This window comes from Chelon labrosus (genome assembly GCF_963514085.1).
Source record: "Chelon labrosus genome assembly, chromosome: 16".
NCBI lineage: Eukaryota > Metazoa > Chordata > Actinopteri > Mugiliformes > Mugilidae > Chelon > Chelon labrosus.
Genome location: NC_140349.1, coordinates 3,140,602 through 3,212,002, shown reverse-complemented (window position 1 = coordinate 3,212,002; position 71,401 = coordinate 3,140,602). Strand labels below are relative to the sequence as shown.

The following is a 71,401-nucleotide window of genomic DNA, read 5'->3' as shown; positions in this document are numbered from 1 at the left end:
ACAGTTCCAGGTGTGAACACTGATCTGGTCTTTAGAGTCTTGGTTAAACAGGTCAAGGTGTGAACACTGATTTGGTCTCTAGTGTCCAGGTTAAACAGGTCCAGGTGTGAACACTGATCTGGTCTCTAGTGTCCAGGTTAAACAGGTCCAGGTGTGAACACTGATCTGGTGTCAGTCCACATGTGGAGGTGGTCTGGGACACATGTGACCTCCTTCCTTTGGTAGTGTGAACACACAATGAGTCCTGGGTCACATTAAAGACCACCTACTCAACAGGGCCGATCTGAGGAAGAGGAGTTTAACTCATTCATTCAACCACTAGTAGAAATGATCACATGAATCAGTGACGTCTGTTCATTAGTAATGAGAGCCTTTTAAAAGATTCTGGCCTTGGAGCTGAGAACTAACTATAAAAATAAATTAATCTACATCTAGAGATACTGAGATCTGTTCTCAGGTGCTGCTTGGGGACACATGTGGAGACACATTTTAATGCCAGGTGTGAATACAGGTACTTAAAACTGGACAGTTCTGGACAGACGAAAGTCACAGTTAAATCACAGCAGCAAATGGGACACACAGAGAACCCCACTTCAAAATGCACTTCATATATCTGCTGAACATTTTGTCGTGTAACATAAACAAACCTTTTATTTTATTTTATTTTATTTTATATATGAGACCAGTTCATTTGCCACAGCAAAGCCATGATGATTCTCAGCTCTCTCTGCAGCTCTGGCGTCGATCTCACTGAAGCTCACATTATTTTTTGCACTGAGAGGCGTCTTGCTGTTGCCAGGCAACGTGTAATCAGCTCTACATCGGTTGTGTGTGTCTGTGTTTGTGTGTTGGCGAGGCGCAACACCAACACAAACAGCATCTATGTCGGACCACAGTGGAATAATAAGAGACGCAGGTCTAAAATTTAAACAATTACTCAAGTTTCCTTTTTTCATGTTTAGTTTAATTTCTGTTTATAAAGATTATCCTCTACGCTGGAGCATTTATCTCCTTTGGTTTGACTTATTTCAGCTGTCGGCGCTCAGAGAGCCCCTCCAACAACTGCTGCCTCAGTCCGGTAGCGTTAGCTCAGATGACATGGTTATTTATACGCTCACGTAGGCCTCCTCTACTCCCACCGACAACAGCTGTGTTTAAAATGAATCCTCTCGATGTCCTGAATTGTTGAATTCATCAAAAGTTGCCTCTGACAAGAACCCACATGTTGGCAGAAACAAGAGCAACGGCCACGTTTCCATGGACGCCAAAGGAAGTGATCTGATCAGATGTGTGTGTTTGCATCAAAGCATCAAGTCTGCTGGAAAGAGAACAGAAGAAGAAGAAAACGGTCAAGATGGAGCTACGTGTTTAGGCTTCGTTCATTTTAGATAGGAGGAGGAGAAGGAGGAGAGTAAGGCGGAGGAAAAGAGGAGAAAAATTCAGAAGAATGAATAGAAAAACAAGGAGAAGATAACTGAGATAAAAATGGTGAGATGGAGAAAGAGGAGTATGAAGAAAAAGCAGAGGGAGGAGGGGAGGAAGAAACAGCAAATTGGAGGAAGGAGATGTAGAATAAGGAGGAGGAAAAGAAAGAAAAGGTGAAGGTGGAAAATGGAGAAGAACGAGGAGAACAAGTAGGGTAGGAATTAGAGGGAGGAGGAGGAGGAGGAGGAGGAGATAAAAGTAGAAGAATGAAGAGGATGAAAAAACAGAAAGAGAAGAAGGAGATGAGAGGAGGAGTAGGATACGAAGGAGGAGAGAAATGAGATGTAGACATGAGGAGAAGAAGAGACATGGGAGGAAAGGGAGGAGCAGCAGATAGGAGGGAAATAAAAGGAGTAGAAGAAGAAGGAGGAGGAGGAGGAGGAGGAGGAGGAGGAGGAAGGATGAATAGTTTGATCCCAACTTTCTCTCCGGTCCTGAATTGACAAAGTAGAAGAAGAAGATGAACCAAGATGGAGCTACGTCTCCAACGGTCCACATGGACTCCATCTTGGTTCATCTTTTCAGACAGTTGCTTGGCAGCAGATCTTTGCTCCAGACCAACTTCCCGCCATAAAAACAAGCTGTAGGCTAACTGTAGTTGGGCCTAGCATTGGGCCTAGCTTAGTACTGTGGCTTTTTGTTTGATCCTACCGTCTTTGCTCCACAGGGGCTACTTCGACGTGATGGGGCACTTTGACAGCACCTTCAACTGCTCCCAGGGCAGCTACATCTACTGCTGCGGTACCTGCCACTACCGGTTCTGCTGCGAGCACCAGAGGAACCGGCTGGACCAGGACTCCTGCAACAACTACAACACGCCGGTCTGGGCCGAAACACAGGGCGCGGTCACCGTGCCCGCCGGCAACAAGCCTGACCCGGACTTTGAGACGCTACAGCAGCAGAACAGCAGGTCAGAGTCTGGACCAGCAGTTTCTGTTATTATCTGAGCTGCCTGTTTTCCTTTCACCGACCGAAGCTCTTCTTCTTCTTCTAAAAACAGCACGGCCTATGTGATCGGAGGCGTGATCTCGTTCACGCTGGTGGTGGCGGTGGGCGTGAGGATCGCTTTCAGCAAGGTGGCTCGTCGACCCCGGAACAGAGACATCAACATGCCCAGGTGAGACCACTGGAACCTTAAAACAGGGACGTCTACTCTGCAGTTGCTTGACCCTGTTCCAGTTCTTGTTAGGGCTGTGACAAACCAAGATGACAGTCGGACATTCTTCTGGTGTCAAGCTGTCTGTGTACGTTTGTGTCCGGCACCATTGGTGCTGATCGAAAGTCAACAGGACAAAGTTTAAAGGCTACAAACTGAATGAAAGGGTCAAATAATACGAATAAAAAATAGACCAACTAATGAAGATGATTCAGGAGAGGCCAGGTAGGTTTTTAGCTCTAATAGTAGCACCTCATAGCTTCCTAACCTTTTAGCTAAAAATACCTCATCCCGGGTGCCTAGCCTCCCAGCTAATAGTAGCTCTTCCTAGCCTTCCAGCTAGTAGTAGCTCTTCTGAGCTTCCTAGCCTTCCAGCTAGTAGTAGCTCTTCTTAGGATCTTGCCAACGCCCCGCTCTTCTGATCGGGGCGTTGGCAAGATCCCATGATCCCACAAATTTTCTGACAATAGACTTATTGATAAATTGACTTCTGTCTTGTTGTTTTTTTGTCTCTTCCTCTCGTCCCTCCACCCTTCCTAAGATCATTGGTGGACATCTTACGTCACCAGTCGAGCCCCGTGCAGCCGGGCGAGAGGAACAACACAGTTTTGACCACCACCACATCGGACGGACGCATGTCCAAAAACCTCTACACCCCCATCCTGCAGAGCAAAGACAACCGCAGTAAGTCACGGCAAACCAAATGTCAGCTGTCTGATAATGGTCACTGCTTTTGTTCAAAACTTGTACATTTATTTAATAATATAGTAATACAGAGTTTTATATGGAGTTCTTATTTGGTGTAATCGTGCAGACAAGCTTTATCAACAGAATCAGACATTTGTTTCCTTAAATCCGTATCCTTCCCTCACACATGCAGCAGCTTTGTGTTGTTTCTGTCGGATTAAAACGCTGCTTAAAAGCCATTTTTCTTTCTGATTTGTGGAGGAGAATGTTTTTGTTTGTTCTTGTACTCACACACAAATACAACACACACACACATCTCTCTTCTCTTTATTCCTGCTCTGTCTCTCTGTCGCTGTCTTCTTTCAGTCCCCCCAGGATTTAAGTTGCTCTTCAACCTTGCAAATGATAGTGTTGGAAATACAAACCAAATTCTGGTCAAGTACAAAATTGGCACTGAAATAATAATACTGAGATTTTCTTTGTATTTCAAGAGTAGGAGCACTTTATATCATAATTGGTCAGGTTTAGTTTTTGAACAGGGCTCAAACAATAGTAATATTAGCTCTTCTTAGCTTCCTAGCCTCACATTTAAAAGTAGCTCTTCCTAGCCTCCCAGCTAATAGTCACTCTTCCTAGCTTCTTATTCTCCCAGCTAATAATTGCTCGTCCTATCTTCCTAGCCTCCTAGCTAATAGTTGTTTTTCCTTGAATCCCAGCTAATAGTCGTTCTTCCTAGCTTCCCAGCTAATAGTCGTTCTTCCTAGCCTCCCAGCTAATAGTCGTTCTTCTTAGCCTCCCAGCTAATAGTTGTTCTTCTAGCCTCCCAGCTAATAGCCATTTTTACCTAGCCTTCCGGGTAATACTCGCTCTTCCTAGCTTCCCAGCTAATAGTCGTTCTTCCTAGCCTCCCAGCTAATAGTTGTTCTTCTAGCCTCCCAGCTAATAGCCATTCTACCTAGCCTCCCGGCTAATAGTCGCTCTTCCTAGCCTCCCGGCTAATAGTCGCTCTTCCTAGCCTCCCGGCTAACAGTCGTTCTTCCTAGCCTCCCTGCTAATAGTCGTTCTTCCTAGCAAACCAAATTCTGGTCAAGTACAAAATTGGCACAGAAGTAATAATACTGGATTTTCTTTGTATTTCAAGAGTAGGAGCACTTTATATCATAATTTCAGTTTGCGCTTGAAATGCATTTATTTATTTATTTCTTAGATAGGGACAGTGTACATTTATGAACATCTATTCAGACAGCAATAGACTTAAATATGCCGGATTATAGCAACAATGCTGATTTGCATCCGCAGTCCCTGGGCAGGTAACACAAAAACATAAGTCAGAAGACAGAACAACAGATGACAAAAAGAGCGCATCACAAGGCGGTACATTACTAAAAATATAAAAGTCAATGGTTGCAAGACTGGTTTGCTTTCAACCCCTGCTAGAGGTAAGTTTTTAGGTTTGTAATTTGGGACACTCCCTTATGGAGAGTGGAAGACTGTTCCAGATCTGTAAAATGAACCCTTGAGTGCAGGAAGCTGAAGTATAATGCAGAATAAAACCTCCATCCTTCCTCTCGTGTGCTGATTAGATCAGTCGTGGAAAACTTTTGACGCTGAAGTAAGACGGACAAAAATAATCTAACTCCTGGAGGGACTGTCCCTTCTCCTCTTCCCTGTCCTCGCTCTGTCCTTCTACTGACACGACACTTGCTGACTCGACACCTCCTGCGTCTCTCGAGTGGTTGTCCATCAGTTTGTCGGCTCTGCTCTCTTCGCAGCTGGGAACTTGCACCACCATTTTAACCAGCAGGGGTCTGCAGCCAGCCCCAAACACTCTGCTACCATCGGTAAGCCTCGTGGTCAGCACGGCGCTGTCCCGTCCGGCGGCGGCGGCGGCGGCGACCGCGGCGGGGGGCGGACTCACGGCCTCACTGCCACACTGTCTGTCTGTCTTGGTGTTAGTGTGACGGCCTGTCCTACCGAGCTCTTACCACAGCTGTGCCTCTGTCAACACAACAACAGCAACGACGTCTTTTTATTTGTTTACTTTGTGCTTTTTAACGTTTTCTCTGTCGGGTTGTGTTGAGATTGACACATCTTTCATAAGAGCGTGAGCTGAAAGTTGTCTGGCCTGCTCTCCTTGCTGCTTAATGCACCACAAGCCTGTCTGCCCCCTATCTCCTTCACCCACCACCACAAGCCTGCCTCCTCCTCCTCCTCCTCTTTTGTGTAGCAGTGATGTGCACATGTGCTTACAGGTCTTTGCTTTGAGTCTTAAGATCACTGCTCTGACCCAGGTCTTGTTTTCCCAGGCTGTGATACCGAAAGAAAACAATAATTGAAAAAAAAAAGCAATGCTAGCAAGCTTCATATTCCCTTTGGATAAATGCATCTGACATGAACGGATGCGGGATGCGGTTGCCATGGAAACGTGAAGCTGGTGATGATGGTGATGATGATGATGATGATGATGATGATGATGAGGGAGAGCAGCATGATTTCCAGTGAACTTTAAGCTGTTTCAGTTGTGCCAGTTATTCCGAGCCGTTACACCTACATGTTGTCCCTCGTGGAATGAATTACACAAGAAGACAAAGAAATAAGAGAAAACATGTTGGAGAAGCTGAAACTCAGAAGTCCATATTATTAATAATTATTAGCTTTAGATCAAAGCTGACAAATATTTTAGAAGCGCAACTTGTTTTTCTTGTTTCATTCAGTGAAGAGTAGAAACTTCTAGCTCTTACTAGCCTCACAGCAGATAGTAGCTCTTCTTAGCTTCCTAGCCTCACAGCTAACAGTAGTTAATCTAAGCTTCCTAGCCTTACAGCTAATAGTAGCTCTTCTTAGCTTCCTAGCCTCACAGCTAACAGTAGTTCTTCTTAGCTTCCTAGCCTCACACCTAACAGTAGTTAATCTAAGCTTCCTAGCCTTAGCTATAGCTAATAGTAGCTCTTCTTAGCTTCCTAGCCTTACAGCTAATAGTAGCTCTTCTTAGCTTCCTAGCCTCACAGCTAATAGCAGCTCTTCTTAGCTTCCTGGCTGTACAGCAGATTGTAGCTCATCTTAGCTTCCTAGCCTTACAACTAATAGTAGCTCTTCTTAGCTTCCTAGCCTCACAACTAATAGTAGCTATTTTTAGCTCTCTAGCATCTTGGCTAACAGTGGTTCATCTTAGCTTCCTAATCTCCCATCTTATATTAGCTCTTCTTAGCTTCCTAGTTACCTAGTCTCACAGCTAACAGTAGTTCATCTTAGCTTCCTAGCCTTACAGTTAACAGTAGCTCTTCTTAGCTTCCTAGCCTCACAGCTTGCTCGCTCTTGAATCAGATATAATTATGTGACCAGTGGTAGTTAAACATTTACAGGCCATCCCATGTTCCACGTCAAGTTTTTTTTTTTACTCTCTCTGGAATATTTTTCTCCTTGACACTGTCTCCTCGAAACTCTTCTTTTAAATGTTGTGCAGCCTTTGCCATGTTTTTGTTGAATCAAGATGGCAGTATTGAGTGATGACCTCCTACCGTCACCTACCACCAAACATCCACATTCAAGTATTTACTAACTGCCGTCTGACTGACTTCATTTTACACGGGAAACTTCTTCCACACGCTTTCTTCTTCATCCTTTTTTATGACAGCTATAGGTACTTGGTTTTGGTTTATGGCAGTCCTAAAATAAACAACGAGTATGAAAGGCTGAAGCTCGATACCGATCCGATCGTTTTAAAAGTGCCTGGATCGGCCCCGATACCGATCTCCCAATAGCTACCGATTGGGACGTCGCTAAAATGTTTTAGAGGGCCAGAGGTTGAGCTATCCTAACGACTGAGCTCCAGAAAACATTGATATCATCTTGGTCCTACCTGCGTCGTAGGAATGAAACTAGGCTAATTCTTGATGCTTTCTCCTTCGTCCCTCTGCTTTCTAACTCCAGAGCTAGCATTGCTTTTTCCAACAACGTTTGGTGTGTGTGTGTTCCCTGGGTGGCACTTAACAGAGACATCATTATGGCCATCATTGCCCATTACTGTCAATGGTCAGTGGCCGGCATATATGTACAGCAGTTATCTCAACAAGATGGCAGGCTATAACCATTAGCACCCTGAATCGACTCGGCATTGATTATTGCCTCTAAGACGGGAAGCAAAATGGCCGCCACCTTTTAAACGCTGCTTTGTTTTAATTTTTTAATATTTTTTTCAGTACTTCCTGCTGTCAGTGACGTTTCTGCTCCATCCAGCGGCATGAGTTTTGTCGTTCGTCAGATGCTAGGTCACTGCTGAGTGCACCTACATGTCTGTTTGCTGTTTGGAACATATGAATGTGCTCGTATATCTAATGATATAACCGATATACATGTTGCAAAACAGCCTCCTGCTCCCCCACCTCTGCTCCTCCCCCATATCCAGCCAATCTTACATAAGATAAATCATTTTTATGTGTATCGACGATCGATGTGCTGCTTTTTGCACCTTGCATAAATGTGAATGTGTGTGTATTTGTATGGATTCCTCCTGAAGCTATCGGTGTGTTTCTGTGTATTTACATGTGGCTGATATGTTTGTGTTGGAGCCTCAGATGAACACGGTTGTATTTATAGATGGTCGCCATGGAGCTCAGAGACACTTCCTGCGTTCACTGATGGTTTACCAGCTTGTATCTTGTTTTTTTTTCTTATTTCTATTTCATCGTCCCTTCATTACATTATTTTCTCCTCATCTACTTTCCCCCGTCCTCCTCCTCATCCTCCTCTCTCTCTCTCTTTAGAGCGTGGACCCCGAATGAACAACACCCCCCAGCTCTCCTCCGGCGCCACCCTGATGTCCGGCGGCGGTAAAGGTCCTGGAGGAGTCGGCATTGGCGGTGGCGGCGGCGGCATCATGGTAGGAGGAGGCATGAGGCACAACAGCAGCCACCCGTCCTTCTCCCACTCCTTCCACAACCTGGCCCAGCTGCCGCCGTCCTACGAGTCGGCCGTGAAGCCGGAGATCAGCCGCTACAGCTCCCTGAAGAGACTGGGTGAGTCTATGGAGGGGACTGTAGGAAAAGTGGACGCCATGACGGCTCCTGAAAGGTGGAGCTCCCCCTGGTGGCTGGCTGCAGAATAGCTCATATAAGCCCCGCCCACTCCATGTTAGTTGATGGGTCTTAGGCCAAACTAAAACACTAAAGTACACGTCAAAGACTTTTTTTCAATGCTGGTTGCCCTAGACAGTTTAAGTCGCTTATAAGTCTCACAAACTTCCTCAACGATGTCACTTAATTCTCTTGTGCAGAAAACTTCAAACAAGCAGCAGCTGTAGCTTTGACGTCTGAATGTTTGCGATTCTTTGTGCGTGATGCTAGCTGTAGTTAGCTTCACAAACTATACAACTGTACAAACTCCTGGAATACTGGCTGTTTTGATCACAATAATTCACATTGCCAGCAACAAGTGGTCAACGTTGCCAGTGACATTGTCTCAGAGAGTGGTGGTTTTGGACGGGCGTTAACTTTAAATATAACGTGGCAACAGGTGAAGCAACCACATGTGATGGATTGGTGTGTCACAGCTACAGAGGAGCAACCAAAAAAAAGTTGATGCCACCTCAACTTTCATATTGTGCAACTTGCCCAACTTATAACAACAAGAGTCGGACGTTAGCCATTAAGATCATTTCATTAAGTGGTAGGAGACGTTTCTACAGTTTCTCTTCTGTGAACGCGATATCTCAGGAACGCCAAGAGGTAATTACTTCAAATTTGGTGCAAACGTTCCCTAGAACTTGAGGTTTATAGAGTAAGGGTTATATCTCTAGCAACTAAACTCCTTCCAGGTCTTTTTTTTATTGCCCTGGTTCATTAAGGGGTGCATACACAGTTGACCAAATCCCAACTCTGATGCGGCTCAACTGTAGAGACAACCAATGAGAGCGTTTGACGCAGTTGGGAACGCCGTCCACCATTTTGGCTCCTACCACCAAAGCCACCACACTGATAGCGAGGGGCTTGGTGCGTCGCGTGAACCCAGATGGAGCAGCGTCGTCGCTCATGGCATTTCCGTTTCAAATAGACTCCAAAACACTTAGGCTTGGAAATGTATGAGAGGGTTACCTAGGCAACTGGAGCCTGGAACGTCCTCTAGAGACCGCTAGAGATGGACGCCGAGCTTCGCGTGTGGACATGGCTTATGTCTCAAGTGAACCCGGTTCACGGCGTAGAGGCGCTGACGCCAGGATGTGTGACTCGCGTGCAAAGCCAAATAATTATCTGGAAGAAACTGAAGCAAAACAAAGGACAGTCTAGAATAAAGCTGCAGTTTAACGGGTAAAGATGTAACAAAGCAAAGACAGAGGAGGAGAAGGGGAAAAGACATCCGTTGACCAGACGATGGGGGAAAGAGAGAAAGAGCTGACTGAGCAAATGAGCATGAAGCAAAAAAAAAAGAGATATTCAGGAAGATAGAGATCGACTGAGCAGAAAGAGGAAGAAGGAAGGAGGGGAGGCAGTGGAAGAGGGGAAGAAGGGATGTGGAGGTAGGGGGAGGGGCGTTGGCTGGCTGGTCCGCAGGGGCCTGGCTGCCTTCGACGTTTGAGAGCCAGTCTGTCTCTCTCTCTCTTTCTGTCTCTCTGTCTGTCTTTACGTCTCTCTCCCCATGATTGCTGAAGACTGCAGGGGGAGGGGAGTCGCCTCTGCAGTGATGGACGATTCCTACATGTGGGGAAGGGAGATGGGGATGTGGGGGGGGGGGGGGTCGTCTGTGCGTGCATGGCTATAGGTGGAAGCAGTAATGAGGTGGAAGCTGCGTCCAGATGAGGCTCTTTATTATTATTATTATTATTATTCAGTCAAACAGACGACTTCGATGGAAAAGGCTTCCACTCATTAAACATCAGAGTCGGCGACCTTCACCTCCACTTCCTCTCGTTCATGAAACAGCTGCTCGGTTACGTTAATGTTTTATCTTAGAAATCCCAGATAGGAGCAGACAAATTATTTATTTAGAGACGGCCGTGTGTCTGCAGCACAATCAAATCTGTTCTGGAAATTAAACAAAGGCCTTTCATTAACATACCTGTGTTTACACCTCATAACGAAAATGCATGCCCAGCCAGCACTTCAGATCTGGTCTCAGTTTCTCTGGATGCACATAACCAGCGCCATCATGTGGTCAGTAGGATATTGTATGAAACAGCTGCTGTCTCTGATGGAGCTCTACCGACCGCTGTTTCAGAACCACGAGCAGCTGTGTGACTTGGGGAGATGATCCGTATTTTTGGAACAAGCTGAAGCGCACATGTTCAGTTATTGTTTATTTATTGTTGACATGCAATCAGGATGTGAGTGAAAGATAAAGACGTGTGCGCTAAATGCACACAGTGTGATATATAGATATAGGAAGGCACTGTACAAAGACTTTGCACTAGGGATGCTCGATATTGGCTTTTCTGCCGATATTCCGATATTCCGATATTGTCCAACTCTTAATTTCCGATACCGATATCACCCGATACCGATACATGCAGGCTTTTTACACCAAAACTGGGTTACTTAGGTAACAAATTTACTGTTAGTAGGTGACACTTGGAAATACTTCCAAACCACGGACATCTCGTGCACCAGGCGAGCAAGCTTGTTAGCCACGGTTAGCAACCCACGAACTTAGCGTGTTGTTGTTGTTACACGTCATCAAGCGCGCGCCTGTAAACGTCGGAGTGCCGATATTATTGGACATCCCTACTTTGCACAGTATGTTATAAAGCTGTCGCCATCTTACTCAGGGACGCCATGTTCACAAGAAGAGTTCATATGAAACTAGAAATGTCGAATTGTGACGTTGACATTTTCATGAAGTGGTTTTAGCGGATGATGAGTTCATATTTTGAAATCATATAGCGTTATCATTTTATATTAGATATTCCCAACAGTCCCATCCTGAATTAAGTTATTTAGCCATTAGCATGCTAAACCGTTAGCCTCAGGCGTTCACGTGACTTTCAGCTAAAGTTTCCACTCGAACGCCGTAACTACGAGTTTACAAGTTCAGTTTAAAGGCAGCGTCAAACCGAATCAACTTGATAGCTTACACAGTTTGAGTTTTCCTTTCCTACATAACATATAAAAGCCTCCATTAACTAGAGGCTGAGTCAGAGCCGTTCTTTTACTTGTTTTTTTCCGAGAATACCCCTGTGAATGTCAGTTTTGGTGGAAGACCCGCTTCAAAAGGAGAATAAAATGTTGTCATTTTGACACAAAGAGAGAACATGGCCTCTCGCCAGCCATTGTACGAAACCTGGAGCTTTTGATGTAGTTCCCCGCTGAAAAAAAAGGGACGCTGATAAAGGCCTCTTTGTCTGCGAGCAGCCGCCAGGAGGAAACCTCCAGATAATTTGGCCTTACAGGAGGGGAGTAAATAGGAGAGAGACGAGGGGGGGAGAAAGACCAAGAGGAAGGAGGAGAGGTTGAGGACATGAGACAAACAGAGAAGAAGAAGAAAGAGAGATGACCTAAAGACCAGGCGGAAGCTGGAAATTGAAAACAAAGAGACAAAAGGTACAAACAGAAGCAGAGAAAGAGAGCTGGAGGAAGGAGAGGGAGAGCTGGAGAGGTGGATGGTTAAAGGTCAGGTTTAAATTGGCTCATGGGGAGCTGCCTCCATGGAGAAGCTTTGAAGATTAAAGTGTTCTCAGGCCGTGGAGCAGAAAGCTCGCTGTTAATGAAACTCTCTAAATGTTTCTTTATTTATGTCACTGTTTTTTTTATATCTTCTTTCTCTTTGTCCTCAAGCTTCTCTTCATCCCTTCGTTCTTCCCAGCTTCATAAAATATACAGCGTCTCTCCTCTGTATGATCTATTCTTTCCTTCTTGTCCTCCTCTGGCTCGGTCGCCTCCGTTTTATATCCTTTTGTTGCCTTTTATACTTTTATATATTATATTCTCAGTAGAAATGAACCAGGATAAATATACTGAAGCCGGAAAAATAAATTCCTCTCACAGAAGAAACAAAAAAAGAGGCTTTATTAAACTTCCAGTAGCTAAGAGAAGAAAGCATAGACTGTATATAAATATGGACTACACGTCTCCACCAGGGGCGATTCTAGACCTACAGCTTTGCTGGGGCACAGGCCCCCAACTCCCAATACATTAAAAAAAAAAAAAAAAAAAAAAAATTAAATGTGTGCGCAATATGAAATAAATGGCTAGCCTACGGGTACAAGCTTCAAAATCATTATTGTCACTGTCATACTGTAGGCCAGGGATTCCCAAAGTGTGGTCTGCCTCTAGGGGGTGCGCGAGATGAAAAATGCAATGGCGGAGAAGAAGTTATCTTCTTCTACGCACCGTATATGCGCAACTAACAGAGCCAGCTGCGCTGCACTTGAAAATCGTCAGATGGATCCTCATTTTTATATCTGTTCCTGAGCCTATGCTCTTTGTTATTTATGTTGTGGGTCTTGTGTAACTTTATTACAATTTAGTTAAAATTACTGGCGTTCTAATTTTATTTCCAAAACCGCTGTGTTATGATGACGTCGTTGTGTTAGCTCCACGGTCATTTACAGTTGCTGCAATTTTTGTTCAATTCGGCTGAAAATATTAGCCATATTTCCCCCAACTTATCTGCTTTCTGCCTCTGAGCCTGTCCTCATTCTCTTTGCTCTTAAAAGTGGAAGCTTGTGCGTAACTTTGTTTCATTATATTGTTATAAGAGTAGCGTGGCTCCTTTTAAGGGGGTAGTACAGTGTGCATGTGCGACCGTAACGTGTGTGTGGGTGGTAGAGCGAGAGTAGAGCGAGTGCGCCGGTGAATGGAAGTAACAGCGAGACGGGTGCGTCAGCGCGGTTGGGATATAGAAGGGGGTGCGCGGCCAAAAAAGTTTGGGAACCGCTGCTGTAGGCTATATTAAACCACTGGTAAAGATACAAGGATAGTGACAGGCTCGAGTCATGACTAAAGCAGGCACGGAGATGCGCTCATGAATGCCGTTTCCAGCGAGAGCAGCGCTAGAATTTTACTGGGGCACTGGAGACTTTTACTAAGGCACGTGCCCCAGTGAATAAGGTCTAGTAACGCCCCTGGTCTCCACTTCCTTGCCTTACCTAAAGTGATGCTATTTTCTTGGAAAAAAATAATTTGATGTGAATTTCAGTGTTTTTTTAGTGGCCCAAGTCCCGCCCACTAACATGTAGGGGGTGGAGCTTATGACCTATACTGCAGCCAGCCACCAGGGGGAGCTCTACTTGCTTTGGCTTCACTTTTGAGGAGCAGTTCCGCCGTCTATCTTTGTACAGTCTATGGAAGAAACCAAAACTGGTCTTCTTCTCGTCTCTAATCTGACGTCTCATAATTTCACCTGGCCTCCACCTTTAATGTTCTTTTAACGTGTTGCACGTTCCTGTCTCTCTTTATTTTGCCGAATCAGAGAAAGAACTCGACGAGTACTCCAGCTACTACTCCTCCAAGCGCCGCTCCAACAACGCTCCACCCTCCTTCCACTCCTCGCAGCACCACCTGCCCTGGGGAGGCGACTACATGCTGGGATCCAGGGGCACGCTGCCCCTCCACGGCTCCCGGCCCCACCTCCACATCCCGGCCTCCACCCCGAACCCGTACCCGCTGCCCGCCCAGACTCACTACACCAGCTCCAGCTTCGACAGGCCGCCGCGCCGCGTCCGCTCCCAGGACCAGCTGCTCGCCCTCGGGGAGGGCAACACGTTGTCCCGCCTGTCCAAGAACCAGCAACACCAGTACTACAAAGCCATGATGAGCACCAGCAGGAGCTCCACATCGCAGACGCTCCGCAGGTAAAAGGAGACGAGAGATTAGATGTGATCAGATTAGACGAGCAGACGAAATGCTAAAGAGACTGATAAAGACCAGAGACGAGCAGAGATCGTAATGATATCAGGCGACAGGAGGAGACGGAGGATGGAGTATAATATTTAATAAATGTCAAGAGTGAGAGAGTTTCTTTATTAAAATTTAAAGAGTCTCACAGGGTGAAGGAATACTTTACAAGTTCCTCTCCCTCTGACTTATCACTCAAAGACAGGGTTTATGTTAAAGTTAATAGTAGTTTACTTATAACTAGTTTATAGACTTTACATAGAAAAATCAAACAAATCAGCATAAAGAAAACTGAGGAGGTCAGAAAAGAGAGAGTTATTATTTCTATATCCCTTTAAGGTACATTTAGAACAGATAATTGCGATTAATCGCGATTCATCACGATTAAATATTTGTATCGACTGGCAGTCTTAATCTAAATCCATGTTATTATTACTGAGTATATTTGTCCACTTCCATGTTGATGAGAGGAATAAAAACTTTTAAACTATCCCTTTAAGATACACTTAGATCAGATAAAGAAATGTAAGATTAATCACGATTATTTCATTGGATTGACAGCTTTAATCTAAATGCTCTTTAGTTTTTTTCACTATCTAGAAGTTGTGCAATAACTTCAACACTTGCATTTTATTTTAACCTCTACATTCGCATCTTCTTTGTCTTCGTCTGAGAGTAATAACAACTAATTAAATATACTAAATATATCGCTTTAAGGTACACTTGATAAAGAAACTGAAGATTAATTGCGATTAATCACGATTAAATATCAGTTTACAGCTTTAACTGCTTTACGAGGAAAATAAAACGACTACAGATAAACTTTTGTCGACGTTAATGATGAATTCAAAATCAGAATTTGTAAAGGAATGAAAAGACGTGATCAATTTATTGACAACTGATTAAGGATTATTCATTTTCTCACAGTTTAAATAAACCGTTTTGTGGTTGCAGGTCACATGAGCGGCTCCTGGTCTCACCCGACCGTCTGGAGGACCGACTGATGACCATGGGCATGGTGGTGGGAGGAGGTGAGCGAGGAGCAGGGAGCGGCATGGTTCCCACCATGGGCCGGCTCAGCCACCACCAGAAGGCCCAGTCGCAGCAGAACATCTGCGCCACGCCGTCCATGGACCGCCACCACATGATCAAGATGAACTCCCACCCGACGCCTGGCCACGACCACGAACGCAGCGCCGTGGCCATGCCCGGCATGGGGATGCACGGCCACCCCAACGCCCGACGGATGGCTTTCGCCAACAAGAGGCAGAACACCATCGAGCAGCTGCACTTCATCCCCGGAGGAGGAGGAGGAGGAGTAGGGCAGGGACTGCGGACTGCGAGTAAGAACGAGGTGACAGTGTGAGAGGAAGATAACGGTATGATGGAAGATGAGGTGAAGATGTAAAGTAGCTGAAGGGAGGATGAGATAAAGTGGAGAGATTTTGATCTCGGCTGGCTGCCTCGCAGGGCTGCACTCTGCCCTGAGACGGAGGCAGCAAAACAGCGCCCCCTTCATCACAGTGCTGCACGACAGCATCAATCTCATCGTGAGCAAAGCCAATTGATTCTCTCCATGTCACTTTGTGTAAGAGAATATTCAGCCATTCTTTGAAAAGGGAAGACATGCCCATTTAAACAGAGCAAAAAAAAAATAGCAGTTTAAAAGCTGCTAGGTTATTCGCTGTGACTTTTATTGAAGGATGTCCACTGAGTTAAAATTTGTTGAATTGTCCTTGAGTTTTATTGCACTGTCCTCTGAGTCCTCGAACGCTCCGACAGAGATTCATCTGTCTTTGAATCCACCGCGGATGACGAAGAGCGCCGAGGCCGAGGCAGACGGCTTTGCTTGTCTTTGTATTTATATAAAAGTATTTAAAACCTAACAAGTTGCTTTTATATGAAATTAACATGATGATTATTATAATTATAATAATGATAATAACAATACTGAGCCCTGTAGGATTTTTGTGTATACTAAGTCAAAAAGATATTTAACCTTTAGCCAGGCGGCTTTTAACTAAGAGGCTGGTGATCATTTCTTTCTCTAGCTGTGATTAGATAATCAATAATCCAGCCTTGTTCGGTCATTTGATTGCTTTGTGGCTTGATTCACTCCAGGTGAAAATGAAGCCAGTAAGGGCAAAAAATAAAATCAACTCAAAACTGCTGCCGTTAAAGGTCCGGTCACGCCAGCGTTTCACTATAAAATCAAATAATCCAGTCGCTGTAATCGCTGGACTTTGGTGAACTTGGCAAATTTGGAGGAAGCTGTCGTAGCTGCCAAGAAAACTGTTTGCAGACGGCTACGAGAAAAGATTGTTATTGGCAGATTAGCAACTAGCATGCTAACATGACATCAAGACACTCTCTCCGCCAACTCTGTTAAATGAAATTATTCAAGTATAAACTGAACTAGGAAATAGTTTGAAGAGACACGAGTTTAACAGAAGGAAAGTCCATTAGCAACTAGCATGCCAATCTAACTGTTCCACTCCCTTCGCTAACTCTATAGCAAATGATATGATGTAAATGTTAAGTAGTATAAACTGTCCGATTAGTGAGTAAACAGAGAAAGATTGAATTGAAAAACCTGGTGTGTTAGCAGTTAGCTAAACTGAAATGCTGAAGCATTTTGTTGTGTTTTTCTTGTAAGAAGCTATCACGGTTTATTAGCAGCGTCAAAGTATAAACGTCTCTGAATATGGTTTGGAGGCAGCTACGAGACAGGACTCAATAATAGAGATATTTAATAAACTTAGCGATGTTATTGCACCATTAGCATGTTACCCTGACACAGAGACAACCTTTCCAGTCTCTTCCTTAACTCTATATCACATTAAACAAAATAAACTAGTGAGAAAACATGGAAAGACTTAAAGGAAATAAGTGTGGAGCTATTGTGACGAGCACAATCCTGGCTAACCGGTGTGTTAGCCATTAGCTTTAGCGAAGTGTGGGAGCACTGTGTCGTGTTTTTCTTGTGTGACATTGAGGAAGTTATCATAGTTTATCTGCTATGTCAAAGTATAAACAGTTGTGAGATAGGACTAAAAATAAAAATGTTTATTTGAGATTTTTAGCGACTAGCATGCTAACGTAACACCAAGACAACCGTCTCCACTCTCCTAGCTAACTAAGCTTTCAAATTAGTAGGCAAGATGAAAGATGGAATTGAAATATGTTTGAAGCTATTGTGACTAGCATGTCCTGGCTAACTGGTGCGTTAGCAGTTAGCTAAAGCGAAGTTTTAGCTAACTCTTTTTTCCTGTTTTTGTTGTTTCTTGTGTGACATTGAAAAAGCTTATAATAGTTTATTAGCTACAATCACACATATGTGTCTAAATATGGATTGGAGACAGCTTCAAAGAAATGTTGAGTAAACTTTGAGACGTTATCGCCCCGTTAGCGACTAACATGCTAACATGACCAAGACGACCTTCTCCACTCTCTTCGCTAACTCAATAACAAATGAAATGTCATTGCAAACAGAGAAAGATGGATTTGAAATAAGTTTGAAGCTACTGGGACTAGCATGCCATGGCTAACTGGTTTGCTAGCACATAGCTAAAGCTAAATGTGGAAGCATTTTGTCGTGTTTTTCTGGCGTGACCGAGCCTTTAATATTAAAAACCCTCTTTGCAGCATGAATCTAGCTAACTTGAAGCCTTTGTACAGTGAACTCTAGTGGGTGTTTTATCATCTATGAAACATTGTGCTGTGACCCTTTTGCATAATAATTAGCAAAGAAACTTTTGAAATCAGACCGACACAAACACCCCAACAAACAGCTGTTTTCTACCTTTTCATCTTGAGAGTCGAGGGGTTTTCTTTCTGCCACCGATTTTGCATTAAACAAACCCAGCGCACGTCGCCGACGACGACGACGCCACGCGCTACCTGCAAGTTCAGCTGCTCACCTCGTTTCGAAGAAGGGAAGGGGGGACAATGGACAACTTCACACCAAGGGCTAAAAAACCGAATTATCTTTGTCGTGTGTGTGTCTGTGCTTTGTACAGCGTCTGCTTCTCACCCTCATTTCTTCTGTGTATCGGGAAGCATGCTCGTGCATCATATTTTCACCGTTATTCCTGGAAAAAACTGCAAAGTAGAGGAACTTCTCGTGAGGAGAGGTGACCGTAACGATGTCATATTTTTGTATTATATTGTTTTTAGTTTGTTTCTCTGGCTGTGAGATGGACCTTCTAGACGCGCTGGCTGGATTCACCCTTTACGGGCTTTACGGGACTCGTGAGGCCCCGGGCTGTATTATAAAGACATGATTGGATTATTATTGAGTGAAAAACTTCCTGCCAGCCATTTATTTTTTATTTTTATTTTTTATTCTAAGTGTTTTACTCACGTGTTAATGTAAAGACACCCCCCCACCACCACCACCACTCCCAACCCCTCGATGAGACTATGAACGCTCTTATCACGTTTTCTTTTACTTAAACATGTATTTATTTTTTTAACTCTCTGTGGAATTTTAACGTATAATCCTGGATTTTTATTTATTTATTTATTTATTTAATTTTATTTTTTTGTCCGATATTAAAACTTTCTAGTGGAATTGAAAATAATAATAATAATTAAAAAAAAAAAATCATAATCTTTGTATTTTCAAAAGGAGCCGATGCAATCAAAGAGAAAAAGCCGAAAAACCGCATGACGATGTCAGAAGCCAGCGTCGGTGATGTCATACTGCTGACTGATGATGTCACGGCGTGTACACGTGTTAATGTACATGTTTTAATTTGTGTGCCCGTGCGTGTAACTCTTCCTGTGTCGTCTTCTTCTTCTTCTTCTTCTTCTTGGGAATGCCAAACCTCATCTTTGACCAAACTTTGGGTCGTGTCTTCGGGCGGCGATATGAAAACCCGATTAGCGATCGTTCACGTGTTCATATCAGCTTTTTAAATGAGCCGAACGTCGTTTTATTCAATTTATTTATTTTTAAATTATAAAGAAAAAAAAGGGACATTGATCAATCGCAGGTTTTCTCGCCCAGCTACCAAAGCAAGAACTTTTTGAAGATGTAAATTAGTGGAGACTTGTACCGGAAGCTACCGCGTTGAACTAATCACGCCGTCGGTGAGATTGTGTCGCAGCTGTTAGTGTGTATCCGCAAAATGTGACTTTTTTGGGGGGTTTTGTTTCGTTTTCTTTTTGAATCGACGTTCTCGTTGGTGCATTTTAACGGCATTTTAAAGGGCACGCTGTGATTCAAAGTGGAGGGGAATGTATAGCGACTGGAAAGGCTCGGTGGTTTTTACATCTCATTCACTTTTAAAAAGAACGAGGCAAAAAATGGGAAAGGGGGGCGGGCGGGCGTGGGGGCGTTGGAGTGAAATGTAAATGAAATGTGAAAAAACTTTAACGCTCATTTCTCCTCACACTTTCAAAGGTCTGATACAGATGTTGTAATCCATGTTTAGTTAATCGCTCCCCTGATTAAAAACTGTGTGCCTGTATGTGTGCGATTGTGTGTGTGATTGTGTGTTTGTTAACCACTCGAGGGGATGGGTGGGGAGGGGTTGGGAGGGGAGGGGGGGCATGGGCATATATTTGTATTCTTCAAAGCTACTCTGCATACCTCAAATTGTACGATACATTTATTTATAACATCCCCTTACATGTCTATTTCCAAGAATATCCCGACGGAGGTCTCACAGATGTGCAACCCTTTTGTTATTGGTGATCAATTCTTGCGTTTGTAGAAATCATACTGTTTAATTGATAATAACAATAAATAAAATAAATAGAAAAAAAAAATCCCACTAAACCTCGTCTGTGTGCTGGTGTTTGTAGCCGAACGTGAAGATTTGCTGCTTTTTAAGTGATGTTTTGTTCCAATGTGTTGAAAACTTACACCTTTCCCCGTTTGTTTTCTTGTTTTAAGATTGTTAAAATAATATAATTCCTCACTGGTGATTACACCGACAGGACCTGAACAAGTTCTGGATCATAGACTGCTTAGAAATATGTAAAAACACCCGTATGTTTCGTGAAGGGTGGTTTTGAAGCTCAGTGTGGTGTCTCTGGTGGACGCCATCTTGGAAATCCTTGACTCCGCCCATCTAATGCAAGCATGGTCAAAGAGAAGGAGCCTCCTGTCCAACGGTGCAAGCATTAAAATGTTAAATGACATTAAAACAGAAGATAGCAGCATATTCTTTGCATTTTTTGTATAAAATTGTGAATTAAATTAGCTTATTCTTTAGTTAAAGTACAATAACCTTAAATGTAAAGTAGAAACTTTGACTTAATCCCACTGTTGTTTCTCAAATCAGCTCCACCTCCTTGTACGTCTCCACCCGAGGGAGTAACGTGAGGCTCCACATGTGGCAACAGTTTCCCTCCATCCATCACAAATGATTAAATTCATTACACGTTTTCAAAGGCAGATGCTTTATAGATTGTTTTATATTGTTTTATTGATTGTAAATGATTGAATGACTGGTGATTAATGGGGAACCAGAAGAGAGAGGCACCAATTAAAGCCGGGCTGATCCGGTGGGACACCCGAGACCAGACTGATACAAACATAACCCATCAAATAATCAATACTTCAGAGGCTGTAGTGTGTCAGGATGAATGGATGGCTCCCTTTAGCTCTTTATTAAGACAAATATGTTCACACAGGAGGAATATATGAGGATTCACTCATTCATTTCAGAGATTTAACTAGAATGATTTAATTAATAACCACAAACCTGAAGTTTTAATTATAAAAATCTATAATTTTGCATTATCTTCTATTTTATGTCATCTTGTGGTGTCCCAGTCCACAATTGTCTCATCTCGTCTTGTTTCAATGCATCTCGTCTCATTTCAAGTCGCTTTGTCTTGTCTCATCTTGTCTCATTTCAAATCGTCTTGTCCCATCTCTTCTAATCTCAAGTCGCCTCATCTTGTCTCAGGTTATCTCGTCTCAGTTCATATCGTATCGTCTTGTTTTATCTCGTCTCAAGTTGTCTCCTTTTAATTTATCTCGTATCGGCTCTTCTCTTCTCAAACCATCTCGTTTGAATTCCTATTGTCTCATCTCGTCTTGTTTCATTGCATCTCGTCTCAAGTTGCCTTGTCTTGTCTCATCTCATCTTGTATGAAGTCGTCTCATCTGGTCTCAATTCATATTTTCTCATCTCCTGAAGTCGTCTTGTCTCCTCTCAGTTCGTCTCATCTCAAGTTTCCTTGTCTCATCTCGTTTCAGTTCATCTCATCTCATCTCAAGTCTCTTCATCTCATCTCGTCTTGTCTCAATCCAAATCGTCTTGTCTCATCTCTTATCATCTCAAGTCGTCGCATCTCTTCTAATCTCAAGTTGTTTTATCTTGTCTCAGGTTGTCTTGCCTGAGTTCATATCGTCTCATCTCTTCTCTTCTGAAGTCGTCTTGTCCCATCTCAAATCGTCTCATCTCATCTTCTTTTGTCTCGTCTCAAGTCGTCTCATTTCAGTTTATCTCGTCCTTGTCTCATCTCAAATTGTCTTATCTCGTTTCAATTCCCATTGTCTCATCTCGTCTTGTTTCAGTGCATCTCGTCTCATCTCAGGTCATCTTTTCTCATCTTGTCTCATCTCTTCTAATCTCAAGTTGATTTATTTTGTCTCATCTTGTCTTAATTCATATCGTCTCTTCTCTTCTGAAGTCGTCTTGTCTCATCTCAATTGGTCGCATCTCATCTTGTCTTGTTTTGTTTCAGTGCATCTCGTCAATTCAAATTATACTGTCTCATCTCTTCTCATCTCAAGTATCTTGTCTCAGGTCGTTCATATGGTCTCATCTCTTCTGAAGTTTTCTTGTCTCATCTCAATTCGTTTCATCTCATCTTTCCTGTCTGATCTAAAGCCTCGTCTCCTCTTGTCTGAATTCATATCATCTTATCTCTTCTCATCTCGAGTCGTCTCAGCCCTTCTCAAGTTATCTCTTCTCTTCTGAAAACATCTCAATCGATATTGTTTTATCACATCTTGTCTCATCTCATCACAAGTCTTATATTTTTAAATGTAAGCACATTGTACATACCGTATATGAACATGTTAGATATTTATATATCTTTTTATATATATATTAATTAATACAGTATCTATGTGTTCCATCATGCTCCATCATTTCTTTAATTGACCAATTAACGTTTCACACTGCCGGTGTGAACGCGCACACATTCACACGCTTTAATGACAAACAGTGTCACGATGCCTCTTTCATGGAGAGTGCAAACACACGTGGACGCGCACGCACATGCACGCACCCCCTCACACACACACGGGTTTATTTGTCCGCGAGCATCATGCTGCTGCTGGATCGGACCCGTATTCTGCGAACGGAGGGGCAGCGGCGGCGGTGAGGTGGTCGCGGGCCGGACGGACTAAACCTGCGCCTGGGCTCTACCCGGAACCATTATGCAGACAGGAAACTACCATTTTAACGCTAGCAGCATCGGAGGAGCCGTAGTCTACGGAGGGGGACACCGACAACGGGCACGGGGCGGAAGGCAGCCAGCCGACGAGAAAAGACGGGAAAACACGACGGAAACAAAACAAAGGCGCCGTGCGGGCGAAGACGTGCAGTGAGCCGGCCGAGCGACCGGGACTACCGGAGCCGAGACTGAACGGGACGTCTCGGGCCGGGCCAGCGGAAATAGTTTTTTTGTTAGCGGGTTGAAGAAGCCGATGGAGAGCCAGGCCTTTCACAGTGTTTTTCCATGGATGAAGAAAAAGGCCCCGCTGACAGGCAGTAGGGACCCCGCTCTCACGGCGCACTCCCGCCCCGGTGCTTCCACTCGGTCACCGACGCGATTCTGAGCCGTTGCTTTCCGCGCCCAGACGTCGCATGCTACCGGGTAAAAAAACACTACAAAACAAAACAAAACAAAAACCAGCAGGAGTGTGTTTTGCTAATTAGCTAGCTAGCTAGCTAGCTGCCAAGCTAACCGCTCGGCTAGCAATGCTAGCTTTAGCCTAGGCGACCAGGACACATCATTTAGCGCTGTGTTAGTTTACTTATTATTAATATTATAATTATTACACACATTCAAGCTCAATTTAATATGTCTGAATGTTCAAATGCACTCAAATGATGCTTGTTTTGTCAGTTTCGAGCCGTTATAAGCTGCGTTTCAGTTAGCTAGCTGTGTGATTGACGGATGCTAGCTGTGCTCCTGATATTTCCATCAGTCTGATCTGCTCCGTTACCGGCTCATGTGTTTCAGGTTGTCCACCTGAAGTCACCGGTTGTCGGCGGAGAAAGCGGACCGTCCCCCCTCCTCCTCTCCTCCTCCTCCTCCACCTACTTAACCCTCCACCCGCAGCTGGGGGGTCCACGCAGGGGGAGCTCCAGACCTGTGGATCAGCCGGTGAGATGCTAACTGTTTGGGTTTAATTAGTGTCAGTGTGTCACTGGAGCTCTGCACACAGCGTTAACATCTAAAAGCTTTTAAAAAGGAGCTGTTAGCCCAAAAACAACAACAGCTGCATGCTTCTTTCCTCAACATGGTGCTGGAACTGAAATAAGGACTTTAAGCCTGGCTATCTCATGAAAATACAGCCACCGGCCACTTTATTAGGTACACTAGTGACAACAAATGCATGCTGATATAACAGTCCTGCACTAAATCCTCCATCATGACTGTTTTAATGTTCAGTTGATGTTGAAAGGTGGTGGTTCAGCTGGATTATCATTTTGGAGGATGCAGTTTGTGCTGCTGCTGCTAGATTTAACTAATTTAGCTTTAGCACACTGACTGAAATGCCAAAATAATAGGAACATGTGTCGATACAACACAATACAGTTCAATAGCACAGTTGAAACTAATGCTAAACACCAGATATTTTCGCTAGTGTACCTAATGAACTTGCAGATGATTGAATATACAACTGTGCATTAGTTAAACCTGCTCAAACTCAGAGAAGTATCCTTTAAATAAGTATTTTCTGGAGTCAGGGGTTAAATTAAAAGTTTTTATGTTGCATGAGACACTCTTTCTCGCCGATTAAAGCTCGGTTTATGGTTTTGCATCAAATCTAAACCGTGCCACGTTGTAGTCTAAGCCGACGTGAGCTTTCATACTTTATAATTCTTAGTTGTTTACTTCCTGAGCTGTGATTAAGAGGACGGTTACTGTACACAAGCCTTCACACCTGTACGCTGGCGTGTCTGCTTTGCTCTGTAATTGTGTCGAGTTCCTCTGTAAACTGATGACGATTACCGTTACTGAAATCACAAAACGTTCTGGTCGCACACAGTTTCCAAAAGTCCGAAAGTAGATTTTAAGATTTTGCTGTGCATCTATTATTGGTTTCAAAGTTGCCGTTGTCTCCTCTAGAGCTGGGTGTCGCTTCTGATTTTCCTGAATCAATGTGTTGTCAGTTCGTTTAGAGATATTTTAGTTTTTCTTAGCTATGAAAGAGATTTTCCACAAAACTAATGTTGTCATTGGTTCCAGATATTTGTGGTGTTTTCACCACATTTTCCCTCCAGTTTCTCCTCTTTCATGTGCTTCTGTCTGTGCAGCTCCTCTCTGTCGACGTACTGTTTAAATCCAATCAACTCTCAGGTCAGACGGCGCTCTCACAGTTGGAGCTTCTGTCGCGTTTTGGATCACGTCGTACTCAGCAGCAGCAAAAAGGAAATATTTCAGAGGGAACCATAATAAATACAGTGTATTGTCTAAAACAATCTACATTTGCTTCATGTGATGTTCAGTTTTAAAAGAGAAACACGTGTCTTGAGTTTGCTGCAGCTGTCTGACGTCGGGTTCGCTGCTTTCCAAGCTGCCTGATATTAGAAAGTCCAGCTGAACAAAACTTTACGCGGTTGAATACACAATAAAACGCTTTCCAAGATTTCTAGAGCACAAAAATAATTTAATTGTGCAACAGCTGCTCCAGCATCTTGAGTGCGTGAAGCAGGAAGGCAGCTTTCTCTTCGCTTGACTCGGACATTGTGAACATGCTGTTGATAGTAGAGCCAGTAGAGTAATCAATACATCCTTTAATTAACCAATGAATAATTAACAGTACTAGGGATTATCTTTAAATGTTTAGTGTAGTGATTTGATCTTAAATCAACTAAAGTTCCTCACTTTACTACGAGCAAACCAGCAAACATCCACGTTGAACTATTTACTTACTACTGACTGACTTTCTTCTTCTAACCACCTCTTCTTCTTCTTCTTCTTCCATTATCTACTTCCTATCTTTTTCTTCTTCTTCCATTATCTACCTCCTATCTTCTTCTTCTTCTTCCGTTATCTACCTCCTATCTTCTTCTTCTTCTTCCATTATCTACCTCCTATCTTTTTCTTCTTCTTCCATTATCTACCTCCTATCGTCTTCTTCTTCTTCTTCTTTTTCTTCTTCCGTTATCTACCGCCTATTTTCTTCTTCTTCGTTTCCTTCTTCTTCATCCACTAACTGCCTTCTTTCTTCTTCTTGCTTAAAGATGTTTTTACGCTACAGGAACGTGGTTTTATTTTTAGGGCAGATCTAAAACGAATAACGACAAAAAGAATTCTGCCTTGTTTGAGGCCAGATCCGATCCGATACAGAACCCAGGCTTTGACCGAAACCAAGGGCAACAGGTTATTTGGTTTATCTGCTCATCATCAAGTCACAAATTACTAATTTTCTTTCTTTATTGTGTCTTTTTTTTTTTTTTGTCCTCAGGCTCCAAGAAGAACTCCACGACGGGACAGAAGCGATGGTTAATACTCTACTAAAATAACGGACACACTCCACCTCATGTTATGGGACACTTTAAGGAAACACTACAGACTTTACTTACTTTTTTTATTTTTAAATATAATTTAGTATTTTGCCTATTTATGAGCCTGTTTTCTAACATCCCCCCGAAGCACTTCAAGGCTTCGCTCTTGAATGGAGAGTAAAAGTATTAGTGAAACGTTGATGTGAGAAAAAAATCCAGCCTCGACTCTCGGTGGATTACGGCGGCCTGTCGGACTATCTCTGAAAACCAGGACCTTAAGAGCTCGATAAGGGCTCAGTGCTGCTTCCAGCATCTACACACCGGGGTAGTTGTGACCCCGTTAACACTTTTCCACAACTGAACTGGGAGATGTTTCAGTTCAGCAAGTACCCCATGGACATTCTGGAGATGCTAAGTGGACACCAGGCCCACCAGTTCAAGGGGCTTGGGCTGGAGCGGCAGCTGAGCCACCAGCAGCAGGTCCAGCTGCAGCATCAGCAGCAGCTCCAGCAGCAGCACCAGCCGTCTGCTGAGAGCTCGGGAAGCCTCCTGTCCGGCCTCGGCCTGGGATCCCTCCAGAGCTCTCGGAGCAATGCTTTTGCCGACTCGTCGTCGCTGTTCGCCAAGATGAGCGCCCCGCCCCCGTCCATCTCCCACCAGAGCCAGTCGTCGTCCTCGTCTCACAGCTCCAGGAAGTCGAGCAAGATCAGCAGCAGTAGCAGCAGCGGGGGCGGGAGTTCGTCGTCGGGGTACCCCCAGTTCCTGCGGCCTTTCCACCCGGCCGAGGCGGCGCTGGCTCAGGAGCAGCTCCACTCCGGGATGGGACGGTTTGACTTTGGTGGGAGCAGCGGCGGGGTTGTCACGCCTGCGCCCCCGCCTCCTCTGCATCCTGGTCTCTCCGTCCCCCAGCCCTCCCCCGGCCCTTCCTCTTCCTCACCCTCTCCCTCCACCTCAACGTCAGCCTCCAACAACCCCTCCAGCAGCACTACAGTCCCCCTCGTTGGCCAGTCGGACCCTCGCAGCCTTCACCAGCAGTTCAGCTGCATGCTCGCCGCCAACCAGTACTTCCTGTCTGGCGTCCCCACCAACAGCAGCCTGGAGCAGTTCCTCGTCCAGCAAGGCACTCATAACCACTTGGGCCTGGGCCTCGGCCAAGGGGCCAGCGACTCAAATTCAGCCCTGGCTCCCCCTCCCGCCCTCCACTCCTCCCACAGCCACAGCCACACAGCTCCACAGCCTCAGCAGCAACAGCAGCAGCTCACCCCTCACGCCTTATCTCACCCACATAGCCACACTCACCACCCGCACCCTCTCCACCCGGCCCCCCAGCCCGCCCCACTGGGGGGCTTTGATTTCCAAGGCATTCCAGTCCTTTCCTCCAACCAGATAGCGTCGCTAATGCAACAAGAGGCGGGGCTTCCTCTCCCTTTGCCCCTGCACCTGTCCCTCTCTAAAGACGACACGGCAAAGTCGGGCGACAGCTCGTCGTCGGTCTCGAGCGGAGGGAGCAGGAGGAAGAAGGCGATGGCGGGTTATCTGCCCCAGAGGAAATCCGAAAGTAGCAGCCATAGCAGCGGCAGCGTTAGCAACTGCCACAACAACAGCTCAAGTGGACACAGTCAGAGCTCCTCGTCAGGCCTCGTGGGAGGAGGAGGATCTGGGGGCGTTGGGCTGAGTGGCATCGGTAGCGAGCCGCAGCATTCCTCTCTCCTCTCGCCATCCTCGCAGCAACAATCATCCTCCGCCGTCTCCTCTTCCTCATCTGCACCTCCTTCCTCAAGCTCCACCTCTGTGCTCGTAGCCAACGGCAACCAACAGCTGTCTAAATCCCAAGAAAGTCACAACAGTAGCTCGGGGTCGGGGCAGCCCGAACCGGAGCCCCTTTACCACTGCGGCGAGTGCGGTAAAACCTTCACCCACCTCTCCAGCCTCCGAAGGCACCTCCGCAGCCACGGCTTGACGCCGGAAAGCCAAAGCAGGAAGTCGGACTGTAACTCTCCCAGCCCGGAGAGGATATTCTGCTGCGGCGAGTGCGGGAAGAGATTTAAAAAGAGGGGTCACCTCATTCAGCACAGCGTCACCCACTCGGAAAACCGGCCGTTTGTCTGCAGCATCTGCCAAAAGTCCTTCAACCGCCGGGAGTCGCTCACGAGACACGAGAAGATCCACGACGAGAAGCCTTTCCGCTGCCCGGCTTGTGGGCGCTGTTTCCGCGAGAGCACCTCTCTACTCAACCACGCTGCTTCGGGCGCTTGCGGCAAACCCCCTCGAAGCTCAAAAAACCGAGCCAGCAGCGGAGGAGGGAGCACGTCGTCCTCGACGTCGTCGTCAAACCCGAGCGGCGGCAAAATGGGAGGTGGCGGAGACAGGGTAGGAATTTCAAATGATGCGCCGGGAATGGCCCCGGAGAAGTACGCGGCGGATTATTCCAGAAACCGCTACCAGAGCCAGTCGCCGTACAACAGCGGCGTCGACGACTACAGGCGATCGCAACCTTCGTCTTTGTACCCCTCAGAGAGCACGTTAGCCAGTGAAATGTCCAGCCAAACTCTACGTAAAGCCCCTTTAGCCCCAACTCTTCATCCCCACCCACAGAGTCAGCACCATCACCATCAACAACAACCACAACCTCATCTTCCTCTCTCCTCCTTATTGGATGATTCGGAGGACGAGGTCACGAGCAGCGCCATGTCGGCCATCGCTGCTGCCGCCGCTGCTTCCTGCGACTTAAACACGGAGAACCGGGATGGAGAGAGGAGGGACATCATTGGCGGCCTGCTGGGGGGGTTGGGGTTTGGTAACATGGGCGGCCCCTCTTCGACGTCCACCCTCAATGGCTCCACCATACCCCTGACCCACCCCAGCCAGCCCCACGTAAAACCCAGGAGGCCGAGGAAGCCCCGAGAGAAAAGGGACCCAAACACTATCGTGAGGAGGAGGAGGAGCCCAGCGCCGCCTGGCGACGGCTCCGAGAGGCCGTACGGGTGTCAGATCTGCGGCAAGCGCTTCAGACGGGCGGAGACGCTGCGGCGCCACAACCGCGTCCACACCGGGGAGAAGCCCCACGCCTGCGACGTCTGCGGCAAAATGTTCCGCGAGCCGTTCCACCTCACCAAGCATCTGACCGTGCACTCGGGGCAGAAGAACTACAAGTGCAACCTGTGCGGGAAGATGTTTGCTTACGCCCAGAGTCTGGTGAGGCACGGGAAGTTGCACCGGAAAGGAGAAATCGACAACCAGGGGAGGAGAATAAAAGGAGCCGCCGCCGCCGCCGCCATCAGTCAAGTCGCCAACGCGGGAAACAATGACTACTTCTCCTCCTGCTCCCAAGGGGATAAGTCTCCTACGTCCGGCACCCCGTCCCAGAGGCTCTACACCTGCACGGTGTGCTGGAAGTCGTTCCGCCACTACTTCCACCTGACGGCACATCAGCAGACGATCCACGGCGGAGGCGTGGGGCTGGAGAAGTCCTTTCGCTGCGAAGTGTGCAGCAAAGCCTTCGCCTACTCCAACAGTTTAGTTCGGCACAAGTTGTCCCAGCACGGCATCGACCGCACGGGCCAGCGCACCGACCAGACTCAACCCTCGGGATACTCGCCGCTCTTCTACGACACCGGTTCGGGGCCCACCTATGCCGGGTCGTCCCACATGCAGCAGCAGCAGCAGGGAGGTGCCTCTGGCGGGCAACAGCAGCAGCAGCAACAGCAGCAACCACCGCCACCACCACAACAACAACCGCAGCAACCACCGCCACCACAACAACCGCAGCCACAACAGCTCCAGCACCCTTTTCACTACCGCGCAAAAAACTTCCAAAAGCGTCATGGACAGACAAGAAAGCACCGAAAGAAAAAAAGGCGCGTGGTGATCCACAGCATCATGAGGGACGGAAAGCTGGTGGGTGTCCCGCTGAGTAAAGACACTCGCAGGAAGCTGTTGGTCCTGCGGAAGAAGAGGGGCAGGCTGCAAGCCCAGCTCAACAGAAAAAAGCTCCTGGCCCAGCTGAGGATAAAGGGCGGCGGCGAGATGAAGGTGAAGTCGTGGTGCGGGGGCGCCGTCAGAGTCACGGGCCTCACCTCCATGGACGTCCCCCTCAAGCGCTTCCCTTGCCCGATCTGCCCCAGCGCCACCTACGCCAAGCACGGCTCGCTGCTGGTGCACCACGCCGTCAGGCACCCGCCCAGGAACTCGGGCCGCCACGCCCGCCTTCGCTGCCAGGTGTGCGGGAGGCGCACCGGCTCGCTGCACAAGGCCCTGAAACACCGGGGCCAGCATCTCAAACAAGCTGCATTCCAGTGCCACAGGTGCCGACACAGTTTCTGGAACCAGCGGCTCCTGGCCCGGCACAAGTTCTCCTGCCGGGGGACGACCTCCGCCGCCGGCAGCAGGGCCGGGAGTTGGGCTCCGACGAAGATGAGGTCCCGCTCGTCGTCGTCGTCTCAGTCGGAGAGCGACCATTCGCCGGTCCAGCTGCCGGTGCCGCCTCTGGTCCAGCCCGAGAGATCAACGGTCCTGACTGAGTACAGTCAGTGAAAAACACAAAAACAGTTTTTTTCTAGATGATTAGATTCTTTTTTGATGTTTATTTTTTTTAAATAATCCGAGAAACGAGCAAGCGAGCTAGCGAGTTTTTAACAAAACAAAAAAAATACAAAAAAGAAGAAAAGAGAGTGTGGGGGCGAGGGTTTAGTGGAACGCATCCTCTCCCCGAAACAAACCACGATAAAAGAGGTGGTCGATAAATTAACGTGGCCCAAAATCAGAACCACCCCCCCGTGTCTTATCTGTCCCCAAAGGTTTTTTAGCAGCGCCGTCATCTTCTGTATTTTCTTTCTCATTCACAGTTAAAACACTATCGTCCTCGTCTCTAGCTCTGTGTTTACTTGTTTCCCCTCCGGTGGAGAATATCTCTCTCTCTCTGCCTTTTTTTATGTGAATCGAGATGAGTTTGCCCTCGAGATAACTTGATCAGAAGTCTCTTAAAACACAAAGCCGATAAAAGAGGCTGAAAAGGATTAAACGAAACAAAAAAAGAGGAGGAGGAGGAGGAGGAGGAGGAGTGGTTCGGTGACCTTGTTTTTTAAATGTACACTACTTTTTGTGAGAGGGAGACAAAAATCATGACTGTTAATGTGTTCAGGATTCGAAAAAGGAACGACAGAAATAAGTGTACTGTACAATTAGTATTATATTTTATTATATATTGATTATTCGCTGTTTTTTTTTTTTTTTTTTACTCCATTTATCACTGTTGGTATTGTACGGGAGGGAGGGAACGAGTCGGGGGCTATCTTTGTAAAACAGCGGGATGACTATATGTATTGATGTGATTTAATTTTACCCCCCCCCCCCCCCCCCCCTCCCTTTAACCTTTACCCCCCCCCTCCTTCATCGCCACAGAAATTATGCCCCCGTTATTTTATTTTATTTTTTGTATCAGAAGCGTGTACACATAGTTCATTACTTAGGTCCTGTCCAGACGTGTTCTTTCTTTTTTTTTTTTTTCTGTAAAACTAAAACATGTAATATTATTACTAAATTACTATCCTTTCTCTTTGCCTAAAAGTGAGTTGTTGAAAACCCTCAAATAAAAAAACAAAACTGAAACGTTACGGTTTTACACTGTTGGCGTCGATTCTTATTCAAACTGAAGCATAAAATAGAGAAACGAAGTCATTTTATGTCAATTGTTGGAAAACTTTTTAATCTGCGTTAAGGAAAATATATTAATATATCAGTATAATATTCCTAATATCACTATTTTATACTAATTCTTGTTTCCAGGATTAATTAGTTGAAAAATCTACACATAAAAAAATTATTTACCTGCAAAAAATGCATTAAATTGTGATAAACCCTAAAATTTTGCTTTTTAAAAGTCGTCCTTGAAGAGTTGTTCAGTTTTCTGTTAATTATTTGACACAGTTTTAATTTGTATGAAGGAAGAATCCAGATTAAATGACAAGTAAATTCCTTAATTGCTATTTATACATTAATTTCTCAGTCTGCAAAGTTAATTAGTGGAAAAATGAATCAAAAACTTATTTTTTTATGCAATTAAGAAGATTTTATTGATGCATATATGATAAGTGCTGCACAAACATTTGATTTACGTGAATGAAAACCTCTGATTAAACCGTTAATATTCCTTATTTACTATTTTATATTTCTATATATTATTGTCTGCATGGTTTATTAGCTGAAATAAATCTACAAAAGTGCCAAAAATGTTATAAAAATTATTCTGCTGTAAATGTTTCACATTTAAAACGATACAAAACAATATTTTTATTTTATTTTTACTAATTAATGAGTTATATCTTTTGTATATTTTTTTATTTGCAGTGCTAATTAGTTGGTAAATATACAAATAAATAATATTACTTGAGTTTTTTTTTTAAATAAATATAAAAGTATCCACAACATGCATCCATTTAGTAAAGTGGAGTTTTGTGACATAAATCAACATCAGTTTTATCTCTGATTCTCTTCCACTAAGAGTTTTAATTCCCATCAAAGGAGACGTAAACCTGCAGGCCGTCCTGTGCTGCCGTCCCATGTGGTAACTCTGAGCCCCTACATCTAAAATATACATGACCCCCGAGGTAGAGTTTCATTTTAAAAGTCTCCCCTCGAGTAAATTGATATTTTAATTGCGACGTCTACTTTGGATTAGACAAAAATAAATTCAACACCGTTTTAGCTTTAATCCCATAAATATAATATTAGTTTATCATGAAAAGGTTCAAAACTTAGAAACATATTCTGACATATCTGTTAGTTTAGAGTCAATAATGATGAAAGCTGTTTAAAAAGGTTGATTTCTCTTATTTAATAATCTATCTGTCATGTTAAAGCTTTAGTTTAAAGCTAAAACCACTAACATTAAACATTTCCACTGACCAATGATTGGCCAGTTCATTAGGTACACCTGGCAAGCACCAGGTCTGACACCTTCTTGTCTTCAGAGCTGCTTCAATCCTTTCCTCTTAGAGACGTTGGTCCATGTTGACATGATGGCATCACAGTTTCTCCAAATCCGTCGATTGCACGTCAGTGATGATGAGAAGCTCCGACAACGTCCCAGAGTTGCTCTACTGGACTGAGATCAGTGAGGTCTGAAAGGGGACGGACACGTCAACAGCTATACTCAGGTAAGCTGTGGATTTATAACAATACTCAGTTGGTATCAGCAGCTGGAACCAGGCAGGATGGATCCATGCTTTCACGTTGTTTACGCCAAATTCTGCAGCAAAAGTCAAGACTGAAAAGTCCAGGAAATGTTTTTACAAACTTCTATTCCTAATTCTAGCCTCAGTTTCCAGTTATTTGACTTGACTGTTGACTTCTTATCAGCTCAGACTTATCTGTTCATTCTCCTCTGACCTCTGGCATCTTCACTGGGTATTTTCTCTTCTTCTTTTCTTTTCTCCATGAACCCTAGAGATGGTTTATCCCCAAAGAAACGGAAACTAATGACGACTGAACCTCCACAGACCTAGAGACGGTTAGAAATCCCACTAGATCAGAGGTTTTCTGAAACATCAAAGTCCTTTAAATCACCTCTCTACATTATTCTAAATCACACCTATTGACTAAGTAGATATTTGCATTTAGGACCAGTTGAACAACCTGCAACAAAACACTGATTTTAATCACGTTAACTCTGAATGACGCAGAAAGCTCCAACGTCCCGTCCCTTAAAAACACTTGATTCAGACACTTCATCCACTGCAGATATTTTTATCCACACTTTCATCCTACATGCACCCTGAAGTGGCCTCTCTCTCTTTCGCTCTCTCTCTCCACCACCTCCACACATTTCAGAGCCCTCTGGTTTCAGATGCGTCACTCTCAGAGCATGTGTTGCGCACCTGGAGCCAGGTGAGCTGTTCGTGCTTCACAAGCTCAGAAGCTAAAAAGTTGGGGGTTCATGGGGAAATTTTCTGAAGCCAACTAAAAAGTGTTTTCCAGCTGACTTTGCTGATGCACTGCTGAGAAGCATCCACTAGATGGAGCCATTTAAACGTCCCTGAACAGTCTGCGAGGCGAAGCATCAGAGGGAAAATAGATTCAAACTCAGATCACACATCGGTGGAGTCAAGCTGTTCCTCCACACTTTTCTCTCATGCACGCCAGGGTTTGTACTCTGCTGCAGATCACGGGGGGCCCCTCTTACTACTCGCACATTCCTGTCGTGTATATGTGACAGCACAATGTCACCAGATAGGACCTTCTAGGAACTGCTGCAGCAGCTGCATCTGAATCTGGAGTCAACAGGAAACACATGTATTACAGTTCAGTTTTAAGGCTCTTACTGGAGTGGGCTTGTATAAAAACATGAAACTAACATTTCATACCTAAACTGTATTACTTTGTTGGTATTTATAGCGAAGGTATGGTAGAAAATATTACATTAAACCCAGTGTGCACACATACGATGCAGAGAAATAAAGGTAGTAACTAAAATATGTGCTATATTAAGTATAATTATGCTTGTCAGGTAAATAAAAACAAGTATGCAGCAAAATATGAAATGTGTGCAATACAGGATTACAATAAAATGGTGCAAAAACTACCCAAATACTTAATCAAAAATACATATATAGTCAGTAACCAGTAAGGTTATTATTATGTCACTATTAAAAAATAAAAATAAATGTTAAAAAAGTACTTTAACGTTTTAATTTTATTATATTTTAATATAATAATATTTTAATATAATAAAATATAATAAAAATATTTTTTTGGTTTATTTTATTTACAAAAATCTTAATCTAAGAAGTAACCCACAAGAAATAAGATTCTGCATTATAAAAACAAAAATAAAAAAAACACAAAACCAAATATGTAAGTACTTTAGACGTTTAAAATGATAAATAAAATCGCTAAACTATCAACAAACAGTGAACTTTTAATGTGAGTTTTATTGACTATTAATATTTTTTTTATTTTATTACATTTGAATATCATATTTAAAAAAAAAAAAGAAATATTGAGGATTTAAATGTATTATTTTAATATATTTATTAAATTAATTTAATTACTGTTTCCTGTGAGGTAAACATGATCTTTAACGGCTCCCTCACGAGCGAAAACACCTCCTCCCCTCCACAGCCGGCCTGTCACGCGGCAGTGGCATGGGGAAGCCTGTGGGCGGAGACTCTGACCTATTTTAAGCCAATGGGAGGCCGAGAGCAGCGGCGGGTGACCTAGATTCAGCCAATCGCGGCGCGGCAGAGTCGCCGGTAGGCAACAGTCGGCGCGTGCCGGTTCCATGTGCTTCTCAGTGTTCGAGGGACAGAAACGGACAGAAAAACAAGACGAGAGACGCTTCGATTTTCAAGGGATTCAACTCGATTTAACAGCTTTAAATGCGTTTATTTTAAATCCAAAAGCCAAACGGTTAAGTATGAGTAAAAACATTAACATGTCATAGAATAAAAACTGTAATAAATTACGTTTTTAAGGTTGTATTCTTCTTGTTTTCGGCTAACAAGATGGCGGTGCTGTTTTTAGTTTTAAAACATACGTGCTGGAGAAGATAATGAAGAGGCTGTGTCTGGTCACATGTGAACACCTGATGTTTACTTTTCCCTGAGCTGCTTACTCTGTTTGTGGGTAAAACTAATCTAATTTTCCCACGTTTGCGCAGATAAGAGAGGGGAGGGGAACAAAACAACAGTGGCAAAAAGTAAACCCCCCGACGCCCCGTTTTATTTAATTTTATTTAAATTTTTATGTACCCCCTCCCTCCCCAGTCAGTGGTCTTGGCCTCCCTGTGTTTAAATGACAGCGTGAGAGAAAGAACAGAGGGGCGGGGCGTGTTCGCGGACCATCCAGGAAGGAGAGCTGCTCCTGGGGGCGTGGCTTGGCGTGTAACAGTCCCAGGTGCTGCACGCTATTGGCTCACGTTGTAAGGCGGCGTCATGTTTTAATAAATGAATGCAACGTTCAGGGGAAACGGAAAGATGAAACTACACGTATATTGTCGAAAAGCAGTTGTCAATAAAACACAATATTCAAAACTTTCCACTAAACCTTTGTATAAAATCTCTAATAATTTATGTAAAATGTAAAAAATAGTACATCTGGTTGTGTATTCGGTATCCAAAGTATATAGTTTAAAATACTGTGAAGTTTAATGTGTTTACATTAATGTGGCCGCCATCAGAGAAAGAGAGCTCTTTAGAATCCGCTGTCTTAGCATTGCAAACGTGTAAAGACAGTAAAATTAGTATATATCATGTTTAGTCCAAACTTTAGAAGAATATAATATTATAATGTCACTGTTTACATCATAAAAAGCAGCGTATTCTCATGTTTGAGTCTTAATATTAAATAGATCTGCCTATTTATTTTTGCCAAAGCGATTAACCAACAGCTAGCTGTTGATTAAAGTGGAGGCTGTGGTTCTAGTAGTCAGTGGACAACATTAATTAACAGAAACTGTTTTTAATTCAGTTTTAATTCAATCTAGTTTAACAGCACAAACTATTACGACCTTTCTGATGCTGCTTTAACATCTAACTGACAATAAAACAGCCATGACTGAAGGGGGACATATAGTGCAGGACTGTTATATTAAAATATATTCACTAGTGTACCTAATGAAGTGGCTAGTTGGCGTAAAAACACTGTGGACGCTCGGATTCACGCACGCTCCCGTGTGTCCTGAACGCAGCACGGCGGATTTCATTGGGTAAGGGGCGTGGTCGTGTGGGTAGGTGGGCGTGGCCCGCGTATGCAAACGATTCACGCCCCCAAGCGCCTTTCCCCCGTGAGCGGTGACGTCACGCGAGCAGCCCGTGTTGGTTCCAGCTGACAGGAGAGAGAGAGAGAGAGAGAGACAGAGAGAGAGAGAGAGAGAGAGCGAGGAAAATAGAGAGAAGTGTGAGGGAAAGAGAGAGAGAAAGGGAGGGAGAGAGGGAGGAAAATAAGAGCCATCAGCTCCATCTATGTGACTCTCACACTGTCGGATATTATTATTATTATTGTTTTTATTTTTTAAAGAGGGGGATCTTCTTTATTTCCTTCATCTTGTTGCATTTTCTCGCTCAAGTTTCTTTCCCTTTCTATTTTTTTTTCTTCTTCTTCCAATCGCCGCCACTCGACTCTGCTCTGCTGTTTCTAATCCTCTTTCCCGGGACTCCACACCGACGCCTTCATTTCTGCTTCTTTTTTTTAATTTTCATTTCTGCTCGTTATTGTTGTTGTTCAACTGCTCCGAGCGGATCCGAGAATCGTATCCGATCAACACCGACTGGACCGGGGATCAGCGGACCGGACCGGAGCGGACCGGACCCGTCCACCGTTCTTCTTCTTTTTATTTTCTCTCTCTCTCTGTAAGGCACCTTTGTGTTTTATTTAATCTTTAATTTATCTTCCGGTGTGAGTTTTAGTTTACCGGAGAGGACTCCTGCAGGATCAGAGGATGCATTTATTCTCGGTGAACATGCTGCCATTTTGGAGATAAATCCCCCTCTCTCTTTTTTTTCTTCCTAATTTTTTTATTTCGCCTTTTTTCTTTTGCACATTCTTCTTTCTTTCCCTCTCCATGGGGCGGGCGGTGCAGCGGGACGTCAGGTGGACATCTTGAGCTCAGCACACCTGTCCGCGCACCTTTTTGACGGCGCGCCTCTCAATTAGTGTCACTAAGTGGATTATTTTGATCTTGAACTTAGAAGTCTGCAGGTTGCTCCACGCAGCCTCCTCCTCCTCCCCCTCACCTCCCTCCTCCTTCACTAAGTTATGTCAAGGCCTCTCGCTCAGCTCCTGCCGCCGGATCTCCCTGCCGGGGCCACCAGCCCCCAGTTTGGGGCCAGCAACCCGGCTGGAAGTGGGCCCCAAGGCGGACACCTGACCTCCATGACCAACCTGAAGTCACTGCTCCAGCTGCCAATCAAGGCCGACCAGAGAGTTGCCAAGGACTGCTGCGGGATGAAAGGTGAGTTTCTCTTTTTTTTTTTTTTTTTTTTTTTAATGTGTGCACGTGTGCGTGTACACGTGCGCGCGCATGTGTGAGTAGAAAGGGGTGGGGGGGGGGGGTTGAAGTTTCTTAAAGGGGAACACCAACAAGTCTGTGCAGGGATATCATGAACTTTTAATCTCATCCAGTCAGATTAGAAGTGCAACATTGATCTGTTGGTTGTGTGTGTGTTGGTTGTTTGGAGATTAAATTGCATCAAACTTTAATTTGCATGCGCCGTGGACACATTAAAACCCCCGCAGACATTTTATTTTTACATCTGTGAAAGGAAGTGCAAGTGAAAGCGACTAAAATCTTGAGAATTTCTTTGTTGCTCTCAATATATTTGCAGATTTCCGAAGCTTTTAGTGCACGCTCGTTGCTATTTATGAGATTTAACACATAATTTCACATGTATATAATCGCCAGCTGCAGCCCTGACTGTACAACTGCAGCGGTCTTTAAAGAGCCTCTGCAGAAATATCACAGGAATATTAGAAGGATTATTCATACCTCTGTGTGTGTGTGTGTGTGTGTGTGTGTGTGTGCATGTGACTGAGTGGGTAGGTGTGATTGTAAAAGACAGAGGTCCTGCTTATCCAGCACACTCACATGTTTTCACTTCTCTCCCTCTGGCCTGCTGGATTTTCCTTTTTTCCTACATTAAATGCTTATTTTTTTGCATTCGGTTGTGAAATGAAAAGATGTAGAGAGGAAACACGGCCGAGTCAAAGCTGCAGCAGCAGCAGCGGCGGCGGCAGTCGTTGCTGCTGGATATGATTCTCTTGTCTGTTTAAATAAAGCCTTCTGAGTGGGATTGAATTGTTTCCCATCCACCAGCTGCCATGACAAATATTAACCAGGCTGCCTCTTCCTCCTCACAACTCCTCATCAGCTGCTGTCACACACACACACACACACACACACACACATATATATTTATATATTGTAGTTTTCTTGTATGTGCATTGACTCCTCTGACAGTGGCTCTTACATTAAATCTAAATTCATAAAATAGTGAGGTGTAGATGTAAAGAAGCAGTGTTCATGCAGGTTGGAGGCCCCTGGTGGCTGCTTGGTGCAACTGCAGCCTTTTCCTTTTTTCTTTTTTTTTGTTCCTGTGCATGAAGAGGAGGAGGAGGAGGAGGAGGAGGAGGAGGAGGAGGAGGAGATGATGGTGAGCACAGCTGACAGCCTCTCCATGGAGTCACAAAGCAGCTCAAAGGCCCCAGTCCCCTAATGATGAGCGATGCATTCAGGGGCCTTAAGTTTTTTATTTATTTTTTGGTGACGTTTTCGTCTTCTCTTCTCTTCTCGTCCCCCCCCCCCCCCCACCTTCTCTCTCGATGCTGGTGCAGATGAGTGGATGTTTCACTCCTTCCTCGCTCTCCTCTCCCCTGGCTAGCTTTGTTTGACGCCTTCACAAACACCCACTCACTCTCCCTCTCTCTCCCTCTCTCCCTCTCTCTCCCTCTCTCTCCTTCTCTCTCTGTTCTTCCTCTCACACTTTCCTGTCTTGCTCTCTCCTCGTCAGATCACGCCGTCGTCTTCCACCGTGCTCCCTCGGCTGATTTACATTTTCTCAGGCTTTGTCTTCCTCCTCCTCCTCTCATCATCCAAAATTTGCCAAAGCCATCCATTTGCATGCATCTCTCTCTCTCTCTCTCTCTCTCTTCCTCTCTTCCTCTCTTCCTCTCTCTCCTCTTCCCTCCGTTGTAAATCTCTTTTGTTGCTCATCTCTCTCAGATTTGCATAGATCATCTCTCTCTCCTATCACTGCAACATTTCCTCTCCTCTGCGGTCAGGTCACCCTCTGTCAGTCTCTAATGACTTGTCCACTTCAGTTCAAAGTGTCGCCATTACTTTGATTAAACTGTGTCACTTCCACTTATGCCCCCCCCACCCTCCCCCACCTCACCCTCCCCATCCATTTGCCCTCTTGCTGCTCTTAACAAAAATGATTTCCCATTTCTTTTGATGGCTTTGGCCTCTGCTGCTCCCTTCCTTCCTTTCCCTTCTTTTGCAATTTGTGCCGCTGAATTACGGATAATGGAAGACGTTAGCATCATGCTAGCTAATACTGTTCTGGAATAGCGGTGCCTGCAAACATATACCACTATGAAGTCTAAGGCAGTGGTATATAAACAGTGACAGTTGCTGTATCTACATTTATCAGTTGCATCTCTTTTCCCTTCTTATGCTAACAGTTGTTGCTTTCTTGCACAGTCCCGTGAGAAAAGCTAACATTAGCTACCTTGGAGGCTAGCCTAGCTTAAAACCATACGTGCAGGCATCTTAAAATGCTAGCATATCATATCATATCAGCCAAACTGTTGTCTATTGGCATTGTTAGCATTTTTATTTCTTATGGAGGATGTTAGCATCATGCTAGCTAATTGTGTTTTTGGTTTACCGGTGCCTTCAAGTACCAAAGTCATTCCTTCACGTTGATATGACTTCTAATGCCGTGTCAACAGTATAAGCATTAAATGTTATCACTTGCTAACATCTTATGCTAACAGTTGCTGTTTTCTTGTTTTCAGTCCCTTGGAAAAGCTAACATTAGCTTCATTGAAGGCTAGCCTAGCTTTAAAGTATATGTGAAAGCATGTCAAGCGTTGATATTAAACACTTAGACAAAATATTCCTACTGTTTTTATGACTGAAGGTGTTAGCATCATGCTAGCTAAATAGTGTTTTGGTATAGCAGTCATTCCTTCACGCTGATATTGTCTTGTATACCATGAAGTCGACTGCGGTGCTATATAAACAGATGTCATGATACGGTCTGTTTGGTTTTTCTGATGTTTCCTGATTTACTTTGTAATCAGTTTTCTTGTTTGATTTAAGTTTTACTTCCTGTCTGTCTCTAATTCCACTCACCTGTCTTGCCTTGTGCCTTTTGTCTACATGCTCCGCCCCTTGTCAGTCTCACCTGTCGCTGGTTATTCCATGTGTGACTTCATATATTAGTCGGACTTTCCTTGCTATGACACAATGACAAGGGTTGGGTTTTACTTCAGTTGCATTTCTGTTCCCTTCTTATGCTAACAGCTGTTGTTTTCTTGCACAGTCCAGTGAGAAAAGCTAACATTAGTTATATTGGAGGCTAGCCTAGCTTAAAAGCTTACATGACGGCATCTTAAAATGCCAACATAGCTCTGGAAATAGTACACTCAGCCAAATTATTGTCTATTGGCGTTATTACTGTTTTTTTATTTCTTATGGAGGATGTTAGCATCATGCTAGCTAATCGTGTTTCTGGTTTACCGGTGCCTTCAAGTACCAAAGTCACTCCTTAATGTTGATACGAAGTCTAATGTGGTGCTATCTAAACGGTGTATTATATATTTTATCAGTTGCTAAGGTCTTATGCTAACAGTCGCTGTTGAGAAAAGCTAACATTAGCTACATTGAAGGCTAGCCTAGCTTGAAAGCATACATAAAAGCATCTCAAACTGCTAGCATAGCTAAAAAATAAGCGTCGCAATTAAACATTGAGCTAAAAATATTGCTACTGTTTTTAATGCCAATGGAAGATGCATAGCTAGCATCATGCTAGCTAACAGTGTTTTGGTATAGCAGTCATTCCTTCACGCTGATATTGTCTTGTATACCATGAAGTCGACTGCGGTGCTATATAAACAGATGTCATGATACGGTCTGTTTGGTTTTTCTGGTGTTTCCTGATTTACTTTGTAATCAGTTTTCTTGTTTGATTTAAGTTTTACTTCCTGGGTGTCTCTAACTCCACTCACCTGTCTTGCCTTGTGTCTTTTGTCTACGTGCTCCGCCCCTCGTTGGTCTCACCTGTCCCTGGTTATTCCACGTGTCACTTCATATATTAGTCGGACTTTCCTTGCTATGACACAATGACAAGGGTTGGGTTTTACTTCACTTACATCTTTTTTCCCTTCTTATGCTAACAGCTGTTGTTTTCTTGCACAGTCCCGTGAGAAAAGCTAACATTAGTTATATTGGAGGCTAGCCTAGCTTAAAAGCTTACGTGAAGGCATCTTAAAATGCTAGCATAGCTCTGGAAATAATACACTCAGCCAAATGATTGTCTATTAGTGTTGTTTGCGTTTTTATTTCTTATGGAGGATGTTAGCATCATGCCAGCTAATCGTGTTTGGTTTACCGGTGCCTTCAAGTACCAAAGTCACTCCTTAATGTTGATACGAACTCTAATGTGGCGCTATCCAAACGGTGTATATAATATTATATATTTTATCAGTTGCTAAGGTCTTATGCCAACAGTCGCTGTTGAGAAAAGCAAACATTAGCTACATTGAAGGCTAGCCTAGCTTAAAAGCATACATGAAAGCATCACAAACTGCCGGCTTAGCTATAAAAATAAGCGTCGCAATTAAACATTGAGCTAAAAATATTGCTACTGTTGTTTTTATTGCCAATGGATGGTGCATAGCTAGCATCGTTCATTCATGCTGCTATTGTCTACCAACAAGCCGGCTGATGTCATGGCACGGTCTGTTTGGTTTTTCTGGTGTTTCCTGTTTTACTTTGTAATCAGTTTTCTTGTTTGATTTAAGTTTTACTTCCTGGGTGTCTCTAATTCCACTCACCTGTCTTTGCCTTGTGTCTTTTGTCTGCGTGCTCCGCCCCTCGTTGGTCTCACCTGTCGCCGGTTATTCCATGTGTCACCATATATTAGCCTGACTTTTCTCGCTATGAAGCAATGACAGGTGTTGGGTTTTACTTCAGTTGCATCTCTTTTCCCGTGCTTAAACTCTCATCTTTAATTTGTTGTGCGACACCATTAACAGCTTTATTTTCCTGCAAACAAGTGTTGCAGATACTCTGTTTATGGTCTTTAAATTTCCAAATGGATTTTGCACGAAGAGAAAGATGCTCCTGTCTTTTTATTCTTAAGTTCCTTTAAATCTAATTTTCTAGCGTCCCCCCTGTTCTCCCCCCTGTTCTCCCCCCGCTCTCATTCCAGCCCAGTTAACTATGCTCTTTTATGACTATTTTATCAGGCTCCATTATTCAGCGTGCCATTTATTCAATATTCGCTTGTGGCGGTGTAATTCTTTAGAATAATATTCCTCCAACACGGTCAGACTGCAAAACAATCATTCTATTTTTTGTTTCCATACTCAATTACCATCCTGATTAAACTGTTGGATTTCCTTTAGTTGTTTTTTTTATGTGATGGTTTATTGATGACTGAAGTCCATATCTATCTTTCCATTGGACTCCATCCCAATGGACTCAGCGAGGTCAGAGCACAGGGTTGCTCAACTTAACTTTATTTATAGATTCCTTTTAATGATTGCAGCTAAGTGCTCTGCAGAAAGCCAGGCGATAGCGGCAGCGGTGGCAGAATAAAACTCTGTTTGCTAAAATGATTTTCTCACAAAGTAGCGTCTGATTTTAAAGCAACTTAACACACGAGCTGAATATCTATTTAGTGCCTTGCTCAAGGGCTCAAAGAGGACAATTTCTCGAGCTGTGCACCAGCTGAAGTGAACCTGTGCAAGCTTTACTTAAACTGCAGCTTTTTAATGGGCCTTCCTGAACAAACATGAGTGGACACATGTTGCGTTGCATTAGCCCGACAGTACTTCGTGCAGCGTTTAATTCAAACGTCAATAAATCATTGAGGACTTAGTTTGCGGACAGTGTAATTACAGTAAACGAACCAGACCTCTGTGGGTGAGATTATCAACCTTTTACTGTGCGGTTAGAGACACACATGGAGGAATGTATCTTTCACCGTCTGGCGCTCAAACTCCACATTTCTAGCTGCATAGTTTCAGCTTATCTCACCTTGTCGGAGTGGAAACGAGTTATCGGCTCTTATCTTTCCTTCTGCCCTTCAACACAAACACAGTAAAAGAGAGGAAGAACCAGTTGCATTGCCATCTTTGGTGTAAGAGGCTCAATGTAAGACATGTCTCGCCCTCCCTTCTCCCCAGACAAAGACAAGCCTCTGGACTCTGATGAAGACTCGCTGGGTGTCGGTGCCGGAGGCCCCGGCGGGCCGGGAGGAGCCCCGGGCTCCGGCACGCTGCGAAACAACTCCCAGTCAGCCTTCCTGGGCCCCCTGCTGTGGGAGAGGACCCTGCCGTGCGACGGGGGCCTGTTCCAGCTGCAGTACATGGACCTGGAGGAGTTCCTGACAGAGAACGGGATGGGGATGCACAGCAACGGGCCCAGCTCCGCCAGCGCCCAGATCCCCTCCCAGGTGAGACTGGTAAAACCGCACTGCTGCACAAACCACGCTTCGGCCTCACCAACCCTGCAGGAACAAGCCCATTTATTAAGAGGCTAAACAAGCAACAACATTAGAAACTAAAGACATTCAGATGTGATTGTGCAACAGACCAGAAACCAGAACACTGTAAAACACTTGGAGCCGCCCCAGAGTCATTGTTCCCTCAGAAGAATAACAATGCTGGCATGTGAGCTAATCTGCTAGCGAGACCAGCTAATCTTAATCAACCCTCTGCATCACGTCATATTACAAAAAAAGTTGTAATGTCGCTTCAGTTTACAGATTTGTTTGCAGCAATAACAAGATGCATTTCCTGTTTTTATGCACATTTCAATTTCAGATAAAAAAAAAAGACCGGAAAAGCAGGAAATTAAAAACATACCAAAAACGATTAGACTAACACGACAGATCCTGATGAATTACAAACAAAGTCCAGACCAAAAATCCTCAACTATAAATTTTGTGGTCAGAGGAACTTAGAGCTGACTCCCAGACTAGAACCAACAACTAAATAATGACGAATGTGACTCCAGCGGACACTGGAAAACATTACAGAAAAAACATTACAGCAGATGATAGTATCAGATCTGTGCAGCCTGATGAGGAGATGTTAGCACTGTCCAACTAAAAACATTTAATCGTGACTAATCAGTTTTGGGCGTCTTACTTCCCTCTGCAAAGTAGATTTATTTGCTACGACCGCACTTCAAATCCTGCTTGCTTTCCAATAAAGAAATAAATAAAACTGTTGGCCCTAATTAATATAAGTTTCTGATTTTCACAGTTTAAAGTTTGATTTCTATCTTGCTGTGCCCTCTTCTTCTTCAACAAACGTGCACAAACCAGCTCCCAACATTTGCAGCTCAGCACTAATTCACATTTTCTCGCCCTGATTTTCTTGAAGTGAGTCCAATATCCGAATAGGAATCTAAATGTCTTGTTGGCTGAGCTCTATATTTACCTCCCTGGGTGTGTTGGCCAAACATCTGTCATATCTGAAGCGCTGCCGGTTCAAACACCAGGTGGCCTAAGCAGTTTTTTTTCTTTCTTCGGCTAATGTTAATAAGAGCGGCAAAGAGTAGTCACCACACATCTACTGCAGACGTATGAGTGGTGTCGTAGATTCAGGAGTTAACAATATCACAGCTACAGCTTCACATCCGGCCGAGGCAGCTGCTTGCTGCCGCTGGCCGGCCGGCGCAGCTCGGCCTTTCTGAAAGGTGGAATGAGCAATAAGCAAATCATGTAGAGCATCACATCACCGCTGCTTTCTGTAGAGTAGCTCCAACATATGCTAATAGGGATTTAAGAAATACTTCAAGGGAAATGAAGTCAGAATAAGAGTCTGGTAACTGGGTAGTCCTCCAACTAATCAGAGCCAGAGTAGTTGTAAACTAATTCAACTCCATGCCATTTAGATGACGTCTATGACTACTGTTACTCTTCTGTCCATCACCACACTAAGCCCTGCCCCCTAACAATTTGATTGGCAGTCAGTTATCGTAATCAGTTCCCAACGGAGAGACTCCAGACCAAGATAATATATGAACATTAGAAAAATATATAACATTTTGAATATTATAACAGAAAGATGCAAGGTTAGGCTTGGTTTCCATTAGCTTCTGTTGTTAGCCACATGTGCTAACGTGACGTTGATGCAACCTTTACCTAGTATGAGTCTGGTAACATTTGGATGTCATTATGGGGCCTCCTCAATACCTTTGTTGTTAGCTAATTCAACTCCACGTGTACGACTACTGTTACTCTTCTGTCCATCACCACATTAAGCCCCGCCTCCAAATGATCTGACTGGCCCGACAGATCTTTACCTGAGCATAGTCAGTTCCCAACGGAGAGACTCCAGAACAAACTTTTCGTCCAGAAAACCTAGGAGGAAGTTGGAGTTAGCTTCCGGGTTAGCTTCACCTTAGCTTCACTAGCTAATGCGTCCGAACCTTTTCTAACACATTTTCGAACACATTTTCTCTTTTTCCCAGAGCTCCCAGTCGGCGGTGCCAAACCAGAGCTCCCAGTGTCCCCCCACCTCCCCTCCGCCATGCTCCTCCTCATCCTCCTCCATGTCCTCTTCGTCATCCTCTTCCTCACTGCTCGGATTGGAGACCGTCCAGCCACAGCCACCACCGCCGGCGCCACCTCAGCAGCAGCAAGGCATGATGGGAGGACCGGAGTGTCTACATGGTAAGAGATGATTCATTTGGGCTCTTGGTTGGACAAAGTGAAGCTGTTGTTGCCTATTTTCTTTATCGGCAAAATAATTAATTGATGATTTGGGGACATTGGCAGAAAACAAAACCCATAAGCTGGGAGGACATCTGTGGAAACTGGTGGTGCTATTGAGGAGTTTTATCCCACTCTGATCCGCCCCAAAGACCTTTAAGGAGAAGGTGGTTGTAGGATTAGATTTTAAAATGAGAGAACGCTTCTTATTGAAGCTGAAAAGCGAGATCAAAAACCGTCACGTGTGAAGACGTCCCTGCACCAGCCGACACCGCCAGGCACACATGAAGCTGCACATGCAGAGGCCTTGATGTGATCAGGCTGTAATGAGGACCCAGACCCACGGTGCATGGACTACATTAACTAACCATCCCGAGCCTCCAACACTAACCTAATTACATCTCAGTGCGGTAAACGGCTGACACCCTGTCCTCCGGCCCTCCTACACTCCCTCCGCCAGCCTGTTCTCATCCCTCACATATTCATAATTTATTGTTTCCTCTCTCCGCTGCGTTTGATGTGAACCAGAACTGCCAGAACACACAGGACTCCGAGTCTGTCTGTTTGTCTGTCTTTTATTTATTTCTTTTGGAGACTTCAGCATCTCTGACTAATTGAAAGCAACGGTGGAGCTGACCGTCGTGGTTTTTGTCCCGCGAGCGCTCCAGTGATTTATTTATTGACGACCTGATTGCTGTCGGTGTGAATGTTCAGCGCGGACGCGTCGACGTTTAAGGGAAGGAACGAGACGGAGGGAGAAACATCTCAGTGGTGACTCATCAGAGAATGGACAGAGGGTGTCCTGTGGTGTCTGGCAACACAATGATGTTAGTGTGGGGGGGGGGGGTCATCCCACAGATACTTGATCAGTTTGGGATCTAGTGAATTTGGAGGCCAGGTCAACACCTTGTTCTGTTCTTCATGCTTATTGAGTTGTTCCTAAACTGTTTTTGTGGCTGCATCCTGCTGGGGATGGCTGCTGCCATCAAGGAGTGTCATTGGGGGGGGGTGTCCGGTCTGGTCTAGGTGGGTGCTACATGTCAACACGAATGCCAGGTTTAAACGTTTCCCAGCAGAACATTGAATATGTCGAATATGTTGAAGATGGCTTAAATGTCATTTACTTCTCCTGTCAGTGGTTTTAATGTTGTGGCTGATTGGTGTACGTGCGATATGTTGTAATGCATAGATTAAACACTGTGTTGTGAAATGGACAAAAGTTTGAGAGCCACTGAGAGACATTAGTCTGGTTAGTTAATGAGTGATGAGATTCGGCGGTGTCCAAACTTCCACATTAAATTTAGATTAGATCAGAGACACAGCTCGGGGAGTTATAAAGATGGAGGTGGAAGTTGTTTCTGCTTAGAAGAAGAAGAAGAAGAAGAAGTGAGACGCTATAAAGCTAGCCATTGCATATTTAGTTTAAACAGATTTTCCACCTCTGAGCAACGCGATCAGCTGCTCTTCACGTGTTCTCGCTCGCCTGCGTCGTTCGTCGCGGCTGGAGCCGGCGACTTAGTCTTTTTATTCTGAGTCATGAGCTGCAGAGCGAAGAGGAACTGTTGGGAAATGAGATGCACAGAGAGAAGGAGAGAGAGAGGAAGCAGCAGCAGCAGAACTAGAGGAGAGAATAGCAGTGCTGCTGCTGCTGCTGCTGCAAGGCCTCCTATCTGCCTCCGAGTGTCTATGAATATCCAGCATCAGTGCGCTGCTGAACTTCCAGCCTGCATATGAGAGTGTCCTCTTTGTTTCGGCATTTGCATGGAACTATGTTGGCTCTAATGTGAACATGCTTTCATCTTCCTCCCTCTCTCTGTGTGTGTGTGTGTGTGTGTGTGTGCGCTCTTTATTCTGAATTATAAACACGTGACTGCGCTGAGCATGATGCATCCAGCCAGAAATCCCTGAGGTCGTCGCTGAGCTGAAGTGTTACTACAGAGCTGCAAAGAGAAAGAGAGAGAGAGAGAAAGAGATGGAAAATAGACTGGAAATAATAATCTCATCCACATGCACATGTTTTACTTTGATTTTAATTCATTCTGGGCAGAGAGGAGAGGAGGAGAGGGAGAGAGAACACAAATATATGGATGCAGCTGTGGCTTGTTTTTATTTTTTTTTTAAATAGTCACATTTACTGATGGTGCAAATTGAGGTTCCTCACACCGGACACTTAAAACAGCAGCTGTGGTCAGACAACTGCAGGAAGCAAATGTTGTGAAGTTGTGGTTTGAAACCGTCAGTTTCTAATGCCCACATGATTCTCTGCTGCAGACAACTCTGAACGCAGTCCTGTTGTTGTGAACAATCTGCAAGAATGAAGAAATCTAGAAATAAAGAAAGCTCCTGATCGTGTCCCTCATGGCTTTATTAATATACCTGGATGCTAATGTTCCTCCAGACTGACCAATCAGACGTAGAGAGGTGGAATAAACGTTTACCAATCATCAGAAACATGGAGATAGAAAAACAAGATGAACCAAGATGGAATCCATGTGGACAGAGACGATGGAGACAATGTGGAGACATCTTGGTTCATCTTCTTCTACTGAATCAAATCAGGGTTAATGGAGATAAAGATGGAGGAAACATTCTCAACTTTCTTCTTCTCCTCCTTCTTCTCGTCCCTTTTGACCCGTCTCATTTTTCTTCATCCTCCTCTTTCTCCTCCTCTTGCTCATCTTCTTCTACTCTATCAATTCCTTCCTGCTCCTCTTTCTTTATCTACCCCTCCATTTCCTTCTTCTTCTCGTCCCTTTTGACCTTTCTCATTCTTCATTATCCTCGTCTTTCTTCTTCTTCTTCTCCTCCTCTTGCTCATCTTCTTCTATTCTATCTTCTTCTATGTAGGAGCAAATTCTCCTTCTTCTTCTTGTTCTTCCTGCTCTTCATCTTTCTTTTCTACTCCTCCATTTCCTCCTCCTCCCTTTTTTGACCCTTCTCTTTCTTCTCCATCCTCATCTTTCTTCTTCTTCTACTCATTTAATTCATGGTCAGAGATGATCTTCCTCTCCCCATCCTTCTTTTTCTTCGTGCTCATCCTCTCTCCTTTTCTACTCCTCCCACTATTTTCTTCTTCTCTTCCTCCTCCTCACCCATTTTGACCCTTCTCATTCTTCTTCATCCTCATCTTTCTTCTTCTTCTCATCCTCCTTCTTCCTCCTCCTCTTGCTCATCTTCTACGCTATCAATTCAGTTTTGGAGATGATGTAGGAACAAATCTCCTCCTCTCTCTTCCTCCTTTATCTTCTTATTTATCTTCTCCTCATCCCATTTTGACCCTTCTTATTCTTCTTCATCCTCATCTTTCTTCTTCTTCTAATCCTCTTGGTCATCTTCTTCAATGCTATCAATTCAGTTTTGGAGATAAAAGATGTAGGAACAAATTCTCCTCCTTCTACTCCTTATCATTCTTCCTGCTCTTCATCTTTCTTCTTCTTCCTCCTCCTCCTCCTTTTACTCACCTTCTTCTATTAAATCAATCCAGTGCTTTGGAGATAAAGTTGGAAAAACAAATTCTCCAGAGTCCAGAACCACCTCGTGATTCTTTTCATCCAAACAAACTGAGTTACAAACAGAAAAGTGAACATTAGTGATTAAAGATGTCAGAATCTGTACGAAGCTGAATGTGAAGCTGAATGACGAGAAACCGTGAAGCTCGTAGTTCACGTGAGGCTGCAGCTCTGACACTTTCCGGGTCGGTTCAGTCAGTCAGTCAGAAACCTTCCTAATCAAACACAGACTTTCCCACCAGCCTTGTTCGTTCCTGGAGGATTCACAAACTCATTGAACTGTAGCATCTGCTTCACAAACTCTCGTTTTAGTGACGATCCGCCGCTGAACTGGAGAAACAAACGGGTTAACAAATAAATGTTTGAATTTGACTCAGTGACGTCAGCTAGTTAGACAGTTTGAAAGAAAGAAAACAATATGAAATAAAACACCTGGAAAGATAAAGGAAGAATCCACATATCTGAACGACTCCTCAGATCTAATCAGCCGGTCTTTAGCCCGAGGCTGAACGGTCCACCGGTTGTTTTCTTTGTCTTGCAGACTGAACTGGTGAAAGCAGAAGTGGTGAAGCTCCAGTGGGAAGTGCAGACAAAAATAAACATGAGAATATGGCCTCTGTATGTTTATAGGAACACAAACAGGCCAACAAACCAGAGTTTATACACACAGGATCTAAACTGGGATCTTTTCAGCGTCTGATTTTTATAAGTTAAGTCGTTGCTTTACCCTCAGCTCTGATTGGTTGCAGGACTGTCCAGTTGTTGCAGAGTTGTTGTTTTCAGCTGAAACACGCAAGAATTGAGTCTGGCTACACCAGGCTAAGCTCAGGCTGTATAAACGTCACATTAGCACATGTAGCTAACAATGGAAGCTAATGGAAACCAAGCCTAACTAATGCGTTTTTCTGTTTTCTGTAACATTCATTCATTTTCTGTAACCGTTTGTCCTCTGGATGGTCTCGGGGGTTGGGGATGCTAAGGCCTATCCCAGCTGTGGATTGGGCGAGAGGCGGGGTTCATCCCGGCCAGGTCGCCAGTCACCTACGGCCAATTTAGAATCACCAATGAACCTAACCAGCATGTCTTTAAACTCTCTCTGCTTTAAACCGGGGACGCCGCTTCACCTCAAACTTAAACCCAAAAACCGTCGTCTGGACTGAACGACTGCGAGATAAACCCTCCGGGAAGCGTCCAACAGTCAAATGAGAAGGCGAACGCTGCAGCTTCTAAACATAAATGGAGTTTAAACGTGAGCCGTCTGCGGCGAGGGAGCTGTCTCTTTAACAGAGCGGGATAATGCCGTGCTGAGGCAGCTGGTGATTTAACATTCAGGACTGTGATTAATCCTGGGGAGGCAAGAGTTAAACAAGACACTGACTCTGCACTCTGTAACACTGCACAGAAAGAGAGAGGGAGACAGGGAGGAGGGAGGGAGGGAGGGAGGGAGGGAGGAGAGGGAGAGAGAGTTGGCTTTGCATGTTTTGAAATCTCTCTCTCTCTTTCCGTCGCTCACACGCTCGGGCCATGTGCGGCCGCCACGTCACGTGCCGCTGCAGAAAGCACTGGGCCGAGAGAGGCGGCGTGCAACCAGAGGGGAAGGGAGGGGCTGGGGGGGGGGGGGGGGGGGGGGAGGAGGAGGAGGAAAGGGTGAGCGAGGTAGAGGGACAATGGAGGGAGGCTAGGAGAGAGAGAGAGGGAGAGAGGAAACGGAGAAGATTAGAGAAGGAATAAACAGTCGGGACGAGGAGGTTTTAATGATGGCAGCACGGATCCAAAAATATGTGAATGCACATCTTCTCTTTATTACAAACGTTATTTAACAACAGCAGCTGAATGCGACGAGAGCAGGCCGTCGGATGCACAGCCTCGTTTTGCAAAAAGCACAATGACCTTTAAAGAAGTAGTGATTCATCTGACCTTTTTTATTTATTTTTTTTGATCGTCTCTGGTTTAAAGGCAAAGCTGCACGCCTCCCCCTCCTCCCCCTCCTCCCCCTCCCCCTCCCCCCCACCCTCTCATCCTTCGTTGAAAATCACACGGATACATCAGCTGTGATAATCTGTTTTTTTTATCCTCCTCGTCCTAAACTGACTCTCCTGCGTTCTGATTGGTTTAAACCGAGGTTTTCTTGTGACTTTTTTTCCATCTGCAGTAACGCGCCATTTAGATTTCATTACAGGGCGTGTTTCAGTCGATACTGAGGCAATAAAAACATCTATCGGACGGTTTTGTCACGTTCGTCCTCTTGTTTCGGACTTCTCTGACGGCAGCCATTTTATTTGGTTGTAAACTAAGTCGACTTCCTCTTCTGTCTCTACCTGGTCGGCCTTAAGCAGATGGGTTCCTCCGTATGAGCTTAAGGCTTAAGGTTCTGCTCGAGTTTTTCTTGCCACCGTCGCCTTCAGGCTGCTCTGGGGGTTTCAGACTGGATGTTGTAAAGCGTCTTGAGACAGTTTGTATTGTTATTGACGCTATATAAATAAAACTTTAAAATTTTGTCTGTCACCACGTAAAGCCCTGTCCCCCAGAAGATTTGATGCATGTTTGTAGCTGCAACTCTATTAGCAGGAGCATAACCAGTTCCCAACGGAGTGACAAACTTTCTGCAACAAAAAAATAAATATTTGAGCGAGTCTAATGAAGTTGGTCTTGCTGGTGAGGAAATGCAATCGTCTTGATGTTTCATTTTGACCGAGCATCTTGAATTTCCTTCGGGATCAATAAAGTATCTATCTATCTATCTATCATGCATCCTCAGCTTGTCAACGCTCCTCGGTGGACTGCACCTCACAGTCTGGTTTTAATGTGCTGCAAAACTTACAGACCACAAAATAATAATATTGAGGGCAAGGAAGTCGGTCTGACTTCCAGGATATTAAAAAACGTCTTGCGTTGATCCCCGTCGAGGGTATTGCTCTCCTCCGTCTTCATTTGTCACCAGGCTTTGAGACCGTCCAGCAGACCGTGGGTGTACCTCCTTTTAGTGTTCTTCATGTGGGATGCTCTGGTTTTTTGGCAAATCCAGATTCTAGAAAACAAAAATAAAATTTGACATAAAATCCGATTTTTTTTTTTTTCACATCAAATCCAAACCACATTTAGAGGATTTATGATCCCCAATGACTTTTGAATCATTTACGACACAACCGTGACTTCAAATCCAGAGTTACAGATGTGCTGAGTAGAATCTGCAGCTGGTGGCTGTGAGTTAGATTCCTAGTGCTGCTCCTCTTTCAGCTTTTCTTCATAAGCAATGGAAATATCATATCATAAGATTCAGCACGTCGATCAAAGTCAGTGGTTGTAAGGAAGGTAGACTTTAACAGTAACTCTACGGTGACAGCCCAAATCCAAACGCCGTAGCCTGTGAACTACGCCAAGAGCTGTGATTGGTTCGTTTAGTAGTAGCAAGTTTCCTCTTTAGTATTTCCGGCTGCTTCTCCATCTCAATATTCAGATTGATTGTTTTGGATCAATAAAGATGGAACACATGGAGGAGAAAATGTTGGTGAAGACGAGACGCCAACTAGTGTTTAGGTGGTGGTATTACAGAGTGAGCCAGACTGACTAACGCACAAGTATAAATGTCTCGTACCAGCGTAGGCTACATACGTAGGTTACGGCGTCTACGTCCTGCAGTATCTTCAATGAGCCTTAAGGTTCTAGATCTGATCTAGGACCACACACATGCAAGTCTGCAAGTCTCAGTCTGGAAACTCTGTCCATTCAAAGAGGACCTCCATGTTTTTTACAAAGCTAGCCAATGCTAGGTAGCATAGACTCAGCTAACAGGTTTATTAAGTCTGCTGTTAAGCTGGGCTCTGGGATGTTTTCTTTACATGTCTGGTCATGAGCTCAGAGGCCCAGTCACTGTGTTATAATCTGATCTGACCATTGGCAGAGCATGAGCAGTGATTTGGAAAGACTTAGAGGACTAGGAGGAGGAGGAGGAGGAGGAGGAGAAGGCGGAGGAGGAGGTCACTACTATCACTGCTGTGACATAACTCCCTGTCGGTGTGTTGACACTGGGAACAAGTCTCGTGGGGCATGTGTCACCTGGGCTGGATTGTTTCATGTGCATGTGTTGTGGTGTTTTTTTTTGGCACACTCATGTGAACGTGCACGTGTCTGGCTGGGTTTGGTTTGTTTGTGCGTGCGGTGGCGGCGAGTCCACGCCTGCCTGCCTGCCTGGGTGTGTGTGTTTGTGTGTCTGTGTCGGGGTGTGTGTGTGAGTGAGTGTGTGTTCAGTGTCTGTGACGGTGAAGTGAAATTTCACAGAGAAGAAGAACGAATGTAAACGATGCAAATATAAAATCTGAGTCTGATTTAAAACGATTAAAAGTAAAAACAGCTTGAGGTTATTTTTTTATTTTTTTGGTTTGTTTATTGGAGTCTAATTGAATTCTTGAATTATGTATTAGATCATTTAAGTAAATGTGTTTTTTCTTTTTAAATGTTTCTGTAACGTCTTCAAATTACATCAAATCACATTTATGTTCATAAAAATAAATCTAAAATAAATCTAAACATAACATGTCAAACTACTTATGTTCTAAGAGTTGTGGAGCAGTTAAACAATTAAACTTTTTGTCAATTAAATGTGAAAAAAATATGAAAAATAAAAGACTTTTAGAGCAATTAACAAATAAAATGTTTTGTAAATAAAAATGTGAAAAATACAAGTTAAACATGTGCAGATGACCTGAAATAAAAACTATTAGATAATATGTCAAAAAAATTAAAAAATAAAAGTTAAAAATATTCTGACGACCAAAGAAACATCTTTAAATGTTTATTTCTGTACAACCAAAACTCCCAAATATAGCTAAAAATAAACTTTTAAACCAGGTATGTTGTGGAGCAGTTAAACAATTAAACATTTTGTCAATAAAATGTGAAAAATAAAAGTTAAAAATGATCCAATGACCAAAAACTTGTGGAGCAATTAACGAATAAAACCTTTTTGTAAGTAAAATGCGAAAAACAAAAGTTAAACATGTGCAGACCTCCGAAGAAACTGCTTTAAATGTCTAGTTTTATTCAACCAAAAGTCCTAAACCAACAAAAGAATCTATTTACGGTAATCTATGACAAACAAAAACATCTATGAAGCTGCAAAGACAAAATCCAGAATGATCCTTCAAGCACAGCTTTGTTCAAGAATGTTTAATTCATCACTTTTAAATGCAAGATTTGGTTTCCAGTCTCTTCAGAGTAAATAAAAAAACACAATTTAAATTTACATTAACACCAGGATCCTTTTTAACTTTTATATTTTATGGCTCAAAATGAATGGATCAACAGATTTCAGTGATATGTCTGTGAATATAAGCCTCCAGCGAGTGGCGGATGGACCCCCCCCTCCCTCTGAAGGAAGGATCTGGTGTTTAAGTTGAACTTTGAGGAGTGTTTACGTTGAAAGGAAGAGAGCTCCTCCTTATGTAACACACTTCCTCCATCACATTCTCCATCTGTATTGTATTTCCAGCTCATGCGTTCATTTTATTTTTTTCTGTTGGAAACAAACAGCTGCTGGCAGAGGTCAAAGTTCACCTCCGTGTCGACAGCAACAGAAATAAACCGAGCAGGAAATTAAGCACTCCTACTACTACTGCTACTGCTATCACTGATGCTAGCTTTATGCACCGATCAGGCATAACATTATGACCACCTTCCTGACATTGTGTGGGACTCATCAGAGAATGGACATGGGCCTTCTGAGGGTGTCCTGTGGTGTCTGGCAACAGGATGTTGTTAGTAGGGGGCCTTTGAGGGGAGGGGCCTCTGTGGATCATCCCACAGATACTTGATCAGTTTGGGATCTAGTGAGTTTGGAGGCCAGGTCAACACCTTGTGCTGTTCTTCATGTTTATTGAGTTGTTCCTGTTTTTGTGGCTGCATCCTGCTGGGGATGGCTGCTGCCATCAAGGAGTGTCATTGCTATGGGGTGGGTGGGGGTGCCTAGTCTGGGTGTCCAGTCTAGGTGGGTGCTACATGTCTAAGTAACATCCACACCAATGAATGCCAGGTCTAAAAGTTTCCCAGCAGAACATTGAACTGTCACAAGATGGTTTAAATGTTATTCACGTCTCCAGTCTGGTCATAATGTTGTGGCTGATCGGTGTATGCACTGCTAATACCAATGCAACCTTAGGTATTGTTCATATGACTGCAACATGCTTCTTTAAAACGTTGCAGGACTGAGTTTATCATATAATTGTTTCATTATGAGAGCAGCTGTGGGTCTCACTAGTCACAGTCTATCTGGGGACGAATGGGGTCCGACTGTTCACCTGCATTAAGCAAGTTGGTTTTGATTCAAGTGTTGAACTATAACCCAAAAAAAACTGAAAAAGTAGAAAAAAATCTCAGTAATTACTGTGATCAGAGTCGATGTTAATTGTTACCTCCATCATTGTGTAATTAGTATAATCACTATTCTCATAGTAATTGCATTGTTTCCCTTTATTGCATAACGACTTGCTGAAAGAGGAGGAGGCTTAAACGGAGCGTAAAAAGAAGTTAAAACGTTTGTTTTTGTCCGAGAGCAGCTGCGAGGTTTGTTGTGTTCAGCTTTTTGTCGTGTGTGGGTGTGAAAGTATAGTTAGATCAAACAAGAGATTAGTCAGGAGGAAGGAAGAGTTGCTCACCTGACTCTCAAACCTCGGCTCGTCTATTTTCTGCAGCCGTGGGCGTCTCGGCCCACGACGCCGGCCGGCAGAAGCGGGAGCCGTGATCCAGGATCGTTTTCAAACTTTTGGCCGAAATGGTTTGTTATTGGTATTAGAATTAGCTCTTGCTGTGAAGGTTTTAACATTTAGGTCTATGCGGACTCATGTTTGGAGCCGGCGCCTCTAGTGGACAGTTTGATGAACTGCAGCTTTTGACACTTTAAACATCGCATGAAGTCATTTGATGATGCTTTAATTGATGTTTCTCGCTCTGTGATTTGAGAAAAATGGAAGCAAAAGAGCGAAGGACGGATCATTCCACTATAAAGACGCAAATTAACCGTGAAAATGACTTCCCACTCCCAAAAAAATCCATCAGTACGCATCTGAACGCTCCATTTGAGGATCAACACTTCTTCAGATCCTGAGGCGCTTTGCCCGGCTGGAGATTTTTAGATGATACAGCAGCTGTTTTAAATGAGGGGTTTCTTGACTTGAATGTGAAACTCTATGAAGCTCTAATCCTAGACTTTAAAGACCTTGAAAGATCTTGACATTAACATTTAGTTTAGTAAACCAGTTCTGCTAGAAAACACAGATTTAGCATTATGTTTTTTTTTTTTTGTTGCATGTATATTGGCCTTTTTAAAAGTCATATTTGCAAATTTGCGGTGTATGTGTCGTGTTGATTCAAGTAAAAGCCTGAAACCGTGCAGTCTGCACGATTTCAGGCTTTTACTTGAATCAACACGCCGAGCGATATTCGGAGGCAGGGTGATTGACGGGCGGGAAGAGAAAACACATAATCTCAGCTAAATTAATGAAAGCGGCGAAGAGAGACGATCCATGAGTCGACGGCTGCTTTCTTCCAAATGGCTCCTGCTCTCAGACAGGAAATGAAGCCAGCAGAAAAGCGGGAGCCATGTTCTTGGACCGTTTTCAACTTTTTGCCCAAAATGGTTGTTATTAGGACTGGGGCTTTGGGCTTTATCTGGGATCAGAGCCCCCGTCCAGCTGCCAGAGAGTCAGATCAAGCCGGCAGCGCTTCATCTGACGGGAGTCGGACAAACAGATGGACCAGAGGACGTATGGAAGGGATAATGAGAGGAATGTATGGTGCATAAACATAAACGTGTGCACAGCTTATAGAGGACGTATGGATGAAGGGGTTTATTTATAAATCGAGTCAAATAATCCCAAATCCTGTGATAATGAGTCCAAAATCAAATGATGCTCTTTGACAGGGAAGCATCAAATCCTAAGTGTTGCTCGTTTTTGGTCTCCACCAGCCACTGAGCTGCTAAATCCTTTAGCTACGTCCACCAGCTAGTTGCTAACTTTGTCTGTCTGTGGTTTGGTGCTTAGCTGGAAGTTTAAACTTATATTTTTGGAGATTTTTTTGTTACTTATAAAAACAGCTGGAAGGGACGTAGATGAGATATGTGAAGTATTAACTCTCTTTTTGCTCATTGTTGGTCTCCACCAGCTACCGAACGAAACATTTTCTGCTAAATCCTTTAGCAACATCCTCCATTTAGTTGCTTATTTTGTTTGCCTGTAGTTTGGTGCTTAGCTGGAAGTTTAAAGTGAGTGTTTTGTTTATTAATAATAGCAGTTAGAAAGGATGTAGAAGGATGTGAAGCAGTCTCTCTCTTTTTGCTCGATTTTGGTCTCCACCAGCTGCTGAGTCAAACATTTGTCTCTTTAGCTGCTAAATCCTTTAGGGAAGCATCAAATCCTTACAGTGGAAACATCTGGAGTTTGTGTGATGAATATATCTTTATAGGTATTCACTCTCTTTTTGCTCGTTTTTGGTCTCCACCAGCTAGTGAGCTGCTAAATCCTTTAGCTACGTCCACCAGCTAGTTGCTAACTTTGTCTGTCTGTCGTTTGGTGCTTAGCTGGAAGTTTAAAATTATATTTATGGAAACATTTTTACAAATCAAAACAGCTGGAATGGATGTAGCTGCGATATGTGAAGTAGCCTATCTCTCTTTTTGCTTGTTTTTGGTCTCCACCAGCCACTGAGCTGCTAAATCTTTTAGCTACGTCCACCAGCTACTTGCTAACTTCTTCTATCTGTCGTTTGGTGCTTTAGCTGGAAGTTTAAAGTTAATGCTTGTCTCTTTTTCTTCTTCTACTCCTCCTATTTGTGTCCAAAGTTAGTTGTTAAATATATAACCTCAGCAATCATTAAAGTTTCCTCTGCAGCTCTCTACTCTGTGTTTAACTTAAGAGCGGATATCCTCCTGGTTTATGCATTATTTACATTGTGTCAGCTGATCGTGCACAGAGCAGTCTGCACAGGCCCATCCTTTTATTCATTTATTTATTTATTTTAGCAGAGAAGAGGAATTTTAATTTATGGCCGCTGACAAAAAATGTAAAACTCTGCAGGACCGGAGCCACCGTATGAGTTTGTTTACAAGTCCTGCTCCGATTGCAGCTAAACAGATATAGAGAAAAGTCAGCTTTTCCACTCAGACGTGGGCCAAAGAGAAAGCAGCAAGAAAGGATAATAACGATAAAGGAAGGAGCATCAAGAAAGACCTTCACTGGTAGATGTGGGATATATTTTCACATGGTTCGGCTCAACAAATTGTGTAAAGCGTAGGCGAAAGTCTCCTTTGCTCCTTCAGGGTTTTCATAATCAGATCAGAAGCTCGGAGGTTGCTGCGAGGAGTCAAACGATCGGACGTAAAGGAGATTTTTATCCCAAGAGTTCAGCGCAAGTTTAAACCTGAAAACCACCATTCACAAAGTTCACATCCACCCACTCCTGCGGCTCAGCGTGCAGTCAAGTGTTTTCAGCCCACCCCTGGGCCTGTGGAGGATTTGGTTGTGGCGTTGCGGTTGACGGGAGTAATAAAATGAGTGACGGCTCGCAGCAGTGGCAGTCGTGCTGCTGCTGCTTCTGCTGCTGCGTCTGATTTACGGTTTTAAAAAACGCTTCCAGTGCACCAAGGCCCTGACGGCTGAGGTCACGTCTGGTTTTCTGTGATTTGACGAAAGGATAAATCCTTATTTTGATGCAGCACAACAAAATAAATACACACAAGTTAAGCTTTTCAGTTTGTGTGTGAAATCTTTCCACCACTGTTTTTGCTTGATACTGGTCTCCAGCTTTGCAGTTATTTATAATCAGTGGCACGGAGCCTGGAGCTCTATAAAAAAAAAAATGCTGCTTACAAATGCTGCCACAACGAGGGTCTGACTGGGACTGGATGGTTGCTCAACTGACATATTTTTTTAAAAAACATATAAATATATACGTCTATTTAAGAAGAAGACACACTCTGCTTCTAGAGACAGAAATGGAGGAAAGAAATATCAAGAAAAGCAGCCGAGATCTGGCTGAAAATAGACGGGACTATTCTCGGTTCTGTAAGTGCTGCATTCAGAAAAGCAAAGCTCGTGCAGAGTAGCTGCAGGGGGAGATCTCCCAGTCAAGATCCAGGACTCTTCACGTGCGTCCGATTCCTGGATTTTTGATGTTTTATTATTTAGTTTTAAGATTTTTTTGCCAACACACGTGTGGTAACGGTTGCTCTGGTGAATCCTGCAAGAAGAGACATGATTTCTGCAGGATTTACTGCGGATTTACGTTTCTTAGTCGCAGGTATGATCGTTGCAGAGCTTCACCCAAGTGATTTTTATTTTTTATGTCAGACACCACGAAGGGTTAAAAAAAAAAAAAAAACCCTGGGCTTGTAAATCCAGCATGATGTGAACCCGCTGCCCTGCTCAGCGCCTTGTCTGGCTCAATACTGACACCTGGTGGCGAATCAGTGTCACTGCTGCAAGTTGAAATAAGCAGAGAAAGGAAATGGATAGATGCAAGATTTAAAAGTTTAAAGTTTCAAAGGTGTAAACAAGAAAAGAGAGATGTTTTTTTTCTTTGTCCCACCCTTCATCCTCTACATGCAGAATTCAGTTTGAACGTACTGTCCTCCGTCTCCTATAGGGTGATCCTCTTTATGGTCAACTCATCTCCAGGGGCCTCATTCCTGGCTCCGCTGCTCTGAGGATGAACCATGACAGACTAGATTCTTTTAATGCCCTGAAATCATAAGAAGAACTTGCCAACCGCTTTGCGTAGCATCCAAAATCATCCGATCACGTAAAAGCAAGAAATCTAGAGAAGGACTTTTGCATTGCCAGAGGTTTTAAGCAGGTCAAATGTGGGGAAACGTGTTTTTTTTTTTTAAAAGTGGTTCTCTCATCGGCCGGCATAACAAACATCCCAACATGCAGTTCAACACGAATCCTTTCGATTTATCTGCCTCCTCTTCTTTTGTGTAAGATATTTATCCCGCGGCGGGGGAATTTGCAGCGGCAGATGTTGCACGCAGGAGATAAAAAGAAGGAATAAAAACATTAAATAAGGACAAAAATGAGAATATGTGCACGTAAAATTGACCTGATTCCATTTTTAAAAGGCCGTTATTAGCATATATGTTCAATAAAATACTACAAATTAAAAGAAAAAGTCAAGATAATTACTAGAAAACTACTACTAGAACACTACTGCACCTTACTCTCATTCCTATGTATATAATATTTATTTTTCTGTCTCTATTTCTTGTACATTTGTTCATATGCTAACTCTGCACATTTTTTCTTATACTATTTTTATTTTATTTAATCTTTCTTTTACTTTTTTATGTGCAACTAATCTACTGTGACCAAGCAATTTCCCTTGTGGATCAATAAAGTTTATCTAAGTCTAAATAATAATGATAAGTAAACGTATGTGGCATCTATATCTGAATAAATGACCAATAAAACCTATAAATTAGAGTCAAACTTTAAATTTCTATTGTCAGAGACACTGAAGCTGCTTCAGCTTTAAACTGCTGCTGTTGTTGTTCTTGTAAAGAGGACGGAGACAGAGACAGGGAGCTCTGGATTGTGTCTTCCTGTCTTCGGTTTGTTAGTCTCTCTCCAACATGTGACAACAACGTCTCTGTGGTGGGGAGGGGGGGCAGATGGGTTTTAATCTGAAACTAAAACCAGGATGATTGGACGTCTAAACTTGTAATTAAGATGCTGATTCTGTGTTTGCTGCGTCTGAACGGAGGCAGATTAAACTTCACCACCGGGAGACTCTCCTGCTATAAATCAACGGTTTCAGACGGTGAACCTCTTGCTTCATCTGCTGTGGTTTGATCAGGGACATTGATTTGATTCAGCTGCTGATAAAATCCTGTCTGTTTTGTTTTTTTTGCTCATCTGACTTCAAAGCAGTCAGAGGGAGAAAGATCAGACACAGAAAGAGTCTGTTTCCATCTGAACATGTGAGCCTCTAAAAAACACAAGTTAGTTCATAGCGTCGCTGTTGAACAGTTTCAGTCTTTGTCGGTGTAAGAAAACACTAATGCGCAGTCAGTCTGTCTGACTGACTGTCTGCAGGATTTATTTAACTGAATCAAATCAAAGTCTCTGATCAAACCACAACCACACGACACAGATTAGCAGATAAAAACACATTCGTCGCTTCATTCCGTCAGAGCTTCATGTTATTTTAAAGGGAAAAAAGAAGAAGGAGGCACTTTAGTCGTCTTTACGAAGCATAATCTGCCTCCGTTCGGACTCGGCTAACGCAGAATCAGCGGCTTAATTACTCGTTCAGACGTCCAGTCGAAGTAGTTTTGTGCCGAGGTTAAAAGACTTGAGAGAATGTGAAGAGATAAAGTTGAAATATCATTAAAGCGTGTGAAAATAATCTCCTCTTTGGATCAAATGTTTTAAATCTCCACATTAATGTGAACTTCTGAATCTATACTACTTGTTTATGAGCTTTCTGGGGATAAATTTAAATGAAATATTGCTAAAAAGGTTTTTTACTTGAGTTGAATGTGACCGTCTGTGTCATTTCCACCTTTCTTTTATCATCATCATTTAATTTTGTCATATCTATTTACATTTGCATTATTTTAAATGGAAGCTTGGCTATTGATGAATCCTGTTCACACACCGGTCGTCATCTCAACGTCTTCTCTCTCGTCCTCTCTCTCAGGTGGACAGGCGGTGCCTCAGGACCCGTCACCTTCCTCCACCTGCCCTCCGGGGCCCCCCGGGCCTCCGGCGGCGACCCAGGGCAACAGCGACATCATGGTGAACTTTGACCCCGACCCGGCGGACCTGGCGCTGTCCAGCGTGCCGGGCCAGGAGGCGTTCGACCCACGGCGGCACCGCTTCAGCGACGAGGAGCTGAAGCCCCAGCCCATGATCAAGAAGGCCCGCAAGATGCTGGTTCCCAACGAGCAGAAGGTACTACATCTCCCACAATCCATTGCTGTACTGCTTGTAGATCCATAAAGAAGCAGCTTCCCACATAAATAGTTAATAAAAATAATAGACGTGAGTTTAATGAGCTACAGTCTTTTCTTTTTAAATGTGAAAATTGTCTGGATGAAGCTAAATTCTGGATTTTTTATTTTTTAAGTAAGAGAAACAGTGAAGCAAGAATATTTCAGCTAAATTCATCTTTAGACTTGTATTTTATTACATTTTTTGTTTGAAATATTCACGCTGCACTAACATGGTGTCTCTTGCTTAAATAAATAAAGTTTTTTTTGAGAGGAAAGGAGCGTGACGCCCACCGGTATCGATTCCTCCCAATGAGAGTCCTAAAAATATTTCGCGCTGGGCTCATTGCGCGATACAGAGAGACACGGAGCTCTGATCAATGGCTCATGCTTTCATAGTTCAGCGGTGGAGCAGCTGCAGCTCCTGAGGCGTTTGTTATTTATGGAGAGATGAAGGCGCTCACCTTGCCGTGTTTATAAATCATTTGCACGCACGTTTGCAGAGAAATGATCCGTGGCCGAAGTTAAAGACGAAGCTCGGCGCTGCATTGATGCTCCTGGACCTCCTTTAAGATGATGCAAAAACAAAATTATTTGACGGAGTTTACATAGAGTTTGCTCTATAGGCCCAAGGGTTTAACGCAACACCTCGTTTCTTCTCCAGACAGCTCCTCGTTAGCCGACAAATTTATGTTTCAAAACTAACAAACAACTGCACAGCTGAAGATTCATTGGGGCTGTTATTGTCTTACATCTCACATCAATTGTCTTTACTGTTGTAGTTTCTTAGCACATGTTTAAACGCCAGTTAAGAGATGTCTTCTGCAGAAATCCTTCATGTCTGTGTCTGTCTTTGAGCTTTTAAGTGTCCTAGCAATAAGACACAAGGTGGTGTCCCTGTATAAATAGTAATAGATGGATTATTCCTCTCATACCATGGACATTTACTACCAGCAAGAAGCACAAACCAGCTTCTGACTGAGGTTTAAAAGGCATTTTATTCAATATGAAACACCAAATCTTCGCAAGCAACCGTAGCTGCTAACACCAAGCTGACAATCTGCCATCTTCCATTGTTGAGGCCCTAGGTTTTACATTGAGATGCTATCAGCTGGGATGCTAGAAAGCTAGGAAAAGCTACTATTAGACTACCTAGCTTCCTAGCTAATAGTAACTCTTCCTAGCTTTCTTGCCTCCAAGCTAATAATAGCTCTTCCTAGTTTCCTAGCCCCCCAGCAAAATAGTAGCTTCTTCTACCGTCCTAGCCTCCTAGCTAATAGTAGCTCTCCCTCGCTCCCTAGCCTCCCAGCTAATGGTAACTCTTTCTAGCTCCTAGTCTATCAGCAAAGAGTAGCTCTCCCTAGCTAGCTCCCTAACCTCCCAGCTAATAATAGATCTTCCAAGCTTTCTAGCCTCCCAGCTAATAGTAACTATTCTACTGTCACCATATCACGGCGTATCTCTAGCTTTTGTGGTGCGTTCAAGTTCAACTTTTTGGACACAGGATATGTAGGTGAGGCAACGTCAGGGTCGGCCTTCATTCACCGGCAGTTCTTGGATGTCGGTTTAGTGCATACAATCTGGCCTGGAAGTCAGAACCAACTTCCACAAGCTACAAATGTTCTGGTCTGGAGTCTCTCCGTTGAGAACTGATTACACTGCTAGTCGGTCAGACATTTTTATTAAAGGACTTTATGTTTTACTGTTCTGTAGTTGCGACTATTCAGCTGTTGCCACCTTTGCTCCTCTCTCCTTCTTCCTCTCCTGACGTCCTCTCTCTTTCTCATCACATAACTGACCCTTCTCATCCCATTCTCTCTCCCCTCTTTTTTTTTTGTGCTGTCCTCCCCTCCGCCTTTCCTCCCCACACACCCCAACATACCACACCGCCGCCGACGTCGACAGGACGAGAAGTACTGGAGCCGGCGTGTGAAGAACAACGAGGCGGCGAAGCGCTCGCGGGACGCCCGGCGGCTGAAGGAGAACCAGATCTCGGTGCGCGCCGCCTTCCTGGAGCGGGAGAACGCCGCCCTGCGCCAAGAGGTGGCCGACATGAGGAAAGAGCTGGGCCGCTGCAGGAACATCATCAACAAGTACGAGAGCCGGCACGGAGACTTGTGAGGCGAAGGAGAAGAAAGAAGAAAAGATGATTGCGGGAGGGGGAAAAGGGTTTGAGAAAAGGGTACAAAAGGCCAACCCAACAATAGCTGCACTTTAGTTGAAATGGCGAGATGGAAAAGGCGGACGTAGATCTGCAGTAAGCAGCGTGCAACACCGGGCGCAAACACCAAAAAACACAAGAAAAAAACAAACAAAAAAGTGGGCTTTAGCGCGCACGCTGTGCTTCAGGATGTCATGACAGGAAAGCACAGCGACGCCATATTTTTCCTTTCCGGTTTGACTCTCTTTGTACATGCTGCTTGGCTGAATCCACACACAACGTACTGTAATCACCTCGTGACACCTCGGGCAGCTTTCGTCACCCCTCGGTGCTGTGCTTGCGCCCGGCGTCGCACGGCGTTTTTTGCAGGTAGTGCGTTCAGGGCCTGCTCGTACTCCGGCCAGTTCAAACAGGGTGTTCATCAGATTACACAATATGCCAGTGAAGTTTCAAGCTCAAAGGCATGGACACAAGCCAAGAGAGGTCAGATGTGTAATTTTTTTTCTACAGAAGAAGAAGAAGAAGAAGAATAAAAACATGTATATTTTTTTGAACTGGGCAGGAAGGCGAGACTAGTCCAGCAAAGAGAGGAGGCGAAAGAAGGAGGAGGAGGAGGAGGAAGAGGCGCAGGGTATTCGTCCATAACGCAAAGAGATTTTGACATAGGATTATTGTATATTTTTCTATTAGCAGAGGTTATTCAGGAGGCGGAGGAGGATTTTGGAGATAATCTTTTGTATATTTTATATATGGGGGCGGGGAGGGGCTGTTAGCTGGACGGTCGCGGGGCCACATAAAGCGCTTTTCCTCCCAGCTCTTTATCTCTACAAGAAGAAAAAACAAAAAAAAATACAACAAATTATCTATTTTCAATTTTACAGAGCTGGTTAGTTGGAGGCGGAGGCGGAACAGAGAATGTATCCCGGTTGAATCAGGTATTTCACACAAGGCGAGGTATCTTAGTAACGATTGTTTCCGGTGTTGGAAAGAAAACAAAAAAAACAAAAACAAATGAGGGGTGTGATATAGAGAGGAAGAAACAAAAATTGTATAGTTTTAAGAAATTTTTGTGTTGTTTTTTTTTTTCTCCTCGTGATCTCGTTCGAGCACTTGAGTTGTTTCCTTCTCTTTGATTCCGCGTCTGAATCTGAAATAATCGCAGGGCTTTTTAAGTTTATTTTTGAGTTCATTATTTTTTTTGAATTTTTTTGAATTTGTTTTTTTTTTTTTGAAGGTGCAGGAAAAAACAGGAAGTATAATTAGCCATGAGAGCAGCTGGACGCGAGCAGATGTTTTACGCGGAAGGTTTTCTTTCCGCCGGCGGAGGTTTTTTTGCTCTGAGTTCGGTGAATTGTGTTTGCAAACTTTCAACTCTGTTCCCGATCGCTGGTCGTTCTTTCTTTGCTCCTCGATCGTGTCCAGGAAGTGCAAAAAAACAAAAAACAAGAAACCTGCTCAGATGGAACAGTGACTGAAACCTTCAGCATGCACGCACACAAACAAACAGACACGCACAGCCCTCACCCAGGTTTTTAACCCTTATTATTCTTATTCTTCTTATTGTCGTTGATGTTGTTATGGACTTCTATGGTGCTGATCTGATCTGATCCTCCACCTGACACACACACACATGTGCACATACAAATCACGAATCCCAATCACACACATATGCAAACACACTTTAGAAACACTACCGCCATCTCAAACACAGTACTGAACTGCCTATACCCTTTCTTTGTCTTTTATTCCTTCTCTTTAGTTGATATTTCCTTTCTTTTGTTGCATATTGTATTGATAAATCGTATATAGATTTACACTTGTCTATACCTCTCCCTCAAACTTTACCCAATGAGAAAGAGAAATGCACCCTGTTGCTACTGTACCATACAACTGTACTATTGATATTGAACTATTCTCTCACTAGATATATATGTGTATATGATATATGCTTGAATTATGTGATTATAGTTGTAATATACATAATTGAATATATTACAGAAAAACCCATTGGAATCATTTTGTCGTTTTTTTCTCAGGTGTTTTTGTCTGAGGTATTAAATACGCATATTAAAGAAAACACACACACACAAAAAAACGTCTTTGATCCGATCACAGAATTTGTGGTTTGATTTATTATTTTATTTTTTTTCCAGAGGGCAGGGTGGGGTGGCTATATTTTATTTTTCCTCTTGGGTTTTATTGTTATGATTCAGTTTTAGACCCACTTTGCTACTAACTCACCAGCATGGGACAAAAAAACAAATAAAACTCAAACACAAACCACCTGACCGTCCGCTAAGCCCCGCCCACTCACGGTCACTGTTGCTATGCCTGTTAAGCTTTGCATTTAAAAACTAGACATATACAGTTTACAATTGCAACCGTGGTATTTTTACAAGTTGTTTTAGTAGCTGTACAACATTTAACAACCTAGCTAACAGCTAGCTAACATCAAGGCTGCAGTTCCTCCGATGTCCACTCGAGGCTCCAAAATCCACACAGATCTCCGTGTTAAAATGTTTAACTTTAGAGCAGAAATAAACATGTTTACAGCCTGGAACAGAAATGTGTTTTGGTCTCTATAGCTCTATTACTACATTCATGTAATAGCTTAAATTTGTGTGTAATTAAGGATGTGGCCTCTTTGAATGGCAGGTGGGTGGCTAACATCAGAAAACTTATGTTTCAGGATCAAATAAGCTAAACACTAAATATTTTAACTTTGCATTAGATGTCAAGTTTCTTACTTTACATGTTTAGAAGAACTGTAGTTTTAGAATCATGTAACAAATACACAATACTTGCCATGCTAATGTCATATTCACCTACTATGCAAGGGAAAGTAATGATGGTAAAGACTTGCCGCCAGTTTTCTTGCTCACTAGTAGCTGGAGATTCCAACAGACTCCATAAACTCTAACAAAACAAAGCAGAAAGACGCTAACGTTAGCTACATTTCTTCAAACAACGTACCTTGCAGGCTAATTGTTTGCTAAAATTCATTCAATATGGAACTTTGGACTGTATATAAAGATGAGCCACGTGCCACCACTTCCTCCCAATGTGAAGCCAAAACATAGAGGACGTCATTTGTAACCAGAGTTGGGACATGCTAACAAAGTCTAGCCTGTAATAAATACACAATAGACACTTGGCGGGCTACTGTCATGTTCACGTACTACGTGAGAAAAACAAATTTGCAAAATGCAACTCAATTTAACCTCGTTGGACAACAGTAAAGACAAAGCAGGAAGACTCTAACGTTAGCTAAATTTCTTCGAAGAACGTCCTAGCGGGCTAATTGTTTGTTAAAAAAAAAAAAAAAAGATATGGTAATGGAGTTCATTTTCGAGTGTTGGCCCAAAAGTGACAGCTGTTTTAATTGAGAGTTTAATTCAATGTGGAACTACATAAAGACAAACAACGTGCCACCTCCCCCTCCACTGTACAAAGGTGAAGCCAAAAGATGGAGGAAATGGATGCCATTTTGTTCTGAGGACGTCATTTGTAACCAGATTTGGGAATGTGCTAACAACGTCTAGCCAGAATTGAACACATTACTACAGCACCACAATCTGGACTGTAGTGGATGCTTCCCTATCATTTTATAGGTTAAAAGTGATTAGTAACTGCTAGTTATGTAGCTAGCTAGCTAGCTAGTTACACATCAACTACACTTTCATTTGATTGTTCTCTTAGCCTGCTAGCTAAAACACGAAAACTGTTACCAAAAACAAAAAATTTGCTTGATGGGCCGGCAGCTCCTACTTGTGATTGGACAGTCGCTAAATGGGGGCGGGGCTTATTGGACGGCTATACAGAAGTGTCATGTTTTTATTTACAATTAAACTCTACTTCTTGTTATCTGCTATACAGTCGTCACAGTTGCAAGTATTATGTATGATTGTTCTTGTTGTTAAATTTCTTTTCAGTCGCTTTTATGCATCGGCTTTGTTTCTGCAGGGGAAGTTGTGATTTGATTCTCACATTAATCCCTCCTTTGATTCCCAAGACCAACTTTCACTTGATTTCCCATGAGCCTGTTTGCTGTTGTGACTATTGACAGAGACTTAACAGAGCCCCAGGTGTATTATGGGAGTTGTAGGTCTCTCCTTGGTATATATAAATATATATATATATATATATAAATATATTTTCCTTTTTCTTGTCTTCTTTTTGGGAATATGTTTAAATCTGAGACACAAACTTTTAAATCCCTGGAAGAAAAGTCTCAGAGCTTCTTACGCTTCCATCTGTGGATGGATTCAGGAAGCTGTTTTTCTTTTGATACCTGGGATTTGGGGATTTTCTTCACAGACGTTTCAGAATCTTTTTTGACAGTGCTATTTTTCTATGTAACTGTGATGTTGAGCGTGCTACAACTTTTTCTTCTGGCGGCGGTGGGGGGGCGTTTGAGGCCCAACCAACCCTCACGCGGCGGCAGCGACACTTTGCTGCTGTACCATGAAACGGCATTGCGGGTAATAATGACAACAATAATAATGATGACGATAACAATAATGTACACAGCCTTGTTGTTTCTTCTTCAACTTTTGTGGATTCTCAGCTAACTTCTCCTTGTTGTGACTGACTGTTATGAACTACGAGTCCCATGAGAGCAACACTATCCCCGACTCCTCACCAATATTGTGTGCTGTCCACAGAGACGATGGCATATGTTGTCTTTTTCTCCCTCCAAACACAAATAAAGGCTAATCCTTATTCACTGACAGAGCTTTTCTGATGTCTTGCTGTGTGATCTGACACTTATTATTTAATGCAACGTATGAAGAGTCCACTTAAGGCTCCAAAATCTCACAACTGACGGGGGCAACCAGCTGATTAAAATGATTAGGTGATTGACAGGAAGAGTCTATTTAGAGCTGACAGCATCTAATGAAACACTTGTTATGTACATCAACCCAACACCAAATAAGACAAAACACAAACAATAATAAATTAATACTAGTTCTGCATGCACCAAGCTCAGGAGGTGAGCATTGATGATGAATGATTCGACTTTAACTAAAACAATGCAAAAAGGAAAATGTGAATACATGTGTAAATATTAATTTTCTTTGCCATACTGTGTCAACCTTGTACATGTTGAGTAATGGAATAGAATTATATCAAATAAAGTACGTCTACAGTAGATTTCAGTTCATCTCTTTGACACACAGACGTGGTACAACTGTAAGTACATAAAGAATGTAAATGCATCTAACTAAATCCTCTAAATGAGAAGGATGAAGGAGACAGTCAGCGTCACTATTGGATATGGACGGAAAATGTGTTTGCCGTACTTCGTAAAACTTATCTGTGCATTTAATCTTTTCCAATTTAATCCAAAATTAATAACATATCTAATCCAAAGCTCAAAGGATGGAGGGTAAGGAGACTCCCAACAATACCGTCTGGTTTATAGGGTTGGGAATAAGACCAGTTACTGTGGCTGGTATTATTCCAAAAACCGCTGTTGATGCAGCTGGATTAAAATAGACTGTGTGTACCTGTGATTACTGAACATTAATATATGGAAAACAAATAAGAATATTTGTAAAGATTACTGTTTTAAGTAGGAATATAAGAGAGTGGATCACTATATTATGTGGACGAGTCTTTAGTTTTCATCTTCTTGTGTGTTTTCTAAACTGCTGCAGTCCAGTTTTATTGGATTATTTTAGATGGATCTTTACACATTTCATATTTTTAGTCTCGTGACTCAAACCCTTGTGTTTTGGGTCTGGGTAGAAAAAGTTAGAAAGCTCTGTTGGCTGGTTTAAGACTTGAACAAAATGAAATATCGCCAATATTCTTTAACAAATGGCCAAAATGCAATCTAAAGGAAGGGCAACTGTAGGGTTTCTTCAGTATTTAAAGACTGGTGGGAGTTAGGGTTCACGCCTTGAGATTTAGTACCATTTATCACAGTTTCCTCCAACTACAGGCGAGCATCTGGTTGTTAAAAGACGAATGTGCAACTCTCCACCAGTCTTTTAGACCTGAAGACTTGGATGAGGCGTCTTCAAGAAGCTCTACAAGTCCAACTACTCTTGTTCCAGCTTCTTTCTTTAGGATAAACCTTGACCTGGAGGACTGAGAACCTGCGCAGACTTTAATAAACGTGTTTAAATGCCTTTGCTGACCGTCCACCATGGCTGCTGCTTGTTCCTCTGCTCAACAGGAAGTCTTCACTGCAGCATCCGTCACGTTCTGCTCACTCCGACACAATGCCTGACTGATTATAGAAAAGTAGTTTGCGTCTCTGTGGCGGCGATGCTTCTAAAGCTGTATATCTAGAATGTCATGCATTTATCATGTGATAATCTCCTCTGTTCTTCCCTCTGCTGCTCGTATGCGTGAGACGCTGAATAATAAACTGAATCCTTTAGTCAGAGTGCAGCCGCGGACCGTTGGGAGGCAGTCAGACCCTTCTGACA

General features: G+C 43.6%; 3 protein-coding genes across 3 annotated transcripts in view; all 3 read left to right on the top strand.

The window, feature by feature from the left end:
• Positions 1-15,828, top strand: part of LOC311500943 (protein shisa-7-like) — a gene marked incomplete at its 5' end in the record, with an annotated part of 17,715 nt that extends 1,887 nt beyond the window's left edge. Inside the window, 7 exons of the mRNA XM_084562580.1 lie at positions 2,153-2,395; positions 2,486-2,602; positions 3,183-3,325; positions 5,101-5,169; positions 8,092-8,343; positions 13,727-14,108; positions 15,106-15,828. Of these exons, the coding sequence (XP_084418706.1) occupies positions 2,153-2,395; positions 2,486-2,602; positions 3,183-3,325; positions 5,101-5,169; positions 8,092-8,343; positions 13,727-14,108; positions 15,106-15,517 (1,618 nt within the window). The 3' untranslated portion in view covers positions 15,518-15,828. The remainder of the gene's footprint in view (positions 1-2,152; positions 2,396-2,485; positions 2,603-3,182; positions 3,326-5,100; positions 5,170-8,091; positions 8,344-13,726; positions 14,109-15,105) is intronic.
• A 6,599-nt stretch (positions 15,829-22,427) lies between these two features.
• Positions 22,428-31,203, top strand: LOC311501189 (uncharacterized protein). Its single transcript, XM_084562881.1, has 3 exons — positions 22,428-22,998; positions 23,368-23,511; positions 25,823-31,203. The coding sequence occupies exon 3, from the start codon at positions 26,232-26,234 to the stop codon at positions 30,393-30,395; it is 4,164 nt and encodes a 1,387-aa protein (XP_084419007.1). The 5' UTR covers positions 22,428-22,998; positions 23,368-23,511; positions 25,823-26,231; the 3' UTR covers positions 30,396-31,203.
• A 5,582-nt stretch (positions 31,204-36,785) lies between these two features.
• Positions 36,786-69,691, top strand: dbpa (D site albumin promoter binding protein a). Its single transcript, XM_084563599.1, has 5 exons — positions 36,786-37,809; positions 43,773-44,041; positions 46,069-46,270; positions 62,509-62,762; positions 64,706-69,691. The coding sequence occupies exons 1-5, from the start codon at positions 37,614-37,616 to the stop codon at positions 64,919-64,921; spliced, it is 1,137 nt and encodes a 378-aa protein (XP_084419725.1). The 5' UTR covers positions 36,786-37,613; the 3' UTR covers positions 64,922-69,691.
• Positions 69,692-71,401: the final 1,710 nt, after the last annotated feature.

Bases quoted from the DNA above. Each gene is read 5' to 3' on its own strand.
- LOC311501189 (XM_084562881.1), top strand. From the start codon at position 26,232: ATGTTTCAGTTCAGCAAGTACCCCATGGACATTCTGGAGATGCTAAGT.
- dbpa (XM_084563599.1), top strand. From the start codon at position 37,614: ATGTCAAGGCCTCTCGCTCAGCTCCTGCCGCCGGATCTCCCTGCCGGG. The intron at 44,042-46,068 runs GTGAGACTGGTA...TCTTTTTCCCAG, and splicing joins GCGCCCAGATCCCCTCCCAG to AGCTCCCAGTCGGCGGTGCC. The intron at 62,763-64,705 runs GTACTACATCTC...CGACGTCGACAG, and splicing joins TGGTTCCCAACGAGCAGAAG to GACGAGAAGTACTGGAGCCG.